Consider the following 54,895-nt stretch of genomic DNA (forward strand, 5'->3'; position numbering starts at 1 on the left):
GTGTATGATTGTGTTCAGTCAAGGTACTCCTTCGAGAGAAAGATTTACCACAGATGTTACAATGATATGGCTTCTCACCTGTATGAACACGTTTGTGATTAGTTAGGGAGCTATTATGTGAAAATGATTCACCACAGATATCACAATGATATGGATTTTCCCCTGTATGAACGCGTTTATGATCAGACAAGTGGCTACTACGAGAGAATGATTTACCACAGATGTCACAATGATATGGTTTTTCTCCAGTATGTGTACGTTTGTGTCTAAACAAGTCATTACTTTGAGAGAATGATTGACCACAGATATTGCAATGATATGGCTTCTCACCTGTATGAGTACGCCTGTGCATAGTCACATGGCCACTTTCAGAAAATGATTCACCACAGATGTCACAATGATATGGTTTTTCTCCCGTATGTGTACGTACATGCCTAGTCAAAGAACTACTTTGAGAGAATGATTTACCACAGACATCACAGTGATGTGGTTTCTCACCTGTATCAATGCATTTGTGTTTGGTCAAGACTGTTTCTTCAGTGAATAATTTACCACAGATATCACAGTGATGTTGCCTCTCACCTGAATCAGGTTTGTTTGGTTTTCTTAAATCATTCATTATAAGATAATAATTTCTCATACGTATCACAATGATAATGATTTTTTCATTTCTATGAATATATCTGTGTTCAGTATTTTCAGAGAATAATTTAACACTATGTGTCTTTCGTGTGTGTTCTTGTTTAACATCTAAAATGGCAGATGTAGACTGTTAACACTTTCATAAAGTTATCCAAGCTTAATTAACCAAGCAATCACCTTCACTACATTCGAAACAGTTCAGTTGTGTCAGTATTTTCAGAGAATAATTTAACACTATGTTCTTGCTTAACATCTAAAATGGCAGATGTAAACAGTTAAAACTTTTGTAAATTTATCCAAGCAATCACCTTTTTTACATTCCAAACAGTGAAGGCAACAAAAAAGTTGCTCTTAATTCCATCGTAGAAGAAATATTTTCTTATCGTTTGTCGTTGATGCGTTGATGAATGTGCCTTATGAATATATGGCCTTCCATTAATTGATGAAAGTCAATCAAAATATCAGAGGCATGTTTAAATGAAGAGATTTCTTTAACGTCAACATGATGTGATATTCTGAAGTAGAAAAAAAGAAGCAGTGAGATAAAGAGAATGATTAAACAACATAGTAATTCAACATTGCAAATCTTACAACATCAACACTGTCATCCATTTAATGTCTATGTTTTCAGGGGTCAGATTCCATTGAGGCTTTGAAACTTTCACAACATTCTGTATATAGATGAAGCGTTTCCACATTTCTCTAAATTCTTACCTGTTTTCTTTGGTATGAAACCACCTCAATTCTGGGAAGAGGGTATTTTCAAGTTAAAGGAAAGATGGAGACGCATTGTGCAACAAAACGGTTCATATTTGGTTGATTAAAAATGTATTGGCAAGTATTTATTGACCTTTGTCTTTCCTTCAAAAGTCGGCACGAACTTTCCGGACAACCCAATACATATGCAATAATACGTTATACTAGCAGAATCGTTCACATGCCGAACAAAATGCATAACAGCATTTCGTCCGTCTACACTCTAAAAGTTCAAATCCCATCCAGGTAGAATTTGGCTTTCATCCTTTCGAGGTAAAAACAAACAAGAAACATTAGCGCACATTGTTCCATGGAAGCGACGTCCGATTCTTCCGCCAATTTTCTGAACTCGTGTCTAAAGTACAAAAAATTATTCTCATCAACACTATTATTATTATTATGATAGGCTAAGGCGGCGAACTGGCAGAAACGTTAGCACGCCGGGCGAAATGCGTAGCCGTATTTCGTCTGCCGTTACGTTCTGGGTTCAAATTCCGCCGAGGTCGACTTTGCCTTTCATCCTTTCGTGGTCGATAAATTAGTACCAGTTACGCACTGGGATCGATGTAATTGACTTAATCCGTCAGTCTGTCCTTGTTTGTCCACTCTGTGTTTAGCCCCTTGTGGGTAGTAAAGAAATATATTATTATTATTATTATTATTATTATAGCGACCCCGAAACGAAGGAAACTCCTGACTGAAAATACGGCCGAGGTCGACTTTGCCTTTCATCCCTTTCGGCAAATACTGGGTTCCATATATTCGACTTCGTTCTCCCCTCAAACACTGCAGGCCTTGGCAAAATTTCTAACCTACATCATTACTATTAATATAACCTCTTAAACAACAGGACAACGTTAATTAATATGGTATTCTTCAATCGGTTTCACCTCATTTTACTAATTAATCAATTAATTAAACTATTTTACTCTCGTATTACCAATTAATTTCCTTTATATCACATGTAATAGTTGATAATAGGTTTTCCTAAACAACAGATCAACATTTCAGTTTGGAAGTTATTAATTAAGACGAGCAAATTATATTTTCTAATTGTTGTCAGGTTCCCGCTTCGAAAAATAATTACTGTAACATCATTATTATTAGTAGTAGTAGTATTATCACCTTTACAGCCTTAAAGGAAATCTTTATCAACTTACCGTATTCACAATAAGGAACGAGTCAGTGAAGCAGTAATTAAGCACCTTAATTAAGAATTTAAAAGAAGCGAGATTGAAGTGTTGTAGAGGTTATTTCCCTTTACATGATTTTCTTTCTTCCAATAGATGGCTCCACTGATTTTTCTTTGTCCCTTTCTGTCAGGAGCCTCCCTTCAACTTTTTTCAAATTTTCACCTCAATAGACGTCATTGATTGGTTGAAATTGAAGAAAAAAACAGCAAATATCTTAGAAACCATAGAATTTTCTCAATAAAGCCAAGAGAAAAATAATTTTTTCAAACACATTCTACCAGTATACGAAGTTTAAAAGTGTTTAGTTACGTAGAAATTATTAAAAAAACTGCCGTTCAAACCGAAAAGATCCCAAATTTCCTCCAATTATTTGAATCTAAACATTTTAATTCCTTTTTGTATGATTGTATTTAAATTCTCCAGTAGAGCCATCTATTGGAGCATAGCAGAAATACAATCGTGTAAAGGGAAATAACAACACAACACCTCAACCTCGCTTCTTTTAAATTCTTAATTAAGGTGCTTAATTACTGATTCAGTGACTCGTTGCTTATTTGTGAATACGGTAAGTTGATAAAGATTTCCTTTAAGGCTGTAAAGGTGATACTACTACTACTAATAATAATAATAATGATGTGAATAATAGAATTCTGTGAACTTCTCGATGTTACAGTAATTATTTTTCGAAGAGGGAACCTGACAACAATTAAGAAAATATATTTACTCGTCTTAATTAATAACTTCCAAACTGAAATGATGATTACATACTTTTTTGTTACCAAAATCTTTTCGGGGACTGTGGGATATCGTAGAATTTCGGGTAAGCTTTGATACTTTCACCTGAACGATCTTCTTTAACGTAAAAAAATAATCGGGTCAAAATAAAGCGTTTGACCCGATTATAAAAACAAAAAGAAAATAGGTGTAAAACAACTTGCCTTAAACGAATATGACAAAAAAATGCGCGAAATGGGACTCGGGGGGGGAAAGGCCTCGGAAAATTCACATCGTGAGTTTCCGAAAGCGTCTGACCCGGGCACAAAAACAAAGAAAAAGAGAAGATAGTGTCTAAACCACAACATGAAAAGATCAATGTAGTCCCAAGTACCCTGACTTCGTAATGTACCGCGAACCCCTTCTTTTTATTAGGAAAATGGGGCGAGAAACCCCTATCCCGGTATCGTTGGAATTATTTTTATTCTCGTTTAATGATTTATGGTGACCACCTTATGTGCCACGAAACACTTTTGGGGGTGTCGAGAAAACGGGGTATGGTGTGGGTGGAACCAACGGAAATTTCACCCTCCAACCATTTTTCATATATTTTAAAGCTTTCAATGCCTCAATGAACCCCGACCCCTGCAGATATTGACATTAAATGGATGACAGTGTTGATGTTGTAAGATTTGCAATGTTGAATTACTATGTCGTTTAACGATTCTCTTTATCTCACTGCTTCTTTTTCTATTTCAGAATATCACATCATGTTGACGTTAAAGAAATCTCTCCATTCAGATGTGCCTCTGATATTTCTATTGACTTTCATCAATAAAGAAGACCATATATTCATAAGGCACATTCATTAATGCATCAACGACAAACGATAAGAAAATATTTCTTCTACGATGGAATTGATAGCAACATTCACTTGTCTTCGCTGTTTGGAATGTAGAGAAGGTGATTGCTTGGTTAATTAAGCTTGGATAAATTTACAAAAGTTTTAACTGTTTACATCTACCGTTTTAGATATTAAGCAAGAACACACACGAAAGACACATAGTGTTAAATTATTCTCTGAAAATACTGAACACAGATATATTCATAGAAATGAAAAAATCATTATCATTGTGATACATATGAGAAATTAGTATCTTATAATGAATGATTTAAGAAAACCAAACAAACCTGATTCAGGTGAGAGGCCATATCACTGTGATATCTGTGGTAAGTCATTCTCTCAAAGAGGTTCCTTGACTAGCCACATACTTACACATACAGGAGAGAAGCCATTTCATTGCAATACCTGTGATAAATCATTCTCTCAAAGTAGTTCCTTGACTATTCACGTACGTACACATACGGGAGAGAAGCCATATCATTGTGATATTTGTGGTAAATCATTCTCTCGAAGTGGTGTCTTGTTTAGACACAAACGTACACATTCGGGAGAAAAACCATATCATTGTGACATCTGTGGAAAATCATTTTCTGAAAGTGGCCACGTGACTAGGCACAAGCGTACTCATACAGGGGAAAATCCATATCACTGTGATGTCTGTGGTGAATCATTTTCTCATAATAGCTCTTTAACTTATCACAAACGTGTGTTCATACAGGTGAGAAGCCATATCATTGTAACATCTGTGGTAAATCTTTCTCTCTAAATAGTAACTTGACTAAACACAAACTTACACATACAGGAGAGAAAGCATATCGTTGTGATATCTGTGGCAAATCATTCTCTAGAAATAGTAACTTGACCAGTCACAAACATATTCATACTGGGGAAAAACCATATCATTGCAATATCTGTGGCAAATCATTTTCTCAAAATGGTACCTTAACTTGTCACAAACATACACATACAGGAGTGAGGCCATATCGTTGTGATATCTGTGCTGAATCTTACTCTCGGAGTGATGCCTTGGCTAAACACAAACTTTCACATACAGAAGAAAAGCCATATAAATGTGACTAGTCACAAACGTATTCATACTGGAGAAAAAACCATATCCATGTGATATCTGTGGTAAATCATTTTCTCATAATAGTGATTTAACTCGTCACAAACATATTCATACATATCATTGTAATATTCATGGTAAATCTTTCATTCAAAGTGGTGAGTTGATTAAACGCAAACTTACACATACAGGAGAGAAAGCATATCCTTGTAATATCTGCGGTAAATCATTCTCTTGACCAGTTACGAATGCATAACAGTGTCATATCTGCGGTAAATCATTCTCTCAAAAATCAATTTATCTAATCACAAACTTATTCATATAGGAGAGAAGCCATATCATTGTAATACCTGTGGTGAGTCATTCTCTCAAAAAGGCCACTTAATTACACATTTGAATATTCATACACAAGTGTAACCGTATGAATATCAAAATTATTACAACATACCAATTAATGAATATTTTGTCTGCTAAAAGACAGGGTTTATTCCTCTTCAAGCTTGACATTATCAACTTCAGTTTCTTGGATGTCAACATGAAATTCATGAATCACAACTTCAATATCATTTATATATCTAAATATATCAACACAGAGATGACTTTGGTTTCTGGAGAGGATTGTGCTGGATTTTTGAGGAATTTGTTATGTGAGAATAAAGGAATGGGAATAAGGAATAAAAGTTTTGACTGACATTGATTTTGTCTTTGTTGTGTTTTCATCATCATCCTCTAACATCCATTTTTAGCATCCGTTTTCTATGCAGGCTTTGATGGGAAAGTGTGATATGAGCTGGCAAGCCAGAGTGCTGCTCCACGTTCCTGTCAGATTGGGCTTGGTTTCTTTGGCTCTATGCCTTTAACCCTTTCAATACCAACCAAGCTGAAACCTGCTCTGGCTCTGTTGTACAAGTGTCTTGTTATCATAAATTTTGAATTAAAATCTTCCACGAAACCTCAGTCACAATTTATGTTCCTAACACTAGCTTAACAATAATGAAGTTATTTTACTAAATTCTTTGTTATATTTAAAATTAATTGAAAGAAACACAGAGCATCTCAACAGAAATATGGTAATGAAAGGGTTAAGATACATGGCGCATTTTATAAATATTCCTGTTCAAGAATCATAACAGTATCAAACATGTAGTAGCGCTTTCAGTTGTGTATTTAATTTGATATATGTATTTGTGTGAACATGATATCAGTCTGACAACTAAAATAATAGAAATCTTGTATTTTGAGTATTTTTTTCATATGAGTCAGAAGCATGGACTCCCTTCTACGAAGAAATAGAAAAACTAAAATTTTTTCGCATGTGGTGTTTGCACCACAACATATGCAGCAAAATGGCAAGATAAGACATTAAATGTAAAATCTTAGTAATATGGACTCATTTGCTTACAGCCAATAATATCTCACCATGACCTTGTTGTCAAGTTAACGAACATACTCTACCAAATAAACTCAAGATGAAGAAAGGTGTTGTAAGTCGACTGATCACCAAGTTATGCCACATTTTAAAAGGCGACAAGTAATTAGATTTGCATCTATACCTGTTATCAGGGAAGTTAAGTTAATTTTTTGGCTCAAAAAGCGAAAAGCAGGGCCATGTAGGGGGACATGGAGTTATGTACAGGGAGGGTGATCATGCCATTTGTGGTCAACGGAGACTTTGAAACTAGCAGTCGTTGGCAGCTTATTCCACTGATCCGTAACCCGGACGGAGAAAGCCCCTCTCCTTCAATTGAGATGAAATCATCGCAGATAGAGCTTTTCGGAGTGATCCCGCAGCCGACGCTCTGGAGCAGGAGTGCAAAACAGCTCTTTTGAGAGTTTACACTTTCTGCTTATGATGTTGTGAGCAAGAATGAGATCACCACGGCGTCGTCGTTTTTCTAGAGAATAAAGGTCGAGCGTCTTCATCCTTTCTTCATAAGACATGCTTGAGACCAAGAACCATGCGGGTAGCCAGCTTCTGGACTCTTTCGAGATGATGGTGGGTAGAGGGTGATGTGCTAGCAACCCTCTGTTTTACAAAATAAACAACAACACAAATAACTACGCAGAGGCAGCCATGGTTGGAACAAGAACAGGCATTATTAAAAGAGAAATAGAAGCATGGTCATTCCTTACTCAAGTGATTGTATCTTATCGCTCATCACTTGTTATGTGCTTAGGAGAATATTAGATTTATAAAACCTAAAATTCACTCATATAAATCTAATATTCTCCTATCCTTCCTTAATACCTATTTCTTTACTACCCACAAGAGGCTAAACACAGAGAGGACAAACAAACAGATTAAGTCGATTATATAGACTGGTACTTAATTTATCGACTCCGAAAGGATGAAAGGCAAAGTCGACCTCGGCGGAATTTGAACTCAGAGCCTAACAGCAGACGAAATACTGCCAAGCATTTCGCCCGGCGTGCTAACGCTTCCGCCAGCTCACCACCTTGATCCTTCCTTAATACCAGTTCCCATATGCTGCTCATATCTGCACTCGGTCTGCTTAGGAGGTTGTTGTGTCCTAGAATATGTGTTGCTTCTTTTAGTTTTCTTCTATTCCAGTGGTGTTCTCTGTCTACTATTTTAACTTCATCCCACAGTGGGAGGAGGTCGCCATATTTCCATACATAATCAGTTATACCCAATTTATCAATATCTCCCTGTGTCACAGCTTTGCGATGTTCCTCTACCCTTATTTTGAGGGGACGGCATTTTTGGCTTTTGTATACCCTACCACAGCTGCATGGGATGGAATACATGCAGTTTTTGGCCATATTTTCTTCTGTTGGTAGTTTTACTTGAAGGAGATATTTGCGAAGTGTTCTGTTACTCTTGAATACTGTCCTGATGTCATGGAATAGCTGTAAACATACTCTTTTACTTGTTTCAGTCATTTGACTGCGGCCATGCTGGAGCACCGCATTTAGTCAAGCAAACAGACCCCAGGACTTATTCTTTTTAAGCCTAGTACTTATTCTATCGGTCTCTTTTGCCGAACCGCCAAGTTACGGGGACGTAAACACACCAGCATCGGTTGTCAAGCGATGTTGGGGGGACAAACACACACACACACACATATATATATACCAAATCCACTCACAAGGCTTTGGCCGGCCCGAGGCTATAGTAGAAGACACATGCCCAAGGTGCCATGCAGTGGGACTGAACCTAGAACCATGTGGTTGGTAAGCAAGCTACTTACCACACAGCCACTCCTGCGCCTATATATATATATCGAATGAAATCCACAACGGAAAGAGCTACTATTCATTTCATACTACAACAATACTTGAACAGGCATATTTATAAAATGCGCCATGTATGTTAAGGCATACAGCAAAAGAATCCAAGCCAAGTCTGACTGGAACACAGAGCAGCACTTATGTCACACTGTCCTACCCTTACTTGCGAAGAAAGTGGATGATGATGATGAAGAAAACACAACAAAGACAAAATCAGTGTCACTTAAAAATTTTATTCCTTATTCCCATTCCTTTATTCTCTCATAACAAATTCCTCAAAAATTCCATACAATCATCTTCAGAAATCAAAGTCATTGCTGTGTTGATATATACATTATATTGAAGAAGGCAGCGAGCTGGCAGAAACGTTAGCACACCGGGCGAAATGTGTGGCCGTATTTCCTCTGTCGTTACATTCTGAGTTCAAATTCTGCCGAGGTCGACTTTGCCTTTCATCAGTTCAGGGTTGATAAATTAAGTACCTATTTCTTTGCTACCCAAACGGAGCTAAACACCGAGAGGACAAACGGATTAAGTCGATTATATCGACCCCAATGCAAAACTGGTCCATAATTCATCAACCCCGAAAGGATGAAAGGCAAAGTCGACCTCGGCGGAATTTGAACTCAGAACGTAACGGCAGACAAAATACGGCCATACATTTTGCCCGGCATGCTAACGTTTCTGCCAACTTGCCACATTATATTAAGTACCAGTTACGCGCTGGGATCGATGTAATCGACTTAATCCGTTTGTCCCCTCTATGTTTAGCCCCTTGTGGGTAGTAAAGAAACACATATAATATATTGAAGTCGTTATTCATAAATTTCATATTGACAGTGATGGAATTGAAGTTGATAACATCAAGCTTAACGAGGAAAGAACCCTGTCTTTTAGCAAATAAAATATTCATAATTGTTGTCCCGTTCTAATTGATTTCCATTTTCATAATGTTACACTTGTGTATGAATACTCACATGTGTATTTAAGTGTCCATTTTGAGAGAAACATTTACCACAGACATCACACTGATATGGTTTCTCTCCTGTATGAATACGTTTGTGACAAGTTAAGTCACTACTGTGAGAGAATGATTTACCACAGATATCACAATGATATGGTTTCTCTCCTGTATGAATACGTTTGTGATAAGTAAAAGTGCTACTGTTAGAAAATGATTTACCACAGATGTCACAGTGATATGGTTTTTCCCCAGTATGAATACGTCTGTGATTAGTCAAGTTACTATTCTGAGAGAATGATTTACCACAGATATCACACTGATATCCTTTCTCTCCTGTATGTGTAAGTTTGTGTGTAGCCAACCCACCACTTTGAGAGAATGATTTGCCACAGATATTACAATGATATACTTTCTCTCCTGTATGTGTAAGTTTGTGTTTAGTCAAGTAACCACTTTGAGAGAAACATTTACCACAAATATCACAATGATATGGCTTCTCTCCTGTATGAACACGTTTGTGTTTAGTCAAGTCACTCTTTCCAGAGAAGGATTTACCACAAATATCACAATGATATGGCTTCTCACCTGTATGAACACGTTTGTGAATAATCAACTGACTATTATAAGAGTATGATTCACCACAGATGTCACAATGATATGGCTTCTCTCCTGTATGAATGTGTTTGTGACGAGTTAAATCGCCTTTTTGAGAGAATGATTTATCACAAATATCACAATGATATGGTTTTTCCCCAGTATGAATACGTTTGTGACTAGTCAACTTACTAGCCGACAAAGATATGCCACAGATATCACAATGATATGGCTTTCCTCCTGTATGAATACGTTTGTGACAAGTAAAAGTGGTACTGTTAGAAAATGATTTACCACAGATGTCACAGTGATATGGTTTTTCCCCAGTATGAGTATATTTGTGACTAGTTAAAGAGCTATTATCAGAGAATGATTTACCACAGATATCACACCGATATGGTTTTTCCCCACTATGAGTAAGTTTGTGTCTAGTCAAATTATTATTTTCAGCGAATGATTTACCACAGATGTTACAATGATATGGCTTCTCACCTATATGAATACGTTTGTGGTGAGTTATACCATAGACGTCACACAGATATGGTTTTTCCCTAGTATGGATACGTTTATGACTAGTCAAATCATTTTCAGAAAATGATTTACCATGGATATAAGAGTGATATGGCCTCTCTCCTGCATCAGGGTTGTTTGTTTCAGTTAAATGATTCATTATGAGAGGACAGTTTGTCATAAATATCACAATGATAGTGTCTATTTCATTTCTATGAGAATGTTTGTGTTCAGTTGTGTCACAATTATCAAAGAATAATCTAATGCTGTGTTTCTTTCATCGGTGATTTTACTTAAAATCTAAAACAGAAAATGTAAACTGTTAACTCTTTCATAAAGTTATCCGACCATAACCTTTAAAGGAATCATCTCCTCTACATTCCAGATAACGAAGACCAGTAAATGTTGCTGTTAATTACATTGTCCAGAAGAAATTTTTTCCCATCATTTGTTGAAGATTTCATTTATACAAAGAACTTGATGTATTGATGAATGTGCCTTATGAATATATGGTCTTCCTTTAATTGATGAAAGTCAATCAAAATATCAAAGGTACATCTGAATGAAGAAACGTCAACATGAAGTGATATTCTGAAATAGAAAAAGAAGCAGTGAGATAAAGAGAATCATTAAATGACATAGTAATTCAACATTGCAAATCTTACAACATCAACACTGTCATCCATTTAATATCTACGTTTGCATGGGTCAGAATCCATTGAGGCATTGAAACTTTTACAACATTCTGTATATAGATGAATCGCTTCCACATTTCTCTAATTATTTATCTGTTTTCTTTCTCTTCTCTCCTTTCACTTGTTTCACCTGTGAAGTGGCATGGCTTAGTGGTTAGGGTATTTCACTCACAATTATAAAGTTGTGAGTTTGATACACAGTGGTGCAATGAGTCTCCAAGCCATTTTATTTCACTTTGCATCAGTCCACTCAGGTGTCAAAAATGAGTTTCACCTGTAATTCAAAGGGCCAGTCTTCTCACCATCTGTGTCATGCTGTGCCTCCCTGAAGACTATATCAAGGGTCCCCATGTCTGTGGAATACTCAGCCATTTGCATGTTAATTCCATGAGCAGGCTTTTCAGTTGATCGAATAAACTAAAACAAAGTGTCAGTTACTGTTTCACCAAGTAGACCGTGGCCATGCTGGAGTACTTCTTTGAATGGATCGGTCAAATGTATCAACTCCAGTATTTTTTTTCTTTTACTTGTTTCAGTCATTTGACTGCGGCCATGCTGGAGCACCGCCTTTAATCGAGCAACTCGACCCCGGGACTTATTCTATTGGCCTCTTTTGCTGAACCGCTAAGTAACGGGGACATAAACACACCAGCATCGGTTGTCAAGCAATGCTAGGGGGACAAACACAAACACACATACATATAAATATATATATACGACAGGCTTCTTTCAGTTTCCTTCTACCAAATCCACTCACAAGGCATTGGTCGGCCCGAGGCTATAGCAGAAGACACTTGCCCAAAGTGCCACGCAGTGGGACTGAACCCGGAACCATGTGGTTGGTAAACAAGCTACTTACCACACAGCTACTCCTATTCCACCAGTCACATTTGCCCAATCACTTAGTCACAAGGATATAAGCAAACTAACGCTCATAGTCAAATGCTTTATGGCTGCAAAGGGGGTCAAACACAGAGACAGATACACACATACACATAATCCCGTAAATGATACACTTTCCATGTAGCAAATCCCCTCACAATGCTTTAGTTGGCCCAGGGTTATATTAGAAGACATTTGGTCCAGATACCACATAATAGGGATGAACACAAGACCACTTGCTTCAAAAGCAGAAGAGGACCATCATCATTGTCATCGTTTTAACATCTACTTTTCCATGCTTTAATGGAATAATAGATGGAATATATTGAGGCAGATATTGGGACATAAACACACCAGCATCGGTTGTCAAGCAATGCTAGGGAGACAAACACAGACACACACACATACATCTATGTATATATACGACGGGCTTCTTTCAGTTTCCATCTACCAAATCCACTCACAAGCTTTGGTCGACCCGAAGCTATAGTAGAAGACACTTGCCCAAGTATATATGTGCTGATGCCATGTAAAAAGCACCCACTCCACTCTGTAAAGCGGTTGGCATTAGGAAGGGTTCCCAGCTGTAGAAACCCTGCCAAAGCAGACAGTCATGCTTGATAAAGTCCTCTGTCTTACCAGCTTCTTTCAACCGATCAAACACACGCTAGCATGGAAGATAACATTAAATGATGATGATGATATATGCAAAACAGTTAACAAGAACCCCTGCTGAGATGGAGTGATGGTCACAAATTGTATTTGGTACTTGCATATCTATGGTATCCTAAAAGCACTTGAATCCTACAAAGTTGGGATCTTTTCGGTTTGACCGGCAGTTTTTTAAAATAATTTCCACGTAACTAAACACTTTTAAACTTCGTGTACTGGTAGAATGTGTTTATAAAACATCTTTTTGTCTTGGCTTTATTGAGAAAATTCTATGGTTTCTAAGATATTTGTTGTTGTTTTCTTCAATTTCTGCAATTTCAACCAATCACTGACGTCTATTGAGGGGAAAACATTCTGTGCCGTATGAATATGTCCCTCGTTTAAGAAACAGATTGGGTTTATTTACATTTGTGAAGAAAAAAAGATACCCTTTCCCCCACCCCTAAAACAGATTGAAATGCAATAGATCGATACTAGGGTCATAATTATGGGTGACAATTTCATATGACACCGCTAGAAAAAACTGCTGTTTAAACCAAAAAGATGCCAAAGTTGTTTTCTTTTACTGTGAGCTCTGTGTTTATACCTAACCATTTTTCGGGTGTCGTTACACAGGGATGTGTCTTGATTCTCAAGTCTATATTCCTGTTTCTGAGGATTGTCTTACTTTTCTGAGGATTGTCTTACGGAAAATTCCCAGGATCAACCGTAGAGGATCCACGCCCAGGTGGCAAAAATGGAAAAAAATATGTGTAACAGGTGTAAAGCATCGTATATTGAAGGAATATGACGAAAAAAAAGCGCGCTGACAAACGGGGGTGGGTGGGGAGGGGGCTCGGAAAATTCCCAGGATCAACCGTAGAGGATCCACGCCCAGGTGGCAAAAATGGAAAAAAATATGTGTAAGAGGTGTAAGGCATCGTATATTGAAGGAATATGACGAAAAAAAAGCGCGCTGACAAACGGGGGGGGGGGCTCGGAAAATTGCCTACGATAACTGACAACGTTAAAGAATTTGAAATAGAAGCGTGGTAGATTTGTTGAAAATAATCAGCAAATCTACCACGCATGTGGTAAGTACAGATTATATTTTCCCAATATTATTGATTGTCACAGAATAATTATCAATCGCAACTTCAAAAATTCAAATTCCATTACTTCAGTTTTCAAATATTATTGATTGTCACAGAATAATTATCAATCGCAACTTCAAAAATTCAAATTCCATTACTTCAGTTTTCAAATATTATTGATTGTCACAGAATAATTATCAATCGCAACTTCAAAAATTCAAATTCCATTACTTCAGTTTTCAAATATTATTGATTGTCACAGAATATTTATCAATCGCAACTTCAAAAATTCAAATTCCATTACTTCAGTTTTCAAATATTATTGATTGTCACAGAATAATTATCAATCGCAACTTCAAAAATTCAAATTCCATTACTTCAGTTTTCAAATATTATTGATTGTCACAGAATAATTATCAATCGCAACTTCAAAAATTCAAATTCCATTACTTCAGTTTTCAATATTATTGATTGTCACAGAATAATTATCAATCGCAACTTCAAAAATTCAAATTCCATTACTTCAGTTTTCAAATATTATTGATTGTCACAGAATAATTATCAATCGCAACTTCAAAAATTCAAATTCCATTACTTCAGTTTTCAAATATTATTGATTGTCACAGAATAATTATCAATCGCAACTTCAAAAATTCAAATTCCATTACTTCAGTTTTCAAATATTATTGATTGTCACAGAATAATTATCAATCGCAACTTCAAAAATTCAAATTCCATTACTTCAGTTTTCAAATATTATTGATTGTCACAGAATAATTATCAATCGCAACTTCAAAAATTCAAATTCCATTACTTCAGTTTTCACTTTTTGTTTGTAAAATAAAAAAAAATATATATATAGACTAGCAGTATCGCCCGGCGTTGCTCGGGTTTGTAAGGGAAATAACTATAAAGCATTTTTAGCAAAAATATTGAAAAATATTGAAAATAGCAAAAAAATTGAAAAAAAATTATGGTAAATTTATTTTTGAGAGTTAAAAGGGTGGAGTTGCGTCCCCTAGACAGTCTGTGGTTTGTGTTTCTGATTCTCGACCCCATGTCGAATTTATCGATTTTTTTCAGAACTGGGGGAACTTTTCAAAATTTTCGCTGCGTTAGTTTTTAATTATGACATTGGGCTATGTGTGTGTCAAGTTTCATCAGAATCGGTTGAAAGCCGTGGTCAGGGTGAGGGTACAACCTGACAGACACACAGAAAAACTGCCGTTTATATATAGAGATTTTTAGAGAGTTACTTCCCTTATGCCAACAATGCGTTTAAAATGGTGAAAATTGATGGTAAATTTTTCTTTAAATCGTAGGCAATTTTCCGAGCCCCCTCCCCTCCCCGTTTGTCAACTCGCTTTTTTTTCGTCATATTCCTTCAATATACGATGCCTTACACCTGTTACACATTTTTTTTTCCATTTTTGCCACCTGGGCGTGGATCCTCTACGGTTGATCCTGGGAATTTTCCGAGCCCCCCCCCCACCCCCGTTCGTCAGCGCCCTTTTTTTCCGTCTTATTCCGTCAATATACGATGCCTTACAACTGTTACACATTTTAGTTTCCAGGTTGATCCTGGGAATTTTCCGAGCCCCCCCCCCCCCCACTCAGTAAATTATAAGGAAACAAGACAGAGGCGTAAATTATTCGAAACTCTTCCATATCCCACCGTCTCCGAGTTTTACACAAATAATTCGTAAATTCGTATATAATCGTAATCTACACAATCTGAAAAGTATTATCATCGTAATCTACATCACCAGAAATCTAGTAATAGAAAATTTTGAATTACCGTTAAGCCACAAAATCTTCCAACGATTTAATTCATACCACATGTAACACTCGAACCAAAGGTGTTTTTGAAATGTCCACGTGCGCACACCCGCGCTAGCTAGTCGTGATTAGTCGATCCTACAACGACTGCCTAGCGCATGTGCGCGTATGCAAATTAATATTTGGGTTGTTTTTTTTTAAACAAAATAAATAATTTTTACAGAAAATAACTTCTTTTACACAAAGTAAATAATAGATGGGGATCTTTTCGGTTTGAACGGCAGTTTTTTCTAGCGGTGTCATATGAAATTGTCACCCATAATTATGACCCGAGTATCGATCTATTGCATTTCAATCTATTTTAGGGTTAGGGTTAGTGGGAAGGGTATCTTTTTTTATTCACAAATGTAGATAAACCCAGTCTGTTTCTTAAACGAGGGACATATTCATACGGCAAAGAATGTTTTTTAGCTCTATGGACGTCATTGATTAGTTGAAATTGCAGAAATTGAAGGAAAAACCCCCCAAATATCTTACAAACTATAGAATTTTCTCAATAAAGCCAAGAGAAAAAGATGTTTTAAAAACACAATCTACCAGTATACGAAGTTTAAAAGTGTTTAGTTACGTGGAAATTATGTTAAAAACTGCCGTTCAAACCGAAAAGATCCATAGATGGATTTTTTTGAAACAAAATAAATAATTTTTACACAAAGTAAATAATTTTTTTAAATAAATAAAAACACAAAGTAAATTTTTAAACAAAATAAATAAATTTTTCTAAACAAATTAAATAAAAATAACACACTACGGGTGTAAAGAAATTATTTATTTTGTTTAAAAAAAAACATTAATTTGCATACGCGCACTCGCGCTAGGTACTCATTATAGGATCGACTAATCACGACTAGCCACCGCGGATGCGTGCACCGGGAGCACTCATCTTAAACAGTACTCCGTTAAAGCTATATGGGGTGTTTGTAATCGACTTTCTCTTCGCCTCAAACATTGCTGGTCCTGGGCCAAAATTGAAAACCATCACCATCATCGTTACTATTATTAATATAACCTTCAAGTAAGTCTTTATCAACTCACCAATTACTTAGTGTCTCATTAACAAACAAGACAACACTAATTAATGTGGTTTTCTCTGATCGGTTTCCTCTCATTTTACTAATTAATTATGCTACATTATATATATATATATATATATATACTCTTTTACTTGTTTCAGTCATTTGACTGCGGCCATGCTGGAGCACCGCATTTAATCGAGCAACTCGATCCCGGGTCTTATTCTTTTGTAAGCCCAGTACTTATTCTATCTGTCTCTTTCGGCCGAACCGCTAAGTAACGGGAACATAAACACACCAGCATCGGTTGTCAAGCAATGCTACGGGGACAAACACAGACACACAAACACACACATATATATATATATGTATATATATATATATATATACATATATATATGTATATATATATATATATATATATATGTATATATATATATATATATATATATATGTATATATATATATATATATATACACATATATACGTATATATATATACACATATATACGACAGGCTTCTTTCAGTTTCCGTCTACCAAATCCACTCACAAGGCTTTGGTCGGCCCGGGGCTATAGTAGAAGACACTCGCCCAAGGTGCCACGCAGTGGGACTGAACCCGGAACCATGTGGTTGGTAAACAAGCTACTTAACACTAATTACGCTACATTACTCTCATTTTACCAACGAATTTCCTTTATATTACATGTAATTCTCATAAACAACAGGTCGACATTTCAGTTAAGAATTTATTAATTAGGATGAGGAAATATATTTTCCTGATGCTGTTTTGTTTTCGCTTCGAAAAATAATTACTTTAACATCGAGAGGTTCACATAATTCTATCATTTACATTATTATCATTATCACCATTACAACCTTAAAGTATATCTTTGTCAACTCACCGTATTCAGATACAAACAACGAGTCAGTGGTCAGTAATTAAAAACCTTAATTGATAATTTAAATGGCGCTTGTTTCAAGTGTTGCAGCAGTTATTTCCCTTCCTCTATCTATCCGCTCAGTCGAAGTCGACTCTCGGTCACTCGTTGGATCAGTGTCAGTTCTATCCTAGGCCGCTTCCTTCAGATTGGCCATGTCCATTCCGGTATCACTCTTGATGGTGTCAAGCCAGCGGGTTCTTGGTCGGCCTCATCCTCTCTTGTCACTGACCATTCCAAGCATGATGTCCTTCTACAGGGATTTTCTCTGCATAATATGACCGAAATATGCCAATCTATGCTCGGTGATCCAAGCTTCTAGCAACATTTTTGGCCTGATCTGCTTAAGAATTTCTCCATTGACCAGCACCGTGTATATATATATCTATTTATCTATCCGTTCAGTCGAAGTCGACTATCGGTCACTCGTTGGATCAGTGTCCTCCAGTCAGTTCTATCCTTTCAGATTGGCCATGTCCATTCTGGTATCACTCTTGATGGTGTCAAGCCAGCGGGTTCTTGGTCGGCCTCTTCCTCTCTTGTCACTGACCATTCCAAGCATGATGTCCTTCTACAGGGATTTTCTCTGCATAATATGACCGAAATATGCCAATCTATGCTTGATGGTCCAAGCTTCTAGCAACATTTTCGGCCTGATCTGATTAAGAATTTCTCCATTGACCAGCACCATATATATATATATATTTATCTATCCGCTCAGTCGAAGTCGACTCTCAGTCACTCGTTGGATCAGTGTCCTCCAGTCAGTTCTATCCTGGGCCGCTTCTTTCAGATTGGCTATGTCCATTCCGGTATCACTGTTGATGGTGTCAAGCCAGCGGGTTCTTGGTCGGCCTCTTCCTCTCTTGCCACTGACCATTTCAAGCATGATGTCCTTCTCCAGGGATTTTCTCTGCATAATATGACCGAAATATGCCAATCTACGCTTGGTGATCCCAGCTTCTAGTGACATTTTCGGCCTGATCTGATTAAGAACTTCTCCATTGGTGAGCCTCGCTTTCCATGGAATCCGCAAAAGTCTTCTCCAACACCAAAGCTTGAATGCATTAATTCTCTTCTGGTCAGCTTTCTTTAGTGTCCAGGTCTCGCATCCATATGTTGCTATTGGGAAGACAATTTCCCTTTATATGATTGTATTTTTTTAATTCTCCAATAGATGGCTCTACTAACTGGTTGGATTTATTTCAGTCTTTTACTTTGTCTAATTCTGTGAACAACTTCACCATCACATTTCCACCAAGTGATTCGAAGAAGGTCTAGTCAAGACACATCTCCGTATAAGATCACCCGAAAAATTGTTGGGTACAAACACAGAGCTCACAGCAAAAGAAAACAACTTTGGGATCTTTTCGGTATGAACGGCAAATTTTTCCAGTGGTGTCATATGAAATTGTCTCCCATAATTATGACCTTAGTATCGATCTATTGCATTTCAATCTGTTTTAGGGTTAGGGGTGGGGGAAAGGGTATATTTTTTTTCTTCACAAATGTAAATAAACCCAATCTGTTTCTTAAACGAGGGGCATATTCATACGGCACAGAATGTTTTCGCCTCAATAGACGTCAGTGATTGGTTGAAATTGCAGAAATTGAAGAAAAACAACAACAAATATCTTACAAACTATAGAATTTTCTCAATAAAGCCAAGAAAAAAAAATGTTTTATATACACATTCTACCAGTATACAAAGTTTAAAAGTGTTTAATTACGTGGAAATTATTTTTTAAAAAACTGCCAGTCAAACCGAACAGATCCGACTATACAACACATTGCCCACAAATGCAGGAACCATGTTCAGGGTAGTTAATTTAATTCATAGGATTTCTCCCTTTCAAATGTCCCCCTCGTCAGCCTTAATTTTGTTTTCTTCACTATTGAATATATTGTTGTCCATTTTGATTTCATCAGCATCAACTTGGATGTCGTCCCCCTAAAACAGAAAAGGGATCTTCACCTTTTGACCTACATATTTCAAAAATAACTTTTTGTAACTAAACACTTTCAAACTTAGGACACTTGTAGAATGTGTCATATAAAACGTGTTTTACTCTTAGCATTTTTGAGAAAAACTTGGATACACGATGTGTGACTGGAAATCGAACTTGCAACCTTACGATTGGAGGCATATACTCTACCGACTAGGGGGCCATATACTCTAGCCACTTCACAGTGAAATGAGTGGAAAACGGCTAAGTATTTAGAGAAATGTTGAATCGATTCATCTATATACAGAATGTTGTAAAAGTTTCAAACCCTCAATGGATTCTGACCCATGCAAACATAGACATTAAATGGATGACAGTGTTGATGTTGTAAGATTTGCAATGTTGAATTACTATGTCATTTAATGATTCTCTTTATCTCACTGCTTCTTTTTCTATTTCAGAATATCGCATCATGGTGACGTAAAAGAAATTTCTTCGTTCAGACATGCCCCTGATATTTCTGTTGACTTTCATCAATTAGAGGAAGACCATATGTTCATAAGGCACATTCATCAACGCATCGACTTCTTTGTATAAATGAAATCTTCAACAAACGATGGGAAAATATTTCTTCTGGACAATGTAATTAACAGCAACATTTACTTGCCTTCACTGTTTGGAATGTAAAAAAGGTGATTGCTTGGTTAATTAAGCTTGGATAAATTTACAAAAGTTTTAACTGTTTACATCTGCCGTTTTAGATATTAAGCAAGAACACAGATGAAAGAAACACAGTGTTAAATTATTCTCTGAAAATACTGACACAACTGGACACAGATATCGTCGTTTAACGTCCGTTCTCCATGCTAGCATGGGTTGGACAAAAATCGTTATCATTGTGTTACGTATGAGAAATTAGTATCTTATAATGAATGATTTAAGAAAACCAAACAAACCTGATTCAGGTGAGAAGCCATATCACTGTGATATCTGTGGTAAAACATTCACTGAAGAAACAGTCTTGACCAAACACAAATGCATTGATACAGGAGAGAAATCACATCACTGTGATATCTGTGGTAAATCATTCTCTAAAAATAGTCATTTGACTCGTCACAAACATATTCATACTGGAAACAAAGCATATCACTGTGATGTCTGTGGTAAATCATTTTCCCGAAATTGTCACTTGATTAATCACATACGTATTCATACAGGGGAAAGACCATATCGTTGTGATATCTGTGGTGAATCATTTTCTCAAAGGAATCACTTGACTAAACACAAACTTACGCATACAGGAGAGAAAGCATATCATTGTAATATTTGCGGTAAATCATTCTCTCAAAGTAGTTCTTTGACTATTCACGTACGTACACATACAGGAGAGAAGCCATATCATTGCAATATCTGTGGTAAATCATTCTCTCGAAGTAGTGACTTGTATAGACACAAACGTACACATACGGGAGAAAAACCATATCATTGTGATATCTGTGGTAAATCATTCTCTCGAAGTAGTGACTTGTATAGACACAAACGTACACATACGGGAGAAAAACCATATCATTGTGACTTCTGTGGTAAATCATTTTCTGAAAGTGGTCACTTGACTAATCACATACGTATTCATACTGGGGAAAATCCATATCATTGTGATATCTGTGGTGAATCATTTTCTCATAATAACTCTTTAACTTATCACAAACGTGTTCATACAGGTGAGAAGCCATATCATTGTGATATCTGTGGTAAATCTTTCTTTCTAAATAGTAACTTAACAACACACAAACGTATTCACACAGGAGAGAAGCCATATCATTGTGATATCTGTGATAAATCATTCTCTAGAAATAATCATTTGACTCGTCACAAACATATTCATACTGGAGAAAAACCATATCTTTGTGATATCTGTGATAAATCATTTTCATGTAATAATGACTTGAGTAAACATAAACGTATCCATACTGGGGAAAAGCCATATCAGTGTGATATCTGTGGCAAATCATTCTCTCATAGTACCACTTTAACTAGTCACAAACGTATTCATACAGGAGAAAAGCCATGTCATTGTAATATCTGTGGTAAATCATTCTCTCAAAAAGGCTACTTAAGTACACATTGGAGTATTCATACACAAGTGTAACTGTATCAATATCAAAATTTATTAAAACATGACAACAATTATGAACATTTTGTCTGCTAAAAGACAGGGTTTATTCCTCTTCAAGCTTGATATTATCAACTTCAGTTTCTTGGATGTCAAAATGAAATTCATGAATCACAACTTCAATATCATTTATATATCTAAATATGTCAACACAGAGATGACTTTGATTTCTGAAGAGGATTGTGCTGGATTTTTGAGGAATTTGTTATGAGAGAATAAAGGAATGGGAATGAGGAATAAAAGTTTTAAGTGACATTGATTTTGTCTTTGTTGTGTTTTCATCATCATCATCCTCTAACATCCATTTTTAGCATCCGTCTTCTATGCAGGCTTTGATGGGAAAGTGTGACATGAGCTGGCAAGCCAGAGTGCTGCTCCATGTTCCTGTCAGATTGGGCTTCGTTGCTTTGGCTCTCTGCCCTTAACCCCTTCAATACCAACCCATGTGAAACCACCTCTGGCTCTGTAGTGCAAATGTCTTGTTATCATAAATTTTGAATTAAAATCTTCCACCAAACCTTAGTCACAATTTATGTTCCTAACACTATCTTAATGATAATGAAGTTATTTTACTAAATTCTTTGTTATATTTAAAATTAATTGAAGGAAACACAGAGCATCTCAACAGAAGTATGCTAACAAAAGGGTTAAAATATATAATAGAGAAACAATTCTTAACCCTTTTGATACCAACCTACCTGAAACCACCTCTGGCTCTGTAGTGCAAATGTCTTGTTATCATAAGTTCTGAATTAAAATCTTCCATCAAACCTTAGTCTCATTTTATGTTCCTAACACTATCTTAATGATAATGAAGTTATTTTACTAAATTCTTTGTTATATTTAAAATTAATTGAAAGAAACAGCATCTCAACAGAAGTATGCTAACAAAAGGGTTAAAATATATAATAGAGAAACAATTCTTAACCCTTTTGATACCAACCTACCTGAAACCACCTCTGGCTCTTTAATATAAATGTCTTGTTATAAATTTTGAATTAAAATCTTCCACCAAATCTTACTCATAATTTATGTTCCTAACACTAGCTTAACGATAATGAAGTTATTTTACTAAATTCTTTGTTATATTTAAAATTAATTGAAGGAAACACAGAGCATCTCAACAGAAATATGGTAATGAAAGGGTTAAGATACATAGCGCATTTTATAAATATTCCTGTTCAAGAATCATAACAGTATCAAACAAGTAGTAGCGCTTTCAGTTGTGTATTTAATTTGATATATGTATTTGTGTGAACATGATATCAGTCTGACAACTAAAATAATAGAAATCTTGTATTTTGAGTATTTTTTTATATGAGGCAGAAGCATGGACTCCCCTCTACGAAGAAATAGAAAAGCTGAAATTTTTTCGCATGTGGTGTTTCAAGCACAACATATGCAGCAAAATGGCAAGATAAGACATTAAATGTAAAAATTTTAGTAAAATGTGATATGTCCAGTATCCAAGGCATACGGATGAGAATTCAGTGCAGATGGGTAGGAGATGTTTTCCAAAGACGAAATGATCACATTCCAAAAATTCTTCTGTAAGGCCAACAAGTGGCAGAGGAACTCGTCTGGTCCCCGTGCCGGTGGCACGTAAAGAGCACCATCCAAGCGTGGTCGCTGCCAGACTCCTCTGGCACCTGTTGCTCGATTAAAGGCGGTGCTCCAGCATGGCTGCGGTCAAATGACTGAAACAAGTAAAAGAGTAACACTTTTGTTCCTGGTTAATTTAACGTATATATTTCTTTACTGGCCACAAGGGGCTAAACATACAGGGAACAAAGGGATTAAGTCGATTACATTGACCCCAGTGCGAAACTGGTACTTTATTTGTAGACCCCGAAAGGATGAAAGGCAAAGTCGACCTTGGCGGAATTTGAACTCAGAACGTAACGGCAGACGAAATACCTATTTCTTTACTACCCACAAGGGGCTAAACACAGAGGGAACAAACAAGGACAGACAAAGGGATTAAGTCAGTTACATCGACCCTAGTGCGTAACTGGTACTTAATTTATTGACCACGAAAGGATGAAAGGCAAAATCGACCTCGGCGGAATTTGAACTCAGAACGTAACGACAGACGAAATACTGGTAAGCGATTCGCCCAGCGCACTAACGTGTCTGCCAGCTTGCCGCTTTTTTAAATTTTACGTATAGCTTAAGGTGCAGGCTCAGTGGTTAGAGCGTCGAGCTTACGATCATGAGGTTGTGAGTTCAAATCCCGGACCGGGCTGCGTGTTGTGTTCTTGAGCAAGACACTTTATTTCACGTTGCTCCAATTCACTCAGCTGCAGAAATGAGTTGCGACATAACAGGTGCCAAGCTGTATCGGCCCCTTTGCCTTTCTCCTTGGATAACACTGGTATGCATGGGTGATTGCTGGTCTTCCATAAACAACCTCGCCCAGAATTGTGCCTGGGAGGGTATCTTTAGAGGTGCAATTCCATGGTCTGTGTCGTGACCGAAGTGGTCTCAAGGTCCACAACATGGTGGGAGATAGAGAGGGTGGGTCATGATGAGTATTCCAGATAACGTCTGGATAGAATGCGACGTCACATGTGGGATATTCAAAGTGTAATTAGCTTTAATGATAACAAAGTGGGAGGCGGCCCCATGACACTGTGTATATTTCAATGGAAGCATCCTCACCACAACTGAATGGATGGTTATGAAACAATAGAGGGGCAGTCATCGTTAATCGCCTGGAAGCCTTTCAGCAACATGCAACCAAGAGAATACCCTCCATCAGGCATTTGCCATATTCTGAAAGCCTTACTTCCCTGGGCATAGATACATTGAAACTCTGACTTGGCAGATACCCATAAAATTATTAACCATCTTACTAACAATAAGTCTGAGCACCTTTTCAAACTCCATCCATCTAACACCCATGGACATGTTTACAAAGCCAGAAAACAGCACAGCTCCCATGACTTTTGGAAACATTTTAGAATACCCTCCATCAGGCATTTGCCATATTCTAAACGCCTTACTTCCCTGGGCATGGACACATTGAAACTCCGTCTGGCAGCTGACTTGGCAGACACCCATAAAATTATCAACCATCTTACAAACAATAACTCTGAGTACCTTTTCAAACTCCACCTGTCTAACACCTGTGAACATGTTTACAAAGTCAGAAAACAGCACAGTTCCCATGACTTTCGGAAACATGTTTTCACGCTAAGAGTTGCTGAAGTATAGAACAAAACGCCAGCATCAGTTGTTAGTTGTCGGACCACTGCATCCTTCAAAACTTCCATGCTTCCTGAGATTCTCCAACACTACACCTGACTTTCTCCCCTCCATACACATGCAAGCATCTATCTGACTCATACACTGTTCGCTTCCCAGACATTTGTACATTACTGCATATGCTTTATACGCACTTTTGACAAGTTGTGGTGCACCTGAGCACTGTATACAATAATTTCATTATTATTATTAGATCAGGGTGAAGTGTGGAGGAATGATAGTGACCAGAATGTAAGGAAGTGAAGGACCGGAAGTGGAAAAACACGATGTCGTGTATCTTACTTTCCCTTGCTTTTCCCTCTGGCTGAGTAGACCTGTATCTCCCCTATAGCATCAGACGTGGGTGACATGCAACATATTTACATCTATACATATGTTGGCACAAACCGAAAAGATCCTTATCCATTTTATAGCGGAGCGACTATCATTGTGGAGCACTGACTTAATGACACACTATAATTTCATCAGTATGAAAGAAAGAGGGGTCACCATCTTGTTCGTAACAACAAGAAAATAGAAGTTCACGAGACGTTTGTAATAAGTCATAACTCCAAGCTTAAAACATTACATGAATACCGTAAATCCTTGAGTATAATCCACACTTTTTTCCCCAAAATTTAAAGGTCAAAATCCCTAGTGCATACTATATACGAGGTTAAAAATGAAAAACATTTTCTAAGCAATGTCCGAGTCTCTGCTGTCCGGCAATGTTTACTTGATGCATTTTGTGATGTCGGGTGCAAAAATACGTTAAGCTAAGCCTGAAAGCAATGAAGTCATAAAAGAATCATCCATAACTTGCAGTAAGAAACATTTATTAAAATAAAAGCATTCAGAACACAGGATAACATGTAACAAAAACAATTTGCAAACATATTTACATTCCCATATAACAGTTAAGAACATCACCATTATTGTATTACGCATGCACGGAAGTGTTTGTTCAACTGGGTGCTGCTGGCTTAATTATGCATGGATTGTGCTTAATAGTTTAGCGCTAATAGTTCATCCTGCTGAATTTTTGGAAAGCATTCACATTTCATTTGAAAAACATGTCCTACCAATCTTCACTGAATTCTCATCAACATGCTTTGAATACTGGACATATCACATTTTTCTAAGATTTTTACATTTGATGTCTTATTTTGCCATTTGGTTGCATATGCTATGGTGCATACACCACATTTGAAAGGTTTGGAGATTTTCTATTTCCCTATCGAAGTGAGTCCCTGCTTCTGCCCCAGACATAAACACGCTCAAAATACGAGACTTGTATACACTTATTCTAGCTATCAGACTGACATCCTGTCCACACACACACATATATATATATATATATATATATTTATATATTTATATCAAATTACAAAATAAGAAAATGGAGGAACAGATTAATTTCAATCATCAACTTCCAGATAATACCAATTCATATAATTTATTAATTAATTATTTAGGAACATCCAGATCAAACAGAATAAAACAGTACACATCAATGAGTAAGATAATACCATAAGAACAATACATATAAATAAATATAAATATAAAAATATAAAATGTTCTTATGGTATTATATTACTCATTGATGTGTACTGTTTTGTTCTTTATTATTCTGTTTGATCTGGATATTCCTAAATAATTAGTTAATAAATTATATGAACTGGTATTATCTGGAAGTTGATGATTGATAGAAATCTATTCCTTCATTTTCTTATTTTGTATTATGAATTTGAGGTAAAACATTTTACCTTTGCCCATATAATACATGAATTAATTGCATTGCAATTCTTAGCATTTATGTATTAGCCTTTCTGGGTACTTTACTGGCAGTATATTGGATAAATGATATCCCATAGTGGGTTACACTCATAACCCCTATCTCACTTTATGTATCAAATTAAATACACAACTGAAAGCGCTACGACTTGTTACATGCTGTTACGATACTTGAACAGGAATATTTATAAAATGCGCCATGTATATTAAGAGCATATAACCAAAGAAACCAAGCCAAACCCACATTTGACTGATATTTGTCCTCATCTTGTTGTTCACACAACATTTCAGCTGATATATTCTCCAGCCTTCATCAGGTGTATTGGGGAAATTTTGAAGCTGGGTTCTCGTTCCTAAGGTATTTCCCCAAGACACCTGATGAAGGCTGGAGAGTATACCAGTTGAAATACTGTGTTAACAACAAGATGAGGACGAATATCAGTCTAAAGTAAATAACGTACATAATTCCGAATCTCTCAAATATAGAACGACACAATCCAGGTCTGACTGGAACCTGGAGAAGCACTCTGGCTTGCCAGCACCTGTCACACTTTCCCATCCATGCCTGGATGGTAAGGATGATGGAGATGATGATGATGATCAAAACACAACAAAGACAAAATCAATGTCACTTAAAACTTTTATTCCTTATTCCCATTCCTTTATTCTCTTATAACAAATTCCTGAAAAATCCAGCACAATCATCTTCAGAAGTCAAAGTCATCTCTGTGTTGATATATTTAGATATATAAATGATATTGAAGTTGTGATTCATGAATTTCATGTTGACATCCAAGAAACTGAAGTTGATAATGTCAAGCTTGAAGAGGAATAAACCCTGTCTTTTAGCAGACAAAATATTCATAATTGTTGTCCTGTTGTAATAAATTTTGATATTGATACTGTTACACCTGTGTATGAATACTCACATGTGTACTTAAGTGGCTTTTTTGAGAGAAAGATTTACCACAGACATCACAGTGATATGGTTTCTCTCCTGTATGAATACGTTTATGGACAGTCAAGTCACTATTTCTAGAGAATGATTTACCACAGATATTACAATGATATGCTTTCTCTCCTGTATGTGTATGTTTGTGATGAGTTAAATCGCTATTTAGAGAAAATGATTTACCACAGATATCGCACTGATATGGTTTCTCTCCAGTATGGAGAAATTTGTGACTAGTCAACTGACTATTTCTAGAGAATGATTTCCCACAGATAATGCAATGAAATGGCTTCTCCCCTGTATGTGTATCTATGTGACCAGTCAAGGAACCACTTCGGGAGAATGATTTACCACAGACATCACAGTGATATGCTTTGTCTCCAGTATGAATATGTTTGTGACGAGTAAAGTTACTATTTTCAGAGAACGATTTACCACAAATATCACAATGATATGGCTTCTCTCCTGTATGTGTACGTACATGACTAGTCAAGTGACTACTTGAGAGAATGATTTACCACAGTTATCACAGTAATATGGCCTCTCACCTGAATCAGGTGTGTTTGGTTTTCTTAAATCATTCATTATAAGATACTAATTTCTCATACGTATCACAATGATAATGATTTTTTCAATTCTATGAATATATCTGTGTCCAGTTGTGTCAGTATTTTCAGAGAATAATTTAACACTATGTGTCTTTCGTGTGTGTTCTTGCTTAATATCTAAAACGGTAGATGTAAACAGTTAAAACTTTTGTAAATTTATCCAAGCTTAATTAACCAAGCAATCACCTTCTCTACATTCCAAACAGCGAAGACAAGTGAGTGTTGCTGTCAATTCCACCGAGAAAAAATATTTTCTTATCGTTTGTCGTTGATGCATTGATGAATGTGCCTTATGAATATATGGTCTTCCTTTAATTGATGAGAGTCAATAGAAATATCAGAGGCACATCTGAAAGGAGAGATTTCTTTATCGTCAACATGATGTGATATTCTGAAACAGAAAAAAAGAAGCAGTGAGATAAAGAGAATCATTAAACGACATAATAATTCAACATTGCAAATCTTACAACATCAACACTGTCATCCACTTAATGTCAATGTCTGCAGGGGTCGGGGTTCATTGAGGCATTGAAAGTTTTAAAATATATGAAAATGGTTGGAGGGTGAAATTTCCGTTTTTTATATTATTGTATTTAAATTCTCCAGTAGAGCTATTTATTGGAGCATAGCAGAAATACAATCGTGTAAAGGGAAATAACCACACAACACCTCAACCTCGCTTCTTTTAAATTCTTAATTAAGGTGCTTAATTACTGATTCGTTGCTTATTTGTGAATACGGTAAGTTGATAAAGATTTCCTTTAAGGCTGTAAAGGTGATACTACTACTACTACTAATAATAATAATGTAAATGATAGAATTATGTGAACTTCTCTCGATATTACAGTAATTATTTTTCGAAGCGGGAACCTAACAACAATTAAGAAAATATGTTTACTCGTCTTAATTAATAACTTCCAAACTGAAATGTTGCTCTGTTGTTTATGAAAACCTATGAATCACCGTTACATGTGATATAAAGGAAATTAATTGGTAATACGAGAGTAAAATAGTTTAATTGATTAATTAGTAAAATTAGGGGAAACCGATTGAAGAATACCATATTAATTAACGTTGTCCTGTTGTTTAAGAGGTTATATTAATAGTAATGATGCAGGTTTGAAATTTTGCCGAGGCCTGCAGTGTTTGAGGGGAGCACGAAGTCGAATACATAGAACCCAGTATTTCCCGAAAAGGATGAAAGGCAAAGTCGACCTCGGCCGTATTTTCAGTCAGGAGTTTCCGCTGAGGTCGACAGTGACTTTCCTTCGTTTCGGGGTCGCTATAATAATAAAAAGGCAATCTTTCGTCTCTAGTAGACCTTTCCGAAAAAATTTTTTTTGTTTTACATATGGGCTTGCGGGAAATTTTGAAGTAATGAGAGCGAAAGAGACTAAGAGAAAGCCATTTTTATGACGAGGGAAGTTCTTTTGAAGTTACCGTGCATGGCAAGCATTGATGTACATGTGTGTGTGTGTGTTTGATGAGGTGTGGGAGACAGACAGTATGTTGTGTAAGTGAAGTGCTTCTGTTAGTGTGTGTGAAAGAAAGAGATAACTGAAATTTTTTACTTGGTGTATGTGTATATGTATGTATATTACTTGAAAAGTTCCCGCAAGCCCATATGTAAAAAAAAAATTTTTTTACGGTGTGGTGTGGTGTTGAAGGAGTGTGACGGAGCGGGAGGGAGCGGAAGTGGGTCTTGCAGGGCGCATGCGCCGGCGGAAGCTGAAGTGACAGACAGAACGCACGTGCGGCATTGACCAAGCCAGACAGACTTGAGAACGACGCCAACACGACAAGAGGCTAGCAAGTTGGCTGAAGGCGAATCCGACTTCATCTCCTCAGGTAAGACCAAATTACACTTCTAATTCTTTCCTTGTTCTGTTACGCTCCTTTCACCACACGTATTACATAGGGAAATCGACGTAAAGTTCTACTAGAGACGAAAGATCGCCAATAATAATAGTGTTGATGAGAATAATCTTTTGTACTTTAGACACGAGTTCAGGAAATTGGCGGGAGAAGCGGACGTCGCTTCCATGGAACAATGTGCGCTAATGTTTCTTGTTTGTTTTTACCTCGAAAGGATGAAAGCCAAATTCTACCTGGATGGGATTTGAACTTTTAGAGTGAAGACGGACGAAATGCTGTTATGCATTTTGTTCGGCATGTGAACGATTCTGCTAGTATAACGTATTATTGCATATGTATTGGGTTGTCCGGAAAGTTCGTGCCGATTTTTGAAGGAAAGAAAAAGGTCAATAAATACTTGCCAATACATTTTTAATCAACCAAATATGAACCGTTTTGTTGCACAATGCGTCTCCATCTTTCCTTTAACTTGAAAATACCCTCTTCCCAGAATTGAGGTGGTTTCATGCCAAAGAAAAAAGGTAATGGAGGAAAACAGGTTAGAATTTAGAGAAATGTAGAAACGCTTCATCTATGTACAGAATGTTGTGAAAGTTTCAAAGCCTCAATGGAATCTGACCCCTGAAAACATAGACATTAAATGGATGACAATGTTGATGTAAGATTTGCAATGTTGAATTACTATGTCGTTTAACGATTCTCTTTATCTCATGCTTCTTTTTTTCTACTTCAGAATATCACATCATGTTGACGTTAAAGAAATCTCTTCATTCAGATGTACCTCTGATATTTTGATTGACTTTCATCAATTAAAGGAAGACCATATATTCATAAGGCACATTCATCAACGCATCAATGACAAACGATAAGAAAATATTTCTTCTACGATGGAATTAAGAGCAACTTTTTTGTTGCCTTCACTGTTTGGAATGTAAAAAAGGTGATTGCTTGGATAAATTTACAAAAGTTTTAACTGTTTACATCTGCCATTTTAGATGTTAAGCAAGAACATAGTGTTAAATTATTCTCTGAAAATACTGACACAACTGAACACAAATACATTCATAGAAATGAAAAAATCATTATCGTTGGGATACGTATGAGAAGTTTTTATCTTATAATGAATGATTTAAGAAAACCAAACAAACCTGATTCAGGTGAGAGGCCATATCACTGTGATATCTGTGGTAAATTATTCACTGAAGAAAGAGTCTTGACCAAACACAAATGCATTGATACAGGAGAGAAACCACATCATTGTGATGTCTGTGGTAAATCATTCTCTCAAAGTAGTTCTTTGACTAGGCACGTACGTACACATACAGGAGAAAAACCATATCATTGTGATATCTGTGGTGAATCATTTTCTGAAAGTGGCCACGTGACTATGCACAGGCGTACTCATACAGATGAGAAGCCATATCATTGCAATATCTGTGGTAAATCATTCTCTCGAAGTAGTGACTTGTTTAGACACCAGCGTACACATACGGGAGAAAAACCATATCATTGTGATATCTGTGGTGAATCATTTTCTCAAAATAACTCTTTAACTTATCACAAACGTGTTCATACAGGTGAGAAGCCATATCATTGTAACATCTGTGGTAAATCTTTCTTTATAAATAGTAACTTAACAATACACAGACGTATTCATACAGGAGAGAGGCCATATCATTGTGATATCTGTGATAAATCATTCTCTACCAATAGTCATTTGACTCGTCACAAATATATTCATACTGGAGAAAAACCATATCATTGTGATATCTGTGATAAATCATTCTGTAGGAATAGTGACTTGACTAAACATAAACGTATTCATACTGGAGAAAAACCATATCATTGTGATATCTGTGATAAACCATTCTCTAGGAATAGTGACTTGACTAAACATAAACGTATCCATACTGGATAAAAACCATATAATTGTGATATCTGTGATAAATCATTCTCTACGAATAATCATTTGACTAATCACAAACATATTCATACTGGGTAAAAACCTACATTTTATCTATTCACACACTTATTCATATAGGAGAAAAGCCATATCATTGTGATGTCTGTGGTAAATCATTCTTTCAAAAAGGCTATTTAAGTACACATTGGCGTATTCATACACAAGTGTAACTGTATCAATATCAAAATTTATTAGAACATGACAACAATTATGAATATTTTGTCTGCTAAAAGACAGGGTTTATTCCTTTTCAAGCTTGACATTATCAACTTCAGTTTCTTGGATGTCAACATGAAATTCATGAATCACAACTTCAATATCATTTATATATCTAAATATATCAACACAGAGATGACCTTGATTTCTGAAGAGGATAGTGCTGGATTTTTGAGGAATTTGTTATGAGAGAATAAAGGAATGGGAATGAGGAATAAAAGTTTTAAGTGACATTGATTTTGTCTTTGTTGTGTTTTCATCATCATCCTCTAACATCCATTTTTAGCATCCGTCTTCTATGCAGGCTTTGATGGGAAAGTGTGACATGAGCTGGCAAGCCAGAGTGCTACTCCATGTTCCTGTCAGATTGGGCTTGGTTTCTTTGGCTCTATGCCCTTAACCCTTTCAATACCAACCCAGCCAAAACCAGTTCTGGCTCTATAGCACAAATGTCTTGTTATCATAAATTTTGAATTAAAATCTTCCACCAAACCTTAGTCACAATTTATGTTCCTAACACTAGCTTAATGATAATGAAGTTATTTTACTAAATTCTTTGTTATATTTAAAATTAATTGAGAGAAACACAGAGCATCTCAACAGAAATATGGTAATGAAAGGGTTAAGATACATGGCGCATTTTATAAATATTCCTGTTCAAGAATCATAACAGTATCAAACAAGTAGTAGCGCTTTCAGTTGTGTATTTAATTTGATATATGTATTTGTGTGAACATGATATCAGTCTGACAACTAAAATAATAGAAATCTTGTATTTTGAGTATTTTTTTCATATGAGGCAGAAGCATGGACTCCCTTCTACGAAGAAATAGAAAGACTGAAATTTTTTCGCATGTGGTGTCTGGAGCACAACATATGCAACAAAATGGCAAGATAAGACATTAAATGTAAAAATTTTAGTAAAATGTGATATGTCCAGTATCCAAGGCGTACGGATGAGAATTCAGTGCAGATGGGTGCAAGAGATGTTTTCCAAAGACGAAATGATCGCATTCCAAAAATTCTTCTGTAAGGCCAACAAGTGGCAGAGGAACTCGTCTGGTCCCCGTGCCGGTGGCACGTAAAGAGCACCATTCAAGCGTGGTCGCTGCCAGACTCCTCTGGCACATAAAAGGCACCCGCTACACTCACGGAGTGGTTGGTGTTAGGAAGAGCAGCTAGATGTGATGTCTTGGGAAAGCCATTGCCTAGATCCATCTGTATGGCGTAAAATGTGTCACGATGCCATGTGAAGAATTTGAGTTGATGAAAATGAACAGTAGCAGGCCTATATCCTCCAACCAACAGACACATTCGCTCAATCCTTTGCACAATCGACGTCCCCATTGCAACTTCATGGCAAAATCCATTTCTGGACTTGGATTCCAGCAATTGCCAGGACCGCTGGACTGACTCCTGTGCAGGTGGCAAGTGAAGAAACATCATTTCGACCCTGTGCTTGAGGAGACATATTGAGTCAAGTACACCAACATCAAAATCAATGGAAACTGCAACTGTGATCCCTGTGCCAGTGGAATGTAAAAAGCACCATCCGAACGTGGCCGATGCCAGCACCGCTTTGACCGGCTTCCTTGCCGGTGGCATGTAAAATGCACCGAACCGATCGTGGCCGTTGACAGCCTCGCCTGGGATATGGTGGCCGTTGCCACTGCTGCCCCGACTGGCCTCGTGCCGGTGGCACATAAAAATCACCATCTTATCGTGGCCGTTGCCAGCACCGCCCCGACTGGCCTCCGTGCCGGTGGCACATAAAGAGCCCCCACTACAATCATGGAGTGGTTGGCGTTAGGAAGGGCATCCAGCTGTAGAATCACTGACAGATCAGGTTGGGCCTGGCACAGCCTTCTGGCTTCCCAGTCCCCAGTTGAACCGTCCAACCCATGCCAGCATGGAAAATGGACGTTAAATGATGATGATGTCACATATGTACACATACAGGAGAGAAGCCATATCAGTGCAATATCTGTGGTGACAGACGACTTATAGACAGGAATTTCACTGAGCAAAGAAAGGAATTCCGATTAGTCACAAGGGAGGGCTGAGAATTCAGATGGCCATTTGTGTTCACCCCAAACGTGTGCAGTTGATGAGAGCGGGATAAACAACAGGTGCAGGAGTGGCTGTGTGGTAAGTAGCTTGTTTACCAAACACATGATTTGGGTTCAGTCACACTGGGTGGCACCTGGGCAAGTGTCTTCTACTATAGCCCTGGGCTGACCAAAGCCTTGTGAGTGGATTTAGTAGATGGAAACTGAAAGAAGCCCGTCGTATATATGTATGTATGCGTGTGTGTGTCTGTGTTTGTCACCCTAGCATTGCTTGAGAACCGATGCTGGTGTGTTTGTGTCCCTGTTACTTATCGGTTTGGCAAAAGGAGACCGATAGAATAAGTACTGGGCTTACAAAAAGAATAAGTCCTGGGGTCGAGTTCCTCGATTAAAGGCGGTGCTCCAGCACGGCCGCGGTCAAATGACTGAAACAAGTAAAAGAGTAACACTTTTCTTCCTGGTTAATTTTACGTATATATTTCTTTCTTGCCCACAAGGGGCTAAACATAGAGGGAACAAACAAGGACAAAAGGATTATGTCGATTACATCGACCCCAGTGCGAAACTGGTACTTTATTTGTCGACCCCGAAGGGATGAAAGGCAAAGTTGACCTCGGCGGAATTTGAACTCAGAACGTAACAACAGACGAAATACTGGTAAGCGTTTCGCCCGGCGCACTAACGTGTCTGCCAGCTTGCCGCTTTTTTAAATTTTACATATAGCTTAAGGTGCAGGCCCAGTGGTTAGAGCGTCGAGCTTACGATCATGAGGTTGTGAGTTCAAATCCCGGACCGGGCTGCGTGTTGTGTTCTTGAGCAAGACACTTTATTTCACGTTGCTGCAGAAATGAGTTGCGACATCACAGTTGCCAAGTTGTATCAGCCCCTTTGGCTTACCACTTGGATAACACTAGCATGCATGGGTGATTGCTGGTCTTCCATAAACAATCTTTCTAGGTGCAATCCCATGGTCTGTGTCGTGACTGAAGGGGTCTCAAGATCCACAACATGCTGGGTCATGATGAGTACTCCAGATAACGTCTCAGTGGATAGAATGCCACATCACATGTGGGATATTCAAAGTGTAATGAGCTTTAATGATAACAAAGGGGGGGGGGAATGACACTGTGTATATTTCAATGGAAGCATCCTTACCACAACTGAATGGATGGTTATTAAACAATAGAGGGGCAGTCATCGTTAATCGCCTGGAAGCCTTTCAGCGACGTGCAACCAAGAGAATACCCTCCATCAGGCATTTGCCATATTCTGAACGCCTTACTTACCTGGGCAAGGATACATTGAAACTCCGATATTTGGCAGACACTCATAAAATTTTTAACCACTAAAAATAACTCTGAGCACCTTTTCAAACTCCATCCGTCTAACACCCGTGGACATGTTTATAAAGTCAGAAAACAGCACAGCTCCCATGACTTTTAGAAACATTTTAGAATACCCTCCATAAGGCATTTACCATATTCTGAACGCCTTACTTCCCTGGGCAAGGATACATTGAAACTCCGACGTCTGGCAGCTGACTTGGCAGACACCCATAAAATTATTAACCATCTTATTAACATTAACTCTGAACACTTTTTCAAACTCCACCTGTCTAACACCTGTGAACATGTTTACAAAGTCAGAAAAAAAGCATATCTCCCATGACTTTCAGAAACATTTTTTCACGCTAGGAGTTGCTGAAGTATAGAACAAAACGCCGGCATCAGTTGTTAGTTGTCGAGCACTGCATCCTTCAAAACTTCCATGCTTTCTGAGATTTGCCAACACTACACCTGATTTTCTCCCCTCCATACACACACATGCATGTATCTGACTCATACACTGTTAGCTTTCCAGACATTTATACATTACTGCATATGCTTTATACGCACTTTTGACAAGGTGTGGTGCACCTGACACTGTATACAATACCCTCCATCAGGCATTTGCCATATTCTAAATGCCTTACTTCCCTGGGCACGGACACATTGAAACTCCGACGTCTGGCAGCTGACTTGGCGGACGCCCATAAAATTATTAACCATCTTATTAACAATAATTCTGAGCACCTTTTCAAACTCCACCTGTCTAACACCTGTGAACATGTTTACAAAGTCAGAAAACAGCACAGTTCCCATGACTTTCGGAAACATATTTTCACGCTAAGAGTTGCTGAAGTATAGAACAAAACGCCAGCATCAGTTGTTAGTTGTCGGAGCACTGCATCCTTCAAAACTTCCATGCTTCCTGAGATTCGCCAACACTACACCTGACTTTCTCCCCTCCATACACACACATGCATGTATCTGACTCATACACTGTTAGCTTTCCAGACATTTATACATTACTGCATATGCTTTATACGCACTTTTGACAAGGTGTGGTGCACCTGACACTGTATACAATACCCTCCATCAGGCATTTGCCATATTCTAAATGCCTTACTTCCCTGGGCACGGACACATTGAAACTCCGACGTCTGGCAGCTGACTTGGCGGACGCCCATAAAATTATTAACCATCTTATTAACAATAATTCTGAGCACCTTTTCAAACTCCACCTGTCTAACACCTGTGAACATGTTTACAAAGTCAGAAAACAGCACAGTTCCCATGACTTTCGGAAACATATTTTCACGCTAAGAGTTGCTGAAGTATAGAACAAAACGCCAGCATCAGTTGTTAGTTGTCGGAGCACTGCATCCTTCAAAACTTCCATGCTTCCTGAGATTCGCCAACACTACACCTGACTTTCTCCCCTCCATACACACGCAAGCATGTATCTGACTCAAACACTGTTCGCTTCCCAGACATTTGTACATTTCTGCATATGCTTTATACGCACTTTTGACAAGTTGTGGTGCACCTGAGCACTGTATACAATAATTTCATTATTATTATTAGATCAGGGTGAAGTGTGGAGGAATGATAGTGACCAGAATGTAAGGAAGTGAAGGACCGGAAGTGGAAAAACACGATGTCATGTATCTTATTTTCTCTTGCTTTTCCCTCTGGCTGAGTAGACCTGTATCTCCCCTGTAGCAGCAGATGTGGGTGACATGCAACATATTTACATCTATACATATGTTGGCACAAACCGAAAAGATCCTTATCCATTTTATAGCGGAGCGACTATCATTGTGGAGCACTGACTTAATGACACACTATAATTTCATCAGTATGAAAGAAAGAGGGGTCACCATCTTGTTCGTAACAACAAGAAAATAGAAGTTCACGAGACGTTTGTAATAAGTCATAACTTTTATCATTGGAGGTAATGTGTTAACATACAAGGTTAACTGAAGGAAAGCTTAAAACATTATATGAATACCGTAAATTCTCGAGTATAATCCACACTTTTTTCCCCAAAATTTAAAGGTCAAAATCCCTAGTGCGTACTATTTACGAGGTTAAAAATGAAAAACATTTTCTAAGCAATGTTCGAGTCTCTGCTGTCCGGCAATGTTTATTTGATGCATTTTGTGATGTTGGGAGTGAAAATACGTTAAGCTAAGCCTGAAAGCAATGAAGTCATAAAAGAATCATCCATAACTTGCAGTAAGCAACATTTATTAAAATAAAAGCATTCAGAACATAGAATAACAAGTAAAAAAAACAATTTGCAAACCTATTTACATTCCCATATAACAGTTAAGAACATCACCATTATTGTATTACGCATGCACGGAAGTGTTTGTTCGACTGGGTGCTGCTGGCTTAATTATGCATGGATTGTGCTTAATAGTTTAGCGCTAATAGTTCATCCTGCTGAATTTTTGGAAAGCATTCACATTTCATTTGAAAAACATGTCCTACCCATCTTCACTGAATCCTCATCAACATGCTTTGAATACTGGACATATCACATTTTTCTAAGATTTTTACATTCGATGTCTTATTTTGCCATTTGGTTGCATATGCTGTGGTGCATACACCACATTTGAAAGGTTTGGAGATTTTCTATTTCCCTATCGAAGTGAGTCCCTGCTTCTGCCCCAGACATAAACACACTCAAAATACGAGACTTGTATACACTTATTCTAGCTATCAGACTGACATCCTGTCCACACACACACATATATATATATATATATATATATATATATTTATATCAAATTACAAAATAAGAAAATGGAGGAACAGATTCATTTCAATCATCAACTTCCAGATAATACCAATTCATATAATTTATTAATTAATTATTTAGGAACATCCAGATCAAACAGAATAAAACAGTACACATCAATGAGTAAGATAATACCATAAGAACAATACATATGAAGAAATATAAATATAAAAATATAAAATATATGTTCTTATGGTATTATATTACTCATTGATGTGTACTGTTTTATTCTGTTTGATTTGGATGTTCCTAAATAATTAGTTAATAAATTGTATGAACTGGTATTATCTGGAAGTTGATGATTTATAGAAATCTACTCCTTCATTTTCTTATTTTGTATTATGAATTTGAGGTAAAACATTTTACCTTTGCCCATATAATACATGAATTAATTGCATTGCAATTCTGAACATTTATGTATTAGCCTTTCTGGGTACTTTACTGGCAGTATATTGGATAAATGATATCCCATAGTGGGTTACTCTCATAATGTACATAATTCCTAATCTCTCAAATATAGAACTACACAATCCAGGTCTGACTGGAACATAGAGAAGCACTCTGGCTTGCCAGCACCTGTCACACTTTCCCATCCATGCCTGGATGGTAAAGGATGATGGAGATGATGATGATGATCAAAACACAACAAAGACAAAATCAATGTCAATTAAAACTTTTATTCCTTATTCCCATTCCTTTATTCTCTCATAACAAATTCCTCAAAAGTCCAGCACAATCCTCTTCAGAAGTCAAAGTCATCTCTGTGTTGATATATTTAGATATATAAATGATATTGAAGTTGTGATTCATGAATTTCATGTTGACATCCAAGAAACTGTATTTGATAATGTCAAGCTTGAAGAGGAATATACCCTGTCTTTTAGCAGACAAAATATTCATAATTGTTGTCCTCATCATCATTTAGCATCCGCTTTCCATGCTAGCATGGGTTGGATGGTTCAACTGGGGTCTGGAAAGCCAGAAGACTGCACCAGGCCCAGTCTGATGTGGCAATGCCCTTCCTAACGCCAACCACTCCGTGAGTGTAGCGGGTGCTTTTTACGTGCCACCGGCACGGGGGCCAGGCGAGACTGGCAAACGGCCATGATGGGATGGTGCTTTTTACGTGCCACCAGCACTGGTATCAAAGCTACAATTTCCATTGATGTTGATCGATTTCGATTTTCATTCTGATTCTCACTTGCCTCAACAGGTCTTCACATGTAGAGTTTTGTGTCTCTAGAAGGAAAGGTATGCATAAGTGGACTGGCTACATCCCAGGTAGAGACCATGGTTTATGGTCTCACTTGTCCTGCCGGGTTGTAATAAATTTTGATATTGGTACGGTTACACGTGTGTATGAATACTCAGATGTGTACTTAAGTGGCGTTTTTGAGAGAATGACTCACCGCAAATATCACAATGATATGGTTTTTCACCTGTATGAATACGTTTGTGTTTAGGCAAATCACTACTGTGGGAGAATGATTTACCACAGATATCACACTGATATGGTTTCTCTCCTGTATGACTACGTTTGTGACTGATTAAATTGCTATTATCAGAAAATGACTTACCACAGATATCACACTGATATGGTTTTTCCCCAGTATGAATACGTTTGTGACCAGACAAATGACTACTTCTTGAGAATGATTTACCACAGATATTACAATGATATGGTTTCTCTCCTGTATGAATACGTAAGTGTCTGGTTAAAGGGCTATTATCAGAGAATGATTCACCACAGATATCACAATGATATGGCTTCTCACCTGTATGAATACGTTTGTGCCCACTTAATGTAGAATGCTGGGAAAATGATTTACCACAGATATCACAATGATATGGCTTCTCTCCTGTATGAATATGTAGGTGTCTGGTTAAATGGCTATTTTCAGAGAATGATTCACCACAGATATCACAATGATATGGCTTCTCTCCTGTATGAATACGTCTGTGCCCATTTAAAGTAGAATTATGGGAAAATGATTTACCACAGATATCACACTGATATGGTTTTTCCCCAGTATGAATACGTATATGACTAGTCAAATGACTATTTCTAGTGAATGATTTACCACAGATATCACAATGATATGGTTTCTCACCCGTATGAATACGTTTGTGATCAATTAAAATGTTACTTCTAGAAAATGATTTACCACAAATATTACAATGATGTGGCTTTTCTCCTGTATGTGTACGTTTGTGTGTAGGTAAGTCACCACTGGTAGAGAATGATTTACCACAGATATCACACTGATATGGTTTCTCTCCTGTATGAGTACGTTTGTGTTTAGGTAAGTCAGTACTTCGAGAAAATGATTTACCACAGATATCACACTGATGCGGCTTTTCCCCAGTATGAATAAATTTGTGACGAGTTAAAGTGCTATTTTCAGAAAATGATTTACTACAGATATCACACTGATATGGTTTTTCTCCAGTATGAACACGTCTGTGCCTACTTAAATTACCACTTTTAGAGAATGACTTACCACAAATATCACAGTGATATGGCTTCTCTCTTTTATCAGAGATTTTTGCTTTAGTTGAATTATTCATTATGAAAGAATAATTTCGTTAAACATATCACAATGAAAGTATCTGTTTCATTTCTATGAATGTTTGTGTTCAAATGCATCAGAGAATAATTGAATGTTATGTTACTTTCATTGGTGACCTTACTTAATATCTAAAACAGAAGATATAAATTGGTAAATGCTTTTGTAAAGTTACTCAAACTTAACCTGTAGGTTCATCATCTCTACATTCCATATGGTAAAGACAAAAAAAATGTTGCTGTTAATTCCATTGTCCAGAAGAAATATTTCCCCATCGTTCGTCGAAGATTTTATTTATGTAAAGATGTTGATGTATTGATGAATGTGCCTTATAAATATATGGTCTTCCTTTAATTGATGAACATCAATAAAAATATCAGACACACATCTGAATGAAGAAGTTTCTTTTAAATCAACATGGAATGATATCCTGAAATAGGAAAGAAATTCATTTCTATGAATATATTTGTGTTGTTATTTTCAGAGAATAATTTAATGCTATGCTTCTTTCATCTGAGATTTTGCTTAATATCTAAATCAAGAGGTGACAATTGTCTATGCCTTTGTAAAGTTATCAAAGCTTAATTAACCTGTAAAGCAATCATCTCCTCTATATTCCAGACAGCAAAGACTTCAAATTGTTGCTGTTAATTCCATCGCCCAGAAGAAGTATTTTGCTGTTGTTTTACACAGATTTCATTTATATGTTGAGTTTGATGTATTGATGCTCCTTATAAATATATCATCTTCCTTTCGTTAATGGAAGCTGATAAAAATACCAGAGGCACATCTGAATGAAGAAATTTCTTTAACGTCAACATGATGTGATATTCTGAAATAAAAAAAGAAGCAGTGAGATAAAGAGAATCATTAAATGGCATAGTAATTCAACATTGCAAATCTTACAACATCAACACTGTCATCCATTTAATGTCTATGCTTACACGAATTGGAGTTTATTCGGGTACTGAAACTTTTACAACATTCTACACTTTTTACACTTTTACTTGTTTCAGTCATGTGACTGCAGCCATGCTGGAGCACCGCCTTTAGTCAAGCAAATCGAATCCAGGACTTATTCTTTATAAGCCTAGTACTTATTTATCAGTCTCTTTTGCCCAACCGCTAAGTTACGGGGACGTAAACACACCAGCATCGGTTGTCAAGCAATGCCAGAGAGACAAACACAGACACACAAACATACACACACATATATATACATATATACGACAGGCTTCTTTCAGTTTCCGTCTACCAAATCCACTCACAAGGCATTGGTCGACCCAAGGCTATAGTAGAACACACTTGCCCAAGGTGCCACGCAGTGGGATTGAATTTGGTACCAAGTGGTTGGTAAGCAAGCTACTTACTACACAGCCACTCCTACGCCTATTCATTATTTTGAATTAGGAGTGGCTGTGTGGTATTTAAACAACAACAAAAAACAAAAGTAGACACCCATAAAATTATCAACCATTTTACAAACAATAACTCTGAGCACCTTTTCAAACTCCATCTGTCTAACACCCGTGGATATGTTTACAAAGTCAGAAAACAGCACAGCTCCCATGACTTTCGGAAACATTTTTTCATGCTAAGAGTTGCTGAAGCATGGAACAAACTGCCGGCATCAGTTGTTAGTTGTCGGAGCACTGCATCCTTCAAAACTTCCATGCTTCCTGAGATTCGCCAACACTACACCTGATTTTCTCCCCTCCATACACACAGGCTAACATGTATCTGACTCATACACTGTTCACTTCCCAGACATTTGTACATTACTGCATATGCTTTATATGCACTTTCTGACAAGTTGTGGTGCATCTGAGCACTGTATACAATAATTTCATGATTATTATAAATAATTTGAGAAATGCAGGGAAATCTATATACAGAATAGGCGCAGGAGCATTCTACAGCTGGATGCCCTTCCTGTTGCCAATCCTGACCTCTTCCCAAGTAAAATGATATTCCACCAAGTTCAAACATATTTACACGGAATATTGCAAAGAAAGGACATCGCTTGCATGATGGTGACACTCACTGACAAGCGGCGATCCTTCGGTATAGGTTCTGGAAGTGGCTTTGTTTACATTTCTGGAGATAACAGAAACCCTTTTCTCCCACCCCTAACACAAACCTTAACCATGACCCCCCCCTTATATATAAAAAAAACAACACTTTTTTTAAATGTATCTGGTACTTCCGGTGGTTAATATAGGGCGTAACAAATATCAGAAAATCAAAAAAAAAATGTGTGTAATAGGTGTAAAACAACTGCCTATGAACGAATATGAAAAAAAAAAATTCGCGCACGCGAAAGGGGGGTGGGGGAGAGGCCTCGGAAAATTCACATCGGGAAGTTCCGAAAGCGTCTGAGGAGCTGACCCGGGCACCAAAACAAAAAAAAAATAGTGTAATATGTGTAAAACAACTTGCTCTAAACGAATATGACACAAAAAAATGCGCTCTCGCGAAAGAGGGGTGGGGGAGAGGCCTCGGAATATTTATATCGGGAATTTCCGAAAGCGTCTGAACCGGGCACAAAAACAAAAACAAAAACAGCGTAATAGGTGTAAAACAACTTGCTCTAAACGACTATCATGAAAAAAATGCGTGCTCGCGAAAGGGGGGTGGGGGAGAGGCTTTGGAAATTTCACATCTTCAGTCCACGGCCTTTAAACTAAGAAAAAATAGTGTAATTGGTGTAAAACTACTTGTTCTAAACGAGTATCAAGAACACACACTCACACATGAATCATAAACTCCGTATTTCGCAAAAAAAAAAAATAAAGAGAAGAAATTCTGGAAAAAGTGAAGAAATGTTGGATCTCATTCCTTGGTTAAAGCTATTTTAAACATTAAATTTATGCTTTTCTTTGAAATAGTTCAGATATATGCAATTCTTCTCACTTATTAAGATGCATTTATCAGAAAAAAAGAGACAGAAAAATTATTATTTTGTGTCAATCCTTCCCTAATTATCCTTTATTAATTAGTTTTGGCGTGTATTTTTTTCCCAAATTTATTTTTTCACCTTTACAACACTGTTTAGTAAAGCAACTATTTATCTTTATAATTTGCATATTTGACTTATTAATCAAAATTCTCTACATGTAATATATACTAAGTAATGCAACCTTCATTTATGTGTTCCGTTCTGTATTATGCATGCGTGACTGTTTGTATGTAAGTGTGTTTAACTGTGCACATGAATGTGAATATTAAAGAACATATTTATTTACTATGATTGTTATTTTCAGAACAAATAAATCTTTTGGCTGTTATGTTATTGATGTTATTATTATTGCTAGTTAAAGGGTGGTGACTTGGCTGAATATTTTGAGTCTTGTAGTATGTAGTTGTGTTAGTCAATATTCTGAGTTCAAATCCAACTCATTTCTTTATCATCATTATCGATGGACCACTCAAAGAGGTATGTATACATTATCATTTTCGTAACATAATTTCTGTAGTATTTCAAGATGTTTCTGACACGTATTTTGATTCACATGGTGGAGATCCAACATTTCTTCACTTTTTCCAGAATTTCTTCTCTTTATTTTATTTTTTTGCGAAATACGGAGTTTATGATTCATGTGTGAGTGTGTGTTCTTGATACTCGTTTAGAACAAGTAGTTTTACACCAATTACACTATTTTTTCTTAGTTTAAAGGCCGTGGACTGAAGATGGGAAATTTCCGAAGCCTCTCCCCCACCCCCCTTTCGCGAGCGCGCATTTTTTTCATGATAGTCGTTTAGAGCAAGTTGTTTTACACCTATTACGCTGTTTTTGTTTTTGTGCCCGGTTCAGACGCTTTCGGAAATTCCCGATATAAATATTCCGAGGACTCTCCCCCACCCCTCTTTCTCGAGAGCGCATTTTTTTTTCATATTCGTTTAGAGCAAGTTGTTTTACACATATTACACTGTTTTTTTTTTGTTTTGGTGCCCGGGTCAGCCCCTCAGACGCTTTCGGAACTTCCCGATGTGAATTTTCCGAGGCCTCTCCCCCACCCCCCTTTCGCGTGCGCGAATTTTTTTTTTCATATTCGTTCATAGGAAGTTGTTTTACACCTATTACACACATTTTTTTTTTGATTTTCTGATATTTGTTACGCCCTATATTAACCCTTCCGGTACCTGTACCGAAGTTACGCCAATTTTTTTAAACAAAGTAAATAAAACAAAAATACAAAGTAAGGATCGACTGGTCACGACTAGCTAGCGCGGATGCGCGACTACGCGCGCCGAGACCCCTCTTCTTAAATAGTACTCTTACATTCGCGAGTGCCCGTTCTCCGTATTTTATTTTTCAGTATAAAATATTTAAAAAATAGATTAATCTGTCTAATTTCATCCATACTTTGTGTATTCTGGATATATTTCCCATTTCGTAACTTTTTTTTGACAAGTAAGGGTTATCTTGGTGAGGTGTGCCGTACTACTAGCGAACAGTGGTCCCGGTGCGCGCACTCGCGTATCCGTTCTACCTAGTCATATGTAGTGAATCATGCAACGACTTTTTAACCCTAATCTTAGTTTGTTTACAAAAATAATGTATTTACTTGGTTTAAAAAATTGTAGGATCGACTACTTACGACTAGCTAGCGCGGATGTACGAGTGCGCGCACCGGGACCACTGTTCGCTAGTAGTACCTTATCATTATTGGTATTATCATCATCATTATAGCCTTAAAGAAAATCTTTGTCAACTTACCGTATTCAGATACAAACAACGAGTCAGTGATCGGTAATTAAGCACCTTAATTAATTAATTAAGGCAAGTTATATCCCTTTATAGGGTTGTAGTACTTCAATTTTCTATGACTGGTCCGTTTCGTTCCGGTGTCTTCTTTGTCCCATTCCGTCAACGATTTTACCTTCAAGGTAATATAGAATATATACACTCACATACTCTAATCTACGACCGTTTCCAGCGCACGAACTGGACCCCGTCGCAGACACCGAAAGAAATAAGACATCTTTGACTTATATCTTCCTGATGTGACGTCAGGCCGTTGCACTTCCGATCCGTTTCTGACGTCATTTTCTCTCCTGTCCAATCATTGTCCTTCCTTCACACTTCTCTCTCATCTAAAGAACAATGCTTGGATACCTTTTGGGGATCTTTTCGGTTTGACCGGCAGTTTTTTAAAATAATTTCCACGTAACTAAACACTTTTAAACTTCGTATACTGGTAGAATGTGTTCATAAAACATCTTTTTCTCTTGGCTTTATTGAGAAAATTCTGTAGTTTGTAAGCTATTTGTTGGTTTTTTGTCTTCAATTTCTGCAATTTCAACCAATCAATGGCATCTATTGAGGTGAAAACATTCTGTGCCGTATGAATGTCCCTCGTTTAAGAAACAGATTGGGTTTATTTACATTCCTGAAGAAAAAAAGATACCCTTTCCCCCCACCCCTAACCCTAAAACAGATTGAAATGCAATCGATACTAGGGTCATAATTATGGGTGACAATTTCATATGACACCATTTGGAAAACTGCCGGTCAAACGGAAAAGATCCGGTGCTTGTGCCTAAAATTGAGAAGAATATATGGTTAGGTAAAGGGAGATAATTAGTCTTTGATGTCTTATTTCATGAGACGCATGCGCATTGGACGTGGTTCCTACTTGATGTTGACTTCCGTGTCAAAGGTCCTTTGAATGAATTTCTTTTAATCAGCTGATAATAATAATACGTTTATAATACTTAAAATACGTACTTATAATGCATTTCTCAACTGACATATACACACATATATAAACAACACAGTCCTTTATGAAACATTTGCGTAAGTATTAAACAATGAAAAAATTCAACGTTTTTTAATTCTGGAGACTTTCGGTTTTTGGCGCCTGAATTCTTTGTGTCTTTTCTGTGTTTTATGAATGAGAGATGTCCTTGATTTGTGCGGGATTTGGCTGCTATATCTAGCTATGGGAGAGAGATGTCCTTGATTTGTGCGGGATTTGGCTGCTATTTCTAACTATGGAAGAGCGATGACTATGAATTGTATTAGATTTGGCTGCTATTTCTAGCTATGGAAGAGACATCTTTTGGCGCCACAATTCTTTGTGTCTTTTCTGTGTTTTACGAATGAGAGATGTCCTTGATTTGTGCGGGATTTGGCTGCTATTTCTAGCAACGGAAGAGATTCAATGATTTGTGCGATATTTGGTTGACATTTGTAAATGTGAAAGAAAAATGCTTTCGATTTGTGCGGGATTTGGCTGCTGTTTCTAACTATGGAAGAGATATTCAATGATTTGTACGATATTTGGTTGATATTTCCAGCTGTGAAAGAAAAATGTTTTTGATTTGTGCGGGATTTGACTGCTATTTCTAGCGATGGGAGACAGATATCTATGAATTGTGCGGGATTTGCTGCTTTTTCTAGCTATGGGAGACAGATGACTATGAATTGTGCGAGATTTGGCTGTTATTTCTAGCTATGGGAGACAGATGTCTATGAATTGTGCGGGATTTGGCTGCTTTTTCTAGCTATGGGAGAGAGATATCCTTGATTTATGCAGGATTTGGCTGCTATGGAAGCTACCTTCTGCCCTCTCCGTAGTTGCATGTTTTAGTTTGAGAAATATTCTCAAATACACTCCAACCACTGAAATGTTCGGAAACCGATACTTTATTTTAATTTATCGATTGTTTCTCAGTATTACTATCGATCTAAATGGTAATGTGTTTCCTCATAACTTTCAGAAAGTACCTTTTCATATTCTGTGGATAAGGATTATATAGGAATTTGGGCAATCTTACGGTTCTAGTATATTTTACGTCGACTGACCACGTGTTTATATATGATCGTCGATTTCCGTTAAAACACTTTTATTTTTTTACATATGGGGTTGGGGGTAATGGGATCGTTAGGGTTAGGACCCTAACCCCAAAGATCCCATTTCCCCCCAATCCCATATGTAAAAAAATAAAAGTTTTTGTCGGAAATCGACGATCATATATAAACACGTGGTCAGTCGACGTAAAATATACTAGAACCGTAAGATTGCCGGAATTTGATGTGAAAAGAAAAGTACAACTGAATGAAGGTTGCGGATAATTTACACGTCGAATTATGTTCATCACGTATTTGAAAAAGATGGGGTGGCCAATTGTGAAAAAGTTACAAAAATCTGATTTCCACCTGCTTTTAAGACACCGAACACCATTGCAATTCTTGGGTGTAGTTTAGTATGGTACTATTAGCCTTGTGCCTAGAGTAGAAATGAATATTGGCAATGTTGAATTGCTATGTCATTTAACTATCCTCTTTATCTCAGTGACTCTTTTCTTTTATTTCAGAATATCACATTCTGTTGACATAAAAGAAATTACTTCATCCAGATGTGCCTTTGATAGTTTTATCAACTTTTATTGACTAAAGGAAGACGATATATTTATCAGAAGCATTCATCAATACATCTACGTTTTTATATAAAGAAAGTCTATGACAAAATATTGCGAAATATTTCTTCTGGACGATGGAATTAACAGCAACAATTTGAAGTCTTTGCTGTCTGGAATATAGAGGAGATGATTGTTTTACAGGTTAATTAAGCTTGGATAACTTTACAAAGGTGTAGACAATTGTCACCTTTTGATTTAGATCTCAGCTGAAAGAAACGGCATTAAATTATTCCCCAAAAATAGTGACAAAACTGAACACAAACATTCTCATAGAAATAAAATAAACACTATCAATGTGATATTTATGACAGATTATCCTCTCATAATGAATCCTTTAACTGAAGCAAACAACCCTGATACAGGTGAGAAACCATATCACTCTACTACCTGCAGTGTATCATTCTGTCAGAGTGGTGTCTTGACTATAGATGAACCTTCACATACTGGGGAAAAACCATATCCATGTGATATCTGTGGTAAATCATTCTCTCAAAGGAGTAACTTGACGCAACACTTATATACTCATACAGGAGAAAAGCCATATCATTGTGATATCTGTGCTAAATCATTCTCTCAAAGGAGTAACTTGACACAACACTTTTATACACATAGAGGAGAAAAGTCATATAATTGTGATATTTGTGGTAAATCATTCTCTCGTAGTACTTACTTAACTAAGCACATCCGTACACATACGGAGGAGAAGCCCTATCGTTGTGATATCTGTGGTAAATCATTCTCTCAAACTGGTAACTTGACTAAACACAAAGTTACACATACAGGAGACAAGCCATATCATTGTGATATTTGTGGTAAATCATTCTCTCAGAGTGGTCATTTGACTAAACACAAACTTATACATACAGGCGAGAAGGCGTATTATTGTGAAATTTGTGGTAAATCATTCTCTACGAGTGGGGACTTGAGTAGACACAAACTTACACATACAGGAAAAAAGCCATATCATTGTGATATCTGTAGTAAATCATTCTCTCAAAATTGTAATTTAAATGACCACAAACGTAGACATACAGGAGAAAGACCATATCATTGTGATATCTGTGGTAAATCATTCTCTAGGAGTGGTGATTTGACTACTCACAGACGTATTCATACGGGAGAGAAGCCATATCACTGTGATGTCTGTGGTAAATCATTCTCTTGTAGTAGTTACTTAAGCATGCACAAACTTACACATACAGGAGAGAAGCCATATCGTTGTGGTATTTGTGGTAAATCTTTCTCTCAAGGTAGTCATTTGACTAAACACAAACTTACACATACAGGTGAGAAGGCGTATCATTGTGATATTTGTGGCAAATCATTCTCTGAAGGTGGTCACTTGACCACACACAAACGTGTTCATACCGGAGAGAAGCCATATCACTGTGATATCTGTGGTAAATCATTCTCTCAAAGTAGTATTTTAACTGGCCACAAACGTAGACATACAGGGGAAAGACCATATCGTTGTGATATCTGTGATAAATCATTTTCTAGAAGTGGTGAATTGACTAATCACAAACTTACGCATACAGGAGAAAAACCATTTCAGTGCGATATTGTGATAAATCTTTCTCTTGTAGTAGTTATTTAAGCAAGCACAAATATACACATACAGGAGAGAAGCCATATCATTGTGATATTTGTGGTAAATCATTCTCTCAGAATGTTCATTTGACTAAACATAAACTTACACATACAGGCGAGAAGCCATATCATTGTGATATTTGTGGCAGATCGTTCTCTGAAGGTGGTCAATTGACCAGACACAAACGTACACATACAGGAGAGAAGCCATATCACTGTGATATCTGTGGTAAATCATTCTCTCAAAGTAGTATTTTAACAGGCCACAAACGTAGACATACAGGGGAAAGACCATATCATTGTGATATCTGTGGTAAATCATTTTCTAGAAGTGGTGATGTGACTAGACACAAACGTACGCATACGGGAGTGAAGCCATACCATTGTGAAATCTGTGGTAAATCATTCTCTCAAAGTATTATTTTAACTGACCACAAACGTACACATACAGGTGAGAAACCACACCATTGTGATACCTGTGGTAAATCATACTTTAGAAATAGTCAGTTGACTATTCACAAACGTGTTCATACGGGAGAGAAGCCATATCATTGTGACATCTGTGGTGAATCATTCCCTCAAAAAGGTCACTTAAGTAGACATTTGAGTATTCATACACAAGCGTAAAAATATCAATATAAAAATTTATTACAACATATCAACAATTATGATTTTTTTGTCTTCTACCAGACAAGGTGTCTCCCTCTTCAAGCTTGATGTATTTAACTTCAATTTCATTAATATCAACTTCAGTATCATGGATATATCTAAATATATCAACACAGTGAGAACTTTGATCTTTGAAGAGGATTGTGCTGGAGTTTTTGAGGAATTTGTTAGGAGAGAATAAAGGAATAAAAGTTTTAAGTGACATTGATTTGGTCTTTGTTGTGTTTTCATCATCATCTTCATCATCCTTTAACCTTCATGCTCCTACCTCGTTTAAATAGTTAAACATCAATGTATAGTTGTGGATAGGTCACCAATTTACCCACAGTCTGCACTGACATATATGTACTTAATAAATTATATGCGGATTTGTCCTTAATGTTTAATACACATAATGTAGTCTTAAACCATATCCAAAATAACTAATTATCAAAAATGTCGAAAATAACTTACTAAGTGGAAAATCCCGATGTTGTCCGTGTGTAGCAGACAAACACTCACAACAGAGATGAATTCAAATGAGAGGGAAGATTATACAAACAGCACTACTATGATGTCATTAAATTGTCCGAAAGTTGTTTCGCATATTCTCCAGAGAATATGTGTCAACTCGCCCCGGTCTCCACTATAGCTTAACCCTTTAGTGTTTAAACCAGCTATATCCGGCTCAAATATTCTACTCATTTTATGCTCAAACTGGCCAGAACCAGTATCTCACACCTACCCTGCAATGTCATTCTAAAAATAAACAATTACATCTTTCAAATCTTGAAGCTACAAGATAATACCAGATTAATTTTTTAAAATGTAAATGAATAAAGATTACTTTTGACATATTAATTCGAACGCTAAAGGGTTAAGGAAGGGATCTTTTCCTTTTCAACAGCAGACAATTTCTAGTTAACTAAACACTTTTAAACTTCATATACTGGTAGAATGTGTCAAAATAAAACATTTTTTTCTCGGTTTTCTTGAGAAAATTGTAATTTGTTTAACGTAGTTTAATTTTTTCGAATTTTAACCAATCCTATGCCCTCTATTGAGATAAATCATTTGCTGCGTCTAAAACTGAGACAACATCCTGTAACTAACCCTAAATTTTTTTTCTTAATTGTTAAGCGTGTAAAAAAAACTAAAGCAATGGAATTAAATTAATTTAACAATTAAGAAAAAAATTTAGGGTTACTTACAGGATGTTGTATCAGTTTTAGACGCAGCAAATGATTTTAGTTGAATGGAGGTAATCGATTGGTTAAAATTGCCGAAATGCTCAATTTTAAAGTGGAAATATCTTACAAACTATAGAATTTTCTCAATAAAGCCAAGAGAAAAAGATGTTTTATAACACATTCTACCAGTATACGAAGTTTAAAAGTGTTTAGTTAACTAGAAATTGTGTTGACATCTGCCGTTCTAAAGGAAAAGATCCCAAAGAAGCTATACTCGGTTCATATCGCAGTAGGAAATGGGAAGGGTGACCGCAATCAGTAGTCCGAATAATGCCACAGCATGTGTTGGATATTCGAAGGGTGATTAGCCCTAACAATGACGAAAGGGAAGGAGAAGCTAGCCCCATGTCTGTATGGAAATCTCTTACGAAAAGTAATAGAGGAGCAGTCATCGTTAGATCATTGGGTGCGCGTGCAAGAAAAATAATGAATGGATAGATGTGATGTCTGGAAGGGACCGGAAGCTGGCTGACATGACATCAAGTAAGGAAGCAACAGGCTGAAGACAGCCTTGTCCTTACGGGGTCTGGGACTCGGTTAAGTTATGTGCTAGAAACAGTTGCAGAGCAGAATATATGGATCTTTTCAGTTTGACCGCCAGTTTTTAAAAATAATTTCCACGTAACTAAGCACTTTTAAACTTCGTATACTGGTAGAATGTGTTTATAAAACATCTTTTTCTCTTGGCTTTATTGAGAAAATTCTATGGTTTGTAAGATATTTGTTGGTTTTTTTCTTCAATCTCTGCGATTTCAACCAATCAATGACGTCTATTGAGGTGAAAACCTTCTGTGCCGTATGAATGTCCCTCGTTTAAGAAACAGATTGGGTTTATTTACATTTATGAAGAAAAAAAAAGATACCCTTCCCCTCACACCTAACCCTAAAACAGATTGAAATGCAATAGATCGATACTAGGGTCATAATTATGGGTGACAATTTCCTATGACACCGCTAGAAAAAACTGCCAATCAAACCGAAAAGATCCGAATATATGAGTACACTTTATTAAAGTAATCTGGTCAGATTTCGGAAAAACACTTGAAGGGGAGGTTTTTGGCATAAGGGGACAAAGAAATCCACGGGAATGAATCCAGCCAATCAATAGAACCATCTTTTAGGGTATTGAATGACTACAATCTTTTCAAGGGAAGTAACAACTGCAACACTTCCACATTTGCAATTAATTAAATAATTAAGCTGATTAGTTTATTGGTTACTGAGTCACTGTTTATTTCTGAATAGGGTAAGTTGGTTAAGCTGACAAAGATTCACTTTAAGGTTGTAATGGTGATACTACTACTACTAATAATAATGTAAATAATAGAATTATTTTTTGAAGCGGGAACCTGACAACAATTAGGAAAATAGATCTCTTCGACTTAATAACTTTGAAGCTGAAATGTTGATTTGTTGTTTATAAAATACTATGACCGACTGTTACATGTGATAGAACTGAAATTAATTGGTAAAGTGAGAATAAAACAGCGTAATTAATTAGTAGAATGTGAGGAGTCCGATTGAAGAATTCCACATTAATATATGTTATCTTGTTGTTTATGAGGCATTGATAAAACAGTAAGTTGATAAAGATTTACTCTAATGTTATATTAATAATAGTAATGATGATGATGATTTGAAAACTGGCCCAGGGTCAGCAATGTTTAATACGAGCGATAAGTCGATTGCATGGGTTCCGGTTTTTTCCTGAAAGAGATGAAAGACGAAGTCGATCTCATCCGTATTTGAACGGTAAGTTGACAAAGATTTACTTTAAGGCTCTAATAGTGATACTACTACTAATAATAATAATGTGAATAATAGAATTCTGTGAACCTCTCGATGTTACAGTAATTATTTTTCGAAGCGGGAACCTGACAACATTAAGAAAATATATTTGCTCGTCTTAATTAATAACTTCCAAACTGAAATGTTGATCTGTTGTTTACGAAAACTTACGATCGACTTTTATATATGATATAAAGGAAATTAATTGGTAAAATGAGAGTAAAACGGCGTAATTAATTAGTAAAATGAAACCGATTGACGAATACCACGTTAATTTCTTTTGTCATGTTGTTTACGAGGCATTGATGAAACGGTAAGTCGATACAGATTTACGGATGTTTTCGGTTTGAACGACAGTTTTAAAAATAATTTTACCCCTAATCCTAACCCTAAAGCAGATTGAAACGCAATAGATCAATACTAGGGTCATAATTATGGGTGACAATTTCATATGACACTGCCGGTCAAACCGAAAAGATCCGATACTACTACTTCTAATGATAATGTAAGTAATAGAATTATGTGAACCTTTTAATGTTAAGTAATTATTTTGAAGAGAATACATAACATTAGGAAAATATATTTGCTCGTCTTAAATAATAATTTCAAACTGAAATGTTGATCTGTTGTTTATGAAAACCTATTATCAACTGTTACATGTGATATAAAGGAAATTAATTGGTAAAATGAGAGTAAAACGGCGTAATTAATTAGTAAAATGAAACCGATTGACGAATACCACGTTAATTTCTTTTGTCCTCTTGTTAATGAGGCATTGATGAAACGGTAAGTCGATACAGATTTACTTAAAGGTTATACTAATAATTGTAATGATGATGATGGTTTCAAATTTTGACGGAGGACTAGTAATCTTTAATGCGAGCGGGAGGAGGATTATATGGAACCCAGAATTTTCTGGAAGTAATGAAAGGCGAAGTCGACG

General features: G+C 36.7%; 1 protein-coding gene across 3 annotated transcripts; it reads left to right on the forward strand.

Moving 5' to 3' along the window:
- The first annotated feature begins 16,643 nt into the window (after positions 1–16,643).
- LOC115230482 (zinc finger protein 271-like) lies at positions 16,644–51,115 on the forward strand. 3 transcript variants are annotated; one of them, XM_029800647.2, is made up of 5 exons: positions 16,644–16,771; positions 20,119–20,458; positions 31,326–32,209; positions 50,038–50,094; positions 50,430–51,115. In XM_029800647.2, the coding sequence occupies exons 3-5, from the start codon at positions 31,405–31,407 to the stop codon at positions 50,891–50,893; spliced, it is 1,326 nt and encodes a 441-aa protein (XP_029656507.2). In that variant the 5' UTR covers positions 16,644–16,771; positions 20,119–20,458; positions 31,326–31,404; the 3' UTR covers positions 50,894–51,115. The 3 variants fall into 3 exon arrangements, with proteins under 3 accessions (XP_029656507.2, XP_036355564.1, XP_036355563.1); XM_036499671.1 differs by lacking the exons at positions 16,644–16,771; positions 20,119–20,458; positions 31,326–32,209 and adding exons at positions 48,181–49,358; positions 49,611–49,710; positions 49,879–49,970 and having other exon boundaries at positions 50,055–50,124; positions 50,460–51,115; XM_036499670.1 differs by lacking the exons at positions 16,644–16,771; positions 20,119–20,458; positions 31,326–32,209 and adding exons at positions 48,261–49,358; positions 49,611–49,758; positions 49,927–49,970 and having other exon boundaries at positions 50,055–50,124; positions 50,460–51,115.
- The last annotated feature ends 3,780 nt before the right edge of the window (positions 51,116–54,895 follow it).

Source organism: Octopus sinensis, unplaced genomic scaffold, assembly GCF_006345805.1.
Source record: "Octopus sinensis unplaced genomic scaffold, ASM634580v1 Contig15615, whole genome shotgun sequence".
In the NCBI taxonomy this organism is placed as follows: Eukaryota; Metazoa; Mollusca; class Cephalopoda; order Octopoda; family Octopodidae; genus Octopus; species Octopus sinensis.

Bases quoted from the DNA above. Each gene is read 5' to 3' on its own strand.
- LOC115230482 (XM_029800647.2), top strand. From the start codon at position 31,405: ATGAGAAGTTTTTATCTTATAATGAATGATTTAAGAAAACCAAACAAA. The intron at 32,210-50,037 runs TCCATACTGGAT...CACACAAACGTG, and splicing joins CTTGACTAAACATAAACGTA to TTCATACCGGAGAGAAGCCA. The intron at 50,095-50,429 runs GTAGTATTTTAA...CGTTCTCTGAAG, and splicing joins TGGTAAATCATTCTCTCAAA to GTGGTCAATTGACCAGACAC.